Genomic DNA, 69432 nt, shown 5'->3' with positions numbered 1-69432 from the left:
CTAATTTTCGTAAACCAAAATATTTAACAGTAAAACCAAAATAAATAAATAAACGTTACAACCCACAATTTATATTCCTTTTTTTGTTGTCTAGCGAGCCCGAGAATTATAGTCTCTTTCTCTATCACACAAGTGAACACTCCAAATTATAGAATTTGTTAAAAAAATACAGTGAAGATCACAATAAATATTATTCTAATATAAAAAAAGTAATCATAAAATATTAAAATAATATATAATTAATAAAAAAAGTAATACTATTTCCGTTTCATAATATAAGTCGTTTCAGTTAAAGTATGTCGATTAAAGAGATCTACTTTTAAAAAGTCCAGTCAATCATAAAATAGACTGCATAATATAACTAATCATAAAATATTAAAATAATATATAATTTGCATAAAAACTTGAAAACGATTTATATTGCGAAATTTTTTTTTTTTATCCAAAATGCTTCAGAGCCGTTCCTAGTAGTAGCTCAATACCCTGAGACCTGAGTAGCTGCGAGAGTCTTCCTCCTCAGGTCGGAATATGAATAGCCAAGCGGTTTATATTACGAAACGGAGGGGTAGTAAATATAGTAAATACATACAGCAAGTCAGCAAGTGGTAGGTAGCTCAGGGTTTAGGCCCATTAAGAAATAAAATTGGGCCGTAAAATAAAGGCCCATTATAAGTAGTGAGGAAACAGAAGAAAAGAGACTCACCTGACGAATCTCACCGGAGAGTCTAGATCTCTTCTCTTCCACAACGAAGTTTTGGTTCGTCACCGGCAAAATCCTTTTCTCCGACGTTATAATGCCGGTAAATTCCTCACCCAATGTGTAACTCTAGATCTCAAAGATCTAATTTCCGCGCTCTTTCTCTGTTTTTCCTTTTCGTTTCCCCATGTTTGCCGTTGTCTTGCTCAACTTTTTTGGCTGATTCATAATTCTTTTCTCGCCTCCGACGGATTTACAGTTTAAGACGGTGATAGAAGTGGAGCCTCCGAGTCTGTTACGGTACTTGATCGGAGCAGCGGTGATGATGATCGGCGTTGTATTACCCGTTGGTTACATGATGTTCCGCAACAAACGCGTCCCCTTCTCGTCTTCGTATTCTAAACAGACGTAGGTGTGCTTTCTCTTTCACTCTTTTGTGTTTCTTTCTTCGGATCTGCTAAAACACTCACAGCTTTAGGTATCTTCACGTTTGTTGTAGGCTTAGTCTAAAATCACAATTAGAATCAGTTGTTGATTGCTTTACATGGATGTATTAGAATGATCCAAAATTGGGCAGTATTGTAACAAGTTTGGTGTGTTGAGCAGTAACCATCATTTTATTTTGCCCTGAAATTAAAAACATAAGCTTGGTGTGTAGGATATCAAATAACCATGGGTTTTAAGCTTGAAGTCTACTAAAAATTGAATAAGTTAGAGAAGTGAATTATTAGCATTGTTCTCTAATCCTTACTATTTGGGAATGTTGAAGAGATGTAAAATGATATGTATGTTTCCAGTGAAAATAGACCGAAAGCTTTTATTGAAAATGTTAGTTTGCCCTGTCAATGCTTTGTAGATACTGAATGCTTTAGTGTACTTTGTCTGTTTGGATCGAGTTCAGGTGGGGAATCCATGGTTGATAGATGATCAAAAATTATAGTTGCTCCTCTTCGTTAAAGCTTGTTTAGGCTAATATTGGAAGGTGATCCTTTTGTGCTAGTCAAGTAACCAAGGAGTTTATCATCCTCACCGATTGATTGGTACTATAATCTGATATCTTTACTTTTTTCAGGAACAAAGTTTTGATATAGGAAGCCAGAGGCTGTGGTTGATTTCAACACTAAATTGAGAAGGATGATGACATATTGATGATTTGGACGACTGTAAAATTATGGTGGAATTCTTGTTTTTACATGGCTTGTAAGAGATCTTTCGATATCAAATTCATAAACCATAAAATGTGAGTTCTTTTTCTCTAATCTTCTTGTTTAGGTTTATTCAAAGGTCTATTATGTACACAACCTCTTCTCTTTGGTGGAAAGATATCATTCGATGGCTAGAGTTTTCATTAACTACAGATCTGTATAATACTGAGCTATGCTCTTTACATCTTCTTCTTGCTTTTTTATTTGCTTTTCTGTTTCTCTGCGGTAAATGAAATGCTAATGACGTGTTTACTATATTCAAACTTTCAAAACACTACAAAATAGAAGATATGGGTTTCAATAGGTAGGATTAGGACAATTACAAAATTTGTTTATAAGTATAGCCTCAAGTAGAGACATGCATAAACACTTTTGGTAATTGATTGAAGATTTGGTCAGATTGTGTTTGCGAAACCTAACAAAAATAAAACAACAGTGTGGTATGTTGTTAGTGCTTAACGCCATGTACTACTTATTCCTCATTCCACCTTCCCAATGCTTGTCCAACGCGGACTCTGTCTCCTTGTTTAACACAGAATCTGTAATCTGAAGAACTGCTTGAACCCTCGGGTGAGTTTGCGGTTGGTGCTTGGAAAACGAGTACTACAGTAGATCCCATGTTGAATACACCTACCTGCATCGACCCATACATGCAGCCATTTACCAATCATTCAGACAAAAGAACTTTGTTACATTTCTTAAATTGGAACTTTTATTCTCTCTTTTGGACCTACTCTTACCTCTTTCCCTTTCTCGAGCTTTAAGCCAAGACCTTCTGGATCATATACCCGCTCCTCTGGTGGCTCTGTAGGAAATAGCTTCTTCTTTGGCTTGTTTGTTCTTAGCTCAGGTTCAATGAAAAGCTATCAAAGCAAATTTTAGCAAGTTCCTTAATGTCTGGGGATTAAAGTTTCAATTTTCATCACACCTACCTCAATGGATCCAATGCTGGTAGCACCAACAGCAGCAAGTGCCATAAAACCTTCTTTCCATATCCCTTCAAGCACAACCTGTTAGATTAACAGCTGATGACCAATGTCTGGACACAAAAAAAGGCCAGATGATCAATGAAACACAAAAATTACCCTTTCATTCTCGACATAGAGATTCCTTATTGTTCTTGTAGCACGCTCGTTCACGGGAAACAACCGGCCTGAAATTGGTTTTATAGAGAGGATACCAATAGTCCAATCACACATCAGTTCCAAAAATTGTTGCAAAAGCCCAACCACACACAGGCTGTTAGAGGATAGAGAGTAACCAAACCTGCAAAGTGTCGACGGACCATTGCATTCCAGTCAACTGGAGAGTGTATTCGATGATAGTCCCCTGGTCTTAGGTATATCACACAATAATAGAGCCCCTTCATTGGACTGCAACAAAAACTCGACGAAATAAGTTGCGGTTATTTTAACACTAAAGTTGCTAATGTTTAAGGTTGATTTTTGACTGACCTAGCTGAGATGTTCTCTCGTAATTTTGGAGATGCCAAAGAGACTCTCAACCAAGATTTGTGGCTCTTATCTCCAACAGCTTCTTCCTCAGACTCATCTTTACCTTCAGGTTCCATTGGAAGCAGAGAGTTATTTCCTAGAAGAGCCGGTACTGAGTAAGAATGTCCTTTGACTTGCTCGATCATCCCTCTACTTCCTTTTAACTCCCCAAATCTTAGAATGGTGCCATCCACAGGACTAACCTGATATCATCGAAATCTTAGAGAGCAAAACTAAGAGAAAAAAAAAATCCGCATAAAAGAAAGTTACAACTTCATTGTTACCAGTTACCAGACAACAAGGATCGGGGTCGATAGGCCTGCAACCTTCTTTCAAGCTACGGACAAAGAAATCCTGTAACGAAGCATATTCTTTAAGAGGCAGAGCTGCTTCTTCAAGATCTGAAAACACAGCTAGATCAGTCTGGGAATTACTTTATTTATTTTTTTCTCTTAGAGTCAAACCAACAGCAGACGTATACAAGAAGAAAGTGATCATACTTGAATGGAAAGCTCGAGCCCATGCTTTATAAGCATACGGACGCATCCACACCGGAATTTCCTGAGAAGAAAACCTAACAATTGAAAACCATGTTCAACAGTTACCAAAAATGCTTCAACAAGAAGAACTCACCAGACTCATTATGGAGCCCCAGGCTCTTGAGATTGATCGCAGAGGCAGAATTCCAAGGAACGAGGCCTAGACAACCACAATCCCACGAATGAACACATTAAGATTCAAGAACTAATGGACATTGAAGTTGAAGATAACAAAAGCAAAAAGGAATTTACTTTAACATCTGGGTGGAACTCAAGTTCGATTCCCCTTTCCCGTTTCTCTTCGATCTGTGTAGAATGCAATGGTAAGAAGATGTACCAAAATCTATGTAAAGAACCTTGCCAATGTCTACCTACCAAGTGAGTTACTACATTACCTTCTTGTCTTCATAGAGTCGGCGGGCATGAAGAGCTCCAAGCATAAGGATAGTAGCCATTGTTGCTCCGGGTAAAAGAAAAGCATTGCCTACATTGAGTGCAAGAATGATTCAAGCTCAAAACCATAGAATTGATCTAACTGTAATCCAATTGGAACTTCACAAAGTGTTTCCTAAGAATCTTTTCAAATTGTAATCTAAGAAATTGAACTCGCGAGCGCAAAATCTAAGTTTCGTAGCTTATATATGAGTAGTTACCTTTGGAATCTCCAGTTCCACCACCTCCGCCTCCGGCTCCGCTGCTGCCGCCGAGAGACGAAGCGCTAGTGCCGTAATAATTCGAACGGATATTGTTGAGAAAAGAGCTGAAAGTTCGACGATGACTATGGTGGAAGCGACGGAGATGTGAATAGCGAGCTAAAAAGTAGGCATTATGAGAAAAGCGAGGTTTCATGGTGTTTTTTCCGGTCCGCTAATTTTGCTCTGGGGTTTTAGGGTTGTTGTTGACTGTTGAGTAAACAAACTATTTTTCAACGACAGCGTTTACTCCTCTTGACTTTGACTTCGTTCTTTGTGCGCTTGGTAATGACTAATGACACTTTATCCTAATTGGGCCAATTTTAGCTCTTTTATAGCCCACCATTCTTTTTTTTTTTGGGACAGCAGCCCACTAGTCATTTTTGCATATAGTACATCAATGTGAAATTTTGTTAAATGTATAAAGTTCAAAAATTTAGTAAATAAAATGACAATCATGACATGTAATTTTAATAATTTGTACTTTGTTGTTTAATAATCATATTGCAACGGTCAACTTTAAAAGACATCGAATTTCGATTTGGGAGCAGACATCCAAGCTACCCTAACGGCGATGCAAAATGTAATGTGTCGCGGAAATATAAGATCATCTTAGAAGGTGATTGTAACTTGTAAGGTTTTTCATGACTTAATCCATGGGAGAAACTTAAATTTCCTGGTCCATAATTGGATAAGGAATGTACTTATGTACAAGTTTGGAGGACAAAGCTTTAAGTCCATTGGATTCCACGAGACTTGAATCAATCAGCGATTATCTTGTCAAAGACACCAACTCCATTAGATAATCAGGATTTTTATGTGTCAAGATATATTGTCATTAAGCTCTAATTTTATGAAGAACAACACTTTATAGGTCAAAGCTAATAATAAATTGAAAAGAAAAAAAAAATAGTTAGTTTTGGGCCAAAGCCCATTACAAACCAGCACAAATAATCCGAAACAGTAGTTTGCCGTTAATAAAAACAGAGTGGAAGAGCAAAGGACAGAGGAGACAAATCACGCCATAGATCGGAGCAAGATTCTTGGATCTGCCTCTTAAGACCAATCGGTGCTTTCGCGTGTCCTCAGGTATGTGTCGATCGGACCTAGCTACAGTGATTAATAATCCTCAATTGCTTCCGTTTTAATCGTATCTGATTTGGAATTGGGAATCGATTTTTTTTTAAAATTCGCAGTGACTGTATAAACTTTAATCCCAGAGACAAAATCGAGTGGTGTAAAAATGGAGGATAGAGAGAATGCGAAGAGAGTAGTGTTTGTAACTGTAGGAACAACGAGTTTCGATGCGCTTGTGAAAGCAGTGGTTAGTGAAGATGTTAAAGACGAATTGCAGAAGAGAGGATTTACTCATCTTCTCATTCAAATGGGTCGAGGAATCTTTTTCCCAAATAAGGTTCTTAATCATCTTCTTAAACTCACTTCTTTATTTGATTGCTTTTGATTTGGATGTGATTATGAAAATTGGGTTTAACTCTATATTTGTTGTTGTTGTTGAATTGTACTCTTCTCTTGTTGAATTTTGTATTGAATCAGATTCCTTTGAATATCGTGCCTCTATGAAGCTTCTCATTTGTGTTTTTTTTCTTCTTCTTAATGATCCCAGTGTGATGGAGCAGATGGATCATTAGTTGTGGATTACTTCACATTTTCCTCGAGTATCGCTGATTATATTCGGTCTGCATCTCTTGTTATTAGTCACGCTGGTTAGTTATGGGACTATTTAAGCACTTTTACATTTAATAGAGTCAAAACCAGAGACCCAGTTTCGAAATGCTAGATTATAATGTCATTTAACTCTCAATGGTGCCAGGATCTGGAAGCATATTCGAGACACTAAAACTCGGGAAACCGTTGATTGTGGTAGTCAACGAAGATCTGATGGACAATCATCAATGTGAATTAGCTGAAGCACTTGAAGAGAGGAAGCACTTGTACTACACTCATCCTCACACCCTTCATCAAACCTTGACGAAAATGGAGTTGGAGTCTCTGGTTCAATATACTCCAGGGGACGGAACTCCTGTTGCCCGCATTATCGACAGGTTCCTCGGATTCCCTGATGATTAAGCAGAAATACGAAAACAAGTGTTTTGTTTCCAAATACAACAGAAACAAAGCTTTTGTCAGGGTACATTGTGTCACATAATCTATTCATAATAGCAAAGCTTTTTCCTGACGTTTGAGAGGATAATTAATTTTGTTTGAAATGATTCAGTCTGTAATAAATTAAGGTTACAAGATACTGGGGAAATTAATAAATTAAGGTTACATGATACTGGGGAAAAATTAACAATCAGGTAACCTTAATTTATTATTAACTGATTGAAGATAACATGTACTCTCATTTAGAAAATATTTGCAGAACATAGCTGGTGAAATTTTCTTAGAGATCAGAATTGAAAATATAGTTTTGTATTACAAGTTTAATTCAATTCACAAAAATAATATAGTTTTGCATTGCAAAACGGTCTCGATAATTCTATTCCAAAACCGGACTAAGATATAAACCAAAAGGCAAGCAAATATAAAACTTAGGTTCAAAGCATAATCCGAATGCAATTGTATAGTCTCCAAAATTTGCAAAAAACAAGTCATCCTGAGAGAGATAAAAGTGCAACAACATGGAACCTAGAAGATGATAACAGTGATAATAAAAGCAAAAGGCAATCAACGGTAACGGCGAAGGACGAGAGAGTTGTTCTTCTTCCATGTAGCCCTGCGAGATGGACGGTTCTTGTGGTTGTTGTGACCCTTTCCACGAAGACCTCTGTTCTTCTTTCCCTCTGAGGTAAGTCCTCTGAGCTCACGGTGCTTGTGAACTGGGTTGCAGATCCAGTTGATTCTCGGGTCATTACGCACAGCATTGTGTGCTGGGTCAACCAAGATGATCTCGTAATACTTGTACGTCGAATCCTATAGAATGCAGTTGATAAGTTAATATCTGTACATTTGGAATCGCGTAAATGAAGAGTACTGAAAAAAGGTAGTAACTATACCTCATTGAGCCAGTAAGAGTTGACAACTCTGAGACCACCCAATTTCCTGCCAGCACGCTCCTCAGCAACAGACCGCTTGCTACGCTGGAACTTGAGTTGTGTCACTCCCTGGTTTGTAGGCTTACCATACACAATACCCTTAGGCACTGGCCTCTTGCGTCCACCACGTCTCACACGGACACGGTACACAACAAATCCCTGACATACATGATCAACCCAACTATATTAGTAACATGTAACTCCAGCAGTGTAAATCCAATAGCTAGATCTTCAAACAAGTGTATATCTGACTAGCTATTTAAATGTAGCTGGTGATATGCATTTTTCAAGAAACCACATAACCAGCAAAAACATCAAAATCAAGCAACTTATGTTAAAGATCATACACATATATCACATCAATATCAACAAAAATCTCACTATCTACTACACTCAAAGATCTCATGTTACCAATAACAATCAACAACTACAAAACCCATTTGACATTTAAACAACAGTGATCACAAATAAGAAACAAAAACACTCAAATTAAGGGTATAATAAGTCACCTGCTTGGCCTTGTAACCCAAACGACGAGCCTTATCAGGACGAGTAGGCCTGACGAGACGAACAATCGAAGGTTGCTGTCTGTACTCCCAACACCTCACCCTCTGGAGAAATCTCATCACATCGGACTGTTTCTTCCTCCATAGCTCAGATACATACTTGTACGCACCTAAATCAATCGAATCATTAAGCTAATAAGTAGTTCGCAATAACAGATCCGTAACACAAACATCATTTCAACAACAAAAGAGAAGCTATATCGATCTACGAAACGAAGAGATTTGATCTAGACGGAAGATGGAGAAAAACTATTTACCCATTTTCGAAGATTCGCAGAGCCGCACAAGACTGGCGCAGTGAAGGGTTTGTTCCTGATTTAAAGTGAAAGACTAGGGTTTTATCTCCAAATGGACCTTTATATTATACGTAATTGGGCTACTGTTGTTTAATATTAAAAAAGCCCATAAGAGACTACTACTATTTGGGCTTTCAAGTTCTGACTAAGGCCCCTTAATTTCTTCTAAGACGCACTTTTATTGAGTACAATAAATTTTTCATCATTTGATAAATTCTAAAAACATTATTATGTATAAATAGTAAACTATTTTTGCACAAAAAGTAAACTATTTGTTAATATGATCGATTAGTATACCTATGGTAGTATCGATTAATAGTTAACTAATTTATCCATTTTTTTTTAAGTGATGCAAAAATCACCGTCCCAACGAGGCAACGACTATAGTTGGTCGTTGGCTTTAACATAAAATCGTATAAATGAATCCAACGATCACTAGCAAAAACACATGTTTATTGTGAAAAACGAGAGTTAGCAAAACTAAGACGTATCACAAGTATTATCAAAAATCAAAAAAAAAAGACGTATAACAAGTAACAACTCCACAAGTATGTTTTAGACTTTTCTAGTTGAATATGCAAAACTGAGTACGGTTTTTATTTTTGTCATTGGAGAATCAAATAAATACAAAACTATCTACAGTTGTAATCCCAAAAAGAAATTGTGTCCCATATTTCGTCGTATTTCCAAATCATTTATATGTCGTTTTTTTCGTTGGTATATTAATCATGAAGTAATTTTGTCCACTGAAGTCTTAATCTTCTTATAAGATCTGTTATCCTCCATAGTTATTTTAGTGGTCAATTGGATTCATATTTGGTACATAAGCTATTATCATTGGTTAATGGAGATACTTCGTTTTCTTAATTATATCGATTTATGACCTAATTTTCAATGTAATATCAAACAAAATAGGTACGTATGAGCCTACGCGAATTGTTTTAAACGTGTTTCAAATTATAATATGTATGTGCGTATCTTATTTAATATAAATTTTATTGCTAAATGTAATGATGAACATAATTTTTAAATTTGTTAAATATGATGAATACAAATGTTAACCTTATTGTGTATCTCATGTGAGGAAATCAACCTTTCTAAAAAACTTAATTAAAAAGTGAGAGATATACGAATCAGTTGTTTCGTAGTTTAAAGAAAATAGAACAAGTATATAGTTCAATTGATTTAAACGATACAACTTTGTGTCGGCCTCTACGTGTATAAATATGTACATCAAGTGTAGTGCTTGACAGAGAGACAAAAAATAAGCGACCAAAGTGTTTGTGTTTTATTTATCAACTCCCTTAACCTGTACAAATGACTGCTCACAATCTCTGCTTCAATTCAGCTTTTGTTTGCAACGTTCATCATCAAAACACTCAGCATTTCCCTTGTAACGCAGTCTCCAAAACGACCTCGGCTCATGCTGTCACCGTCCGCCGCCGTTCTGCCAGTTATCGTCCACCTCTATGGGATCATCAATATCTCCTCTCACTCGAGAATATATATGTGGTACATACAAAATTTGCATCCTATTCATGCACAATTTATCCAAACATATTATCAGGACAATAATCTAACGTTTCCAAAGACTCCATATGCATGACCTAAAATTATACCACTTCTGATTTTTATTTGTTTGTGTAATAAGAAATCCAATTTTTTCACCCATAAAATGGCGTTAAAAACTTTTTTTTGTTTTTAACATATGCTTTAAATCGGACCTGAATAGTATATTATATTAATTACTATACAATGCTCTCTCTCTCGGTATATAGAAAGAAGCTGAAACCGCGGAGAAAGCTAAATTGTTGAAAGAAGAGGTGAGGAAGACACTAGGTGAAATTGAAGGTACTATTGAGCAGCTGGAAATGATCGATTCTTTGCAAAGACTCGGAATCTCATATCACTATAAACACGAAATCCATGAAATTTTGAAAAACATTCATGACCAACGCGGCGAAATTGTGAGGGAAGCACAAGATCTTCATGCTACATCACTTGAATTTTTTCTCCTAAGGCAACATGGTTTTGATGTCTCGCAAGGTTTTTAACATATTACCTCATTTATTTTATTATAATAACTTGTAGTTTAACAACCATGTGACTAATCTTTCTTTTTTTGGGATTAGTCACATGGTTGTGACTAATCAAGTAATCGTTTCTATATATACCAAGTAGTAACTTAAAGAGTTGAGTAGTTCAAATTCTTTCGTAAAGGAGTTGAGTAGTTCAAATTCTTTCGTATAAATAATAAAAGTATTTGTATTTCCTATTGCAGATGCTTTTGACGTTTTCATAAGTGAGACCGGAGTATTCAGAAAAACTCTATGCAGCGATATCAAAGGGTTACTCTCTCTATACGAAGCTTCTTATTTTTCAAAGGGTTCGGAGTTTAAACTCAAGGACACTAGAATTTATGCAAAAAAGCGATTAAGTGAGTTTGTCGCGGAAAGTAGCAAAACTATTTGCAGAGAAGATGAAACTTATATATTTGAGATGGTGAAACGAGCACTAGAGACGCCGTACCATTGGAGCATACGAAGGTTAGAAGCAAGATGGTACATAAATGTGTACGAACACAAGCATGAAATGAACCCTCTCTTGTTTGAGTTTGCAGCAACTGATTTCAACATGTTACAAGCTAATCATCAAGAAGAACTTAAACTAGTTTCTAGGTAATTCTGAACTAAATTCTATACATATTATATAATTTTATATATATATCTCAAAGTGGATTATATATGTTTATATGAGTTAATTAATTATTTGATTGTCAATTTAGTTGGTGGAACAGCACAGGACTTATGAAACAACTTGATTTCGTGAGAGACCGAATCACAGAGAGTTATTTTTGGACCATTGGAATATTTTACGAGCCAGAGTTTAAATACTGCCGAATGATACTCACCAAAATATTCATGTTAATTGCGATTATGGATGATATCTACGATATCTATGGTACATTAGAGGAGCTCGAGATTTTCACAAATGTTGTCGAAAAGTAAGTATATCGTATTACAAGTATAAGAAACTTTTAAATAACCAAATATTTGAAAACTTGTTAAGATGATTTATGGTATAAAAAAGTCATATTCTAAATTGTGTCTCCGATAAAAAAAAATTTCTGTTAACAGCCATAATATCAGTTATAATCCATATAATATACTCTTTTCCAGATGGGATGTGAACCATGTTGAAAGACTTCCCAACTACATGAGAATTTGTTTTCTTTTTCTATACAATGAGATCAACCAAATAGGATACGATGTTCTGAGAGACAAAGGACTTAACGTTATCCCTTACCTCAAACAAGTTGTAAGTTTTTCTACAAATTAAATCATTTGGTATATAGAAAATGATGTTATTTAGAAATTTTATTTTTATTTACGTAGTGGACGGATCTATTTAAAACGTTCCTGATGGAAGCAAAGTGGTACAAAACTGAACACAGACCAAGTTTCGAAGAATATATGCAAAACGGTGTGATCTCGAGTTCTGTCCCAACGATACTGCTCCACCTTTTCTCCGTCCTACCCGACCACATCTCCGACCAAACCCTAACCGATGTTTCAAAAAACCACTCTGTCGTCCGGAGCTGTGCCACCATTCTCCGTCTCGCTAATGATCTCGCCACCTCAACGGTACATAATTTACTCGTTAATTAGTTTCTCATAATTTTTTGGTATATCTCATTTATTATAGAAAATATTTATTCTTCTGGCCCAAAACATTTTTAGCATATCTAAATATTATTAGTGATGAATGATATACCATTTATTTATGTTTCACGTTTTGAAAAATGTGATTCTGCTATACTCCATTATATACCATTAAGAACATACACTTTCACGTTTTAAAATATGATTTCGCTATATATAATACACATTTTAAAAATAGAAATTCATTAATATACAATAATCAGCTTTCTAGCGTTATATGATTGTTCAAAATAATTTTTTTTTTAGCTCAAATATTTATGCTATTTATTTTTCCGTCTCTATATATGGTTCAGCTGACATTGTTTTTCAAGAGGTGGTTAACCATATGTCAACATCACCAACCTTGTTTTTAGATTTCAAATTTAGTATGTTTTTTCTATTTTTCCAATTAATGATGGGGATTGTTTTTTTTGTAGCATCTACTGATTAATAAGAAATTGAGTTTGAATAGTCATAATGTAAATCTTGAGATTCTTATCAATTAATTTTGTATAATCTAGAAAGTTTCCACTGATGTTTTAAACATTAATTGGATAACTCCTAAAACAATGTAATTTGAATTTCTAAATAAAGTTAAAATGAGAGAAAAACAGAAAAAACAATCAGTACGTAACTTTAAAACTTACCATTAAATATGATTAGTTTTTAACACCAATTTGTTGACAAAAAATTAAACAACACTGAGATAGTTTCATGTATAAATAATTTAATTTTGCCCCAAAAAAAAGAATAAATCATAAAAGCGCTAAATTTGAATGATTCACAGGATGAGATGGCAAGAGGAGATTCCCCAAAGTCAGTCCAGTGTTACATGTATGAGACAAGAGCCAGTGAGGAAGAGGCACGTGGACACATGCAAAGTATGATCAGCGACTCTTGGGACGTCATAAACTCCGATTTTAAAACGGCACACACTTCTTCTCTTCCTCGTGGTTTCGTGGCAGCCGCCGCAAATCTTAACCGCGTGGTACAGTGTATCTACCAGCACGGTGATGGCCACGGCAGCCCCGAAAAGACCAAGACCGTTGATTATATCCAATCCCTACTCTTCAATCCCGTTCCGTTATAGGATTGTAATTTTGCATTTGCCGCATTATAGATATGTCTACATAGGAAAATAGTATTTGGTATGCTTCACATTAATTATAAATGTTCTCAAATTAATTAGCTTCACATTAATTATAAATGTTCTCAAATTAATTCTCAAAGTCAAAGTCAAAAATCATTCGAGGTTATTTCATGTTCTTTTTTTCCAGGTTATTTCTGGTTAATAGAAAATAAAAAATGAGTTGTTTGGCTGAAATTTATTTATTATTATTTACTGCATGGCAATGCTTCATTTTTTTTTTACTTTCAATTGTATTTTAATCTTAATTAATTCAAATCATAACATATGTGCATAATTTAACAACGTGTTTTATAAGTTTCTCTAAAAGCAGTTTAGCATATATTCTTTTTGTAATTTATACATAGATACATACCCTGTTATAAAAATCCCTGCCTAGACCCGATTACTCCCCGCTTAATCGCTAGGCCCACCCTATCCGCCTCGATTAATGACTAATCCCTTAAAGAAATCAGTCACCCGATTACTCTCCGCCTAATCCGATTACTTCCCGCCTAATCCGATTATTCTCCGCCTAATCCGATTATTCCCCGCCTAATCTTACATACCCCGATTATTTTTAGATTGCTAGTATAAAAAAACTTTTTATTTTTGTTATTCAATCATTTGAATTAGGAGTTTGTAATGTTTTACAATAATTTATGTTCAAATTTTAATAAAAATCATAAATTTGTAATAAAAATCATAAAAATTTGTCTCAAAAATACATTTTTATGTGTTTACTGCAATTTTGAAAATAATATTGGATTAATATGTTTTAAAAATATTAAAATAACCCTAAAACTAATCCCCGATTAATCCCCGATTTTAATCCGATTTTCCGATTAATCGCTAGGCCCATGCCGAGCGCCCGACTAGCGCCTAGCGATTTTTCAAACAAGGGATACATATATAGATGTTGTAGTTTATGGGGGTACATGCATCCGTTGATATATAAGTAGTCTTCAAAAAATATTTTTTAGATGAGATGGCTAAAGTCTTATTGTGCCTCTCTATTATCCCAAGATTGAATCCCCATTTCATTCAGAAACAGTAATACAAACTACTGAGCTATAAACTCGGGTAAAGCTACATGTGTATTTTTAATCCACTCAAAGCTCCTGAAATTATGAAATGTGAACGATATAGAAGTGACAGGAGCTTGAGTGCCCCATGAGATAAGAACGTATAGATGTATGTATATTAATAAAAATTGTACTGTCTAAACCTAGACAACGCCGTGACGTCTTTGCCCACATGTGATTATTCGTTACCACCTCTCTTAGTGTGGTCCAACAAAATTGGCCTCTCAGTTTGCATTGAAGACAGGGATATATATGTACAGGTAGTCACATGGAGACCGAATCGATATTTATTCTTTGGAATTTCATTAAGATTTTTCGAACCACGAGACAAGCAATGCATGAATCTATTTGCCATGCCATTAACGTGAACTAACGGTGGATACTGACATATCTCGTACTTGTTATTAATAAAAAAAAACTCAAGATATTTATTATATATACCTTGTCCACACGTTTTTTTTTAAATATATACTTTTTTCCATGTCCACAAGTTTGACTAATATTTAAGATATTTGTCAAACTTGACCTAAAAAAAACGCAAATGGAACCAACCCATACGAGAGTATTACTCTAAAAAATCCAAATAAGAAAATAATTCGAGTTAATAGCACGATTAAAATGGGAAGATTTGAGATTATTGTGATGATATATGACTAATTTGAAAAGATTCAAAGTGTTGCTTAAAATATTCTTGTCATTGATGTTTTGCCGGGTATGTGTGTGATGTATTTGGTGATTTAGAACTGCTGAGTTTAATTTATCAACTTCAGTGATGAAAAATGGGAAGATTGAAAGTACATATGCTTGTCGAACAGATTCAAAGCTCTTGGAGCAAATTTTGCCGGAACATTATTTGAAATCAACGTGGCTAAGGTTAATTCTCATTAAATCTTAGAAAATGTATATCAATTTCAAAGTGATCTAGGAAGATATATATTTTTAAGGCGAAAAATATGAAGAAAAAGAGAGCCATGATGATATTTGAAGATATGAGAATTCTGAAAATACTAGATTGTTTAGGAAGAAATAATCTCCTAAGATAATTATGAAATTTGTTACTTTTGCAAAAGGAAAAAAGAGCACAAATCTGTATGACTGTATGAGTCACATATACAAGAGATAGAACGAATCTATGCTACGATTAGCTGAAATATTGATAAAGAAACGAGAATCAAGTTTCGGTTCTATTAAACGAGTACGAGTTTGCTTGGTGGGAACTTAAGTCTTCGTGGTGGAAAATATTTTATTTTCTATGTTGTTTTCACTTTTCATTGATCCAAAATAAATTTAAGAAGATTTTTTTTTTATTATAAGTTAAAGAGGTGTATGTCATGTTGAGTACTAAAAATTGGTTGGTGTTGAGAGAAAAGATGTCTTGGTCTCGAGTAATGTCAATTAGATAAGATTTGGTCACTAAACATTGTGAGAACAAATATAATAGATGATAAGATATGACTGATTACATATTACTTTGTTTGCTAAATATGTAAATATTTCATTAAAAATGAAAATGTTTTAGATTTATAAACCTATGCAAATTGTCCCATGGCAAAAAGATAATAACATAAAAGCATAAATCATAAAACAATTTCAGTCCATCCACTCAACAGAAGTATAACAGCTAATGGAATTAGACGAAGTAATGATAACATTGTTTGGGATCGTTTTGGGTCTAATGCTATAATCCGTTAATTATAAACCCAAAAGAAGTTCAGCTAAACACCCCCCCCCCCCCCCAAACCCCCCAATTCGATATTACTGGTTCAACCTGTCGTATTTGAAAATATTGATTAATTTTTAATTTTATATAATATATTAGGTAAAATATGTTATTGTAATTATTTGGATTTTGATGAAGATTTTACTATACCGCTCGAAGAAAAGAAACGAAGTGGTGATGCAAATAACTAAAAACAACCAAGAATGGTTGATGTGATGCACTAGTTTATTTCATCATTGGCGATTTACATCACGGTGTTTTTGTTTGTTTAAGTTTTCTTTTTATGAAACATAATATAAAATGGTATTTAGAAATTTTATTATTCTATTGACATGCGGTCGACCTAGTGACCCGTTGAATTAGAAGATAATTCGGTTTATAATCCAGGTCGAATTAAAAAAAAACATTACTCGAAACCAGCTTACATATATATGCTCACCGTTATTGTAAGCAATCGAGATTTTTCTCTGAAAAATAGATTCAACCGTTCGAAAAAATATGAAATTTGACATGAATGTATTGAAAACTTTGAGCCAAAAACACATATACTATTCCTAGATTTCAGCCGGTTTTTATGGATCTAATATATGTGGAAAATGAGACACTGTCCAAAAAATATGGCAATTGTACGAAGTACTAGATTCAAATTACATCACGTAATTAAAAAGGTCCCTTACGTGACTAAAAAGGTCCCTTATGTTTTGTATTGATAGTTTTGTACTTTGTCATAGTGCTTAATTCTCGGCTTCATAGTTTGCCCAACGTTGTACATCCAAAATATTTTTATCCACACAAATGTTGTATGCCTGTGGCCTTGTACGCATATAGAGAACAATTTTCGTATGTTGGATATATATACATTGGGCCCGGGGGTTTGTCACTCTCGAACACCTGCACGGATTTTATTATTAATATATTAATTGTTTGTTTCAATAATATAGAAATGTATATATACCAATAAATAGTCTAACAAAATTTCAATGAAATTTCTAAAAACAAATCTCATGATTACAAAAATTTTAATTTTATATCTAAAAAATCAACACTATATACCATTGGTAGAGTAGTTGGCCAAGATTAAATGTTTTAATATTAGATATTGTTGGAAGACAAACCAACGTCGCATATCGGAAAGATTAAAACATAATATTCTAATATATAAGTGAAGTCTAACTCTAATTATTATGAGAGTATTTTGGGAAGGAACTCAAAACCGAATTCGTGGGGACTTGGCCATTGAGTCTAAAGCGGACAATATCGTACTAATGGAGAGTTGGATTGGGTTTGGAATTAATATATGAAATTTGATTACTATCGTATGTAATTATTGTAGATTAATGTAGGCAAATTTATCAAAAAAAAACTTTTATTATTTTAGTATCGGGTAGGTATAATCGTTCTTGGTGGTCTCGCCGTCTCGTATACAAAAAATAAAACTGTTCATCGTGAATGTAATGGATGTAAAATTGTTTATTGCAAATCTTTGTGATACGTAGATTTGTCATTTATCAAATCTTCAGTGAAACCGTTTACATTTGCTCGTTGTGAAGGTTAAAAGTCATCTCTTATAATATTAACTAGATATCTTGACCCGCACATACGTGCGGGGTTTCATATTTTAAAAAAAATTCTAACAAATTTTCATTCAATATAGATTATTTCGTTGTTTCTATGATATATATTTTAGTGTATTAGATTTGGATTCACACCTACGTGCAGAAATATTTTTATATAAATTGTTATATAGATTTTAAAAATATAAAATATTTTGTTGTGTTAGTGAATTTTATAATAGTATAAATATTATATAATTAGAGTAATGAACGAAATTTAATTGAGTTAGTGCATAGTTATATTTTAAGATCCTGACCTACACGTACGTGCGAAATTATATTTAAGATAAAACTAAGATATAATTTAGTTGCAAAAGTTAAATGATGTTACTTTTTTTATTTTCTAAACTAATCAAAACATTTCTAATAGTTTGATTATATGTGTTAAATAGGATATAGATTCGGTTTGAGTTTGGTTATATTTCATGTATATTAGCTAGGCGTAGGTATTTTGGAACGGGAAACCTATCCCGTCATGTATATGTCATAAATTCTTAGTCCCATAACCCGTATCGTATACGTAAAATAAAAATATGACGGTCCAGTATCCGGCATAAATAGAATATGTGTAACTGAAAACTTACGTACAGTATGTAAACAAATTTATTTTATATAGTGCTCATAACCTGAACTCATACCAGTTGTGTATTTAGTTTGATTTTTTAATTTATGTTCTCCTGCTATCCCGTCTCGTAATTTCTATTCTCATTTTATTCCATTAAAATCATGTTCCAAATTCTTGTTTGCTTACTTTTTTTTTTTTTTTGATGAAATGTTAAATTAATATAGAGTATCAGAGTGGTATGACATAGTGGTGCTTCACCAAAACAGAGTTAAAAACGATTTCAAAAACAGAGCAAAACCAAGTTTGAAAAACAGAGCAACAGCCCCTATTGAGTCGTACGTGAGCTGAACCATCTTTGCATCAGCCCTCGTAAATTCTTCCTTTCAAAGTACCTCAGCGACATGATCCGAGTTTTTATTACCCTCTCAATCGTGCGAGCGAGTTGGAAATGTGTTCGGTGATGCGTATTGTGTCTCCTCTCATTTCGCTCTTTCCATACGTAATACACAGTAGCTTGGAAGCACAACCGAATGAGAATGGAATCATACCTCTCAAACGAATGTTTTACTAGCCGCTGAATTGTCTCCGTCCAGTCAGGATCTGGTGCAGTCCTTAAAAGGTCTCCTGCAACATGAATCCACACCATAAATGAATAGGGACACGCAAAAAACAGATGGTCGCGTGTTTCCTCAGGTTCGGCACAGAAAAGGCAGGCTTGGCTATCACCCCATGCTCTCATTCGTGACCCTGTGGTGAGTCTATCTCTGATTGCTAACCAGGTGATAAAAGCAAATCGAGGAACATTTTGCGGGAACCATACAACCTTACACCAATCCGTTGTTGTTCCACGGGTTCGCAGTTGCTCCCATGTAGCAGCAGCCGTGTAAATTGGCCGGAAATCATCAGGTGAGTGTCTCCAGAGAACCACATCCCTGCCCGCTTCACTTGTTGGCGCCTTGAGACCCCGTATATGTTGGATTATATCCTGTGCAGCTCTGTTCCGACACCTGCGAAATCGCCACCCCGACGCATCCACCACCTCATAAACTTTAGCGTATTTAGGGATTCCCAACTGAGCTGTTGTCCCCAAGATATCCAGCAGCCGTCCCATGGGGAGCCATTTATCAAGCCAGAAGAAAGTGGTGCTGCCATCACCGATTTCACGATGTATAAACTCAGAGGCTAATGGTCTCAACTTGAGAAGTTTCCGCCATTGCCATGAACCCAGTGAGTTTACTTTTAAATATGATACAATACATACTGTGAGTTTTGCAGATTAATATATATGTTGCTAAAGTTACGAATATATTTTATCAAATTTATTAATCTTTCTTTTCTTAGCTAAATATTGCATATTCTTCTTTTTATTGTTTAATCATAATTAATTTGATTTTTGGACTAAAAATAAAAATTTGAAATACATCTCTAAAAGGGATATGCTATTGCTGCATAATTTGTTTTGAATTCAAAATATATAATTAGTTTACATTATTTGAAAACTGTGTGCAATATATTAGGGATTTATTTAAGGAAGATCCGGTTGAAAAACAAAAAATAAATCGCAAAATAATTTAGAAATTAATATATACAATCTATTTTTTTTTGGTAATTTTTTTGTTTTGGTAATTAATATATATATACAATCTATTGTTTAGATATTTATCAAACTTGCTCTAAACGAACACTACAAAAAAACACGGCATGTGGCGTCAATTATGTATATGGTTTACGTCAGTTTTTAGTGACTTAAAAAAGCTTGCGTTAGTTATAAAACTAACGTCTCATGGGCTGACGTGAAGTTAATTAACTCTAAGTAACTGTTATTAATATCCATCCATTTTTCAATTTTACGTCATTTACATAAGTGATGTTGAATAAGTGACGTGTTCAAGCGTTTTTTTTTTAGTGGAAGGCTATAATGATAATTACTTTAAATTTATTATTATTTGAGTTTATTTCATAGTAAATATAAATAGTTGTTAATATCTAATATCTAATTTTAGAAATTGTGAAAAAAATTGTGTTTTATATTTTAAAATTTGTGAAAATATTATAACAAAATTGAATCTTAAAATATTTGTATTTAATTTTCTTATGAAATTTTAAATTCAATCTTAAAGTCCTCCATTGATAAATCTTTTAAACGATAGTGTTTTTAATTTTGAATTAAAATGATATTATTTTTCTTTTTATTTTTGATATAGAATAGTCTATTACGATTGGTTTAGATAAAATCTTAGTGAGATATCAAATCTTAGTTTTTCAATTTTCATTGGTTAAGAATTTTTTTAAAATTAATTTCAAATTTTCGTTTATAATTAATAGGAGAGAAAAAGTTAGTTTAATTTTTTGGAAATTAATAATTATTTAAAAGAATTAAACAATTTTTAATTTAAATATATTAATTTTGTGATTACTATTGTACCCTTAATGAAGTTATTTAAAAACACTAAAAACTAATGGCAATCTTTGTAATATCTTACACTTTATAAGGTTATTTAAATTAGAATGATTCTCAATTAATAGTATAGATTAGTAAAGATTATTTACAATTTAAATAAAATTAAAAAAAAAAACTAGCAAGATTCAATCTACAATCAAACTTCTAACTCTACGTTTATACTTCAAAATATGAAGTCAGCATCCGAACGAATATATATTGCTTAAATTTCATATATTTTTTGGGACGTTGAGAGCAAGAAACGGAAATGTTTGGATATCTGCACCGAAATGTTTTAGCCATTAATCTCCAAGATTTTTTTTTTTTTTGGGAATAATACTTCTCCAAGATATTTATGAAAACGCAAATGGTCATTGAATTATTTATAGCGAGTAAAACGTTATATAAAAAAACTGATTAAAACAAATATCAATATTATTAATTGGGAATCACTAGATATTAAATAACCTTATGAAAGATACAATATTACATAAGATGCCATTGGTTTTTAGTCTTTTTAAATAAATTCATTAAGGGTACAATAGATAATCACAAATAATATATTTAAATAAAATATAGTAAAATTATTTTAAGTAATTATTAGTTTCCAAAAAATTAAACTCACTTTCTCTCTCTTATTAATTATGGACGAAAATATTAAATTAATTTCAAAAAAATTATTAACCAATGAAAATTGAAAAACTAAGATTTGATATCCAACTTACATTTTATCTAAACCAATCCTAATAGATTATTGTATATCAAAAATACAAATAAAAATATCATTTTAATTCAAAATTAAAACACTATAGTTTAAAAAGTTTTATCAATGGAGGATTTTAAGATTACATGACGAGATGGGAGAGGAATATAAATTAAAAATCAAACTAAATACTCAACTGGTATGAGTTCGAGTTATGAGCACTACATAAAATAAATTTGTTTACACACATAACCCTACACGTACATTTTCAATTACACATATTCTATTTATGATGGACACAGGACCATAATATTTTTATTTCAAGTATACGAGACGGGTTAAGGGACGAAGAATTTATAACAGATACATGACGGGATAGGTTTCCCGTTCCAAAATAGTTACGCCTAGCTAATATACATGAAATAACTCAAACTAAAACCGAATCCATATCTTAATCAGTATCTACTATACATTTTTGCAGCAGTTTTTGGGGTACCCAAATCGGGTCAAAATTATGACCCGGAATTAATTGATTTCGACCCGATTAGGAGAATCTCGGATCTTGCCTAATTTGATTTTTTGCTCCGATTTTGAGTCATCAAATCTTTCCTTAGTTGCTTTGACCTACATTCATGGCAAAATGATTAAGTTTCTCAATTCAATCTCAGTTAAAGATACACGAAATATTTGCAGTTACACCAATAAAGAAGCAAACATTCATAGCATATCTATTCTTCCCTATTAAAACGCAATAGTAACTACTCCATTTATCATTTCTTTCTATCAACTGAAGCATGTATCTCCGAATGATCTTATTGAGTTGGAAAATAGTTAATAGAGAAAAGATTTCATCTATATTCTCGCGGCAATAAACCTAGCATATTCTCTTTTATTCCAATAATTAAGATCACACAATATATTTAATCCTTGATCATCAAGGATTTTTTAAGATTCGCCTAAACCTAATGGAACCTACTAATTCAAACTATATAAATAGCCGCTCATTCCCATCGTCTCTATTCACACAATCTCTCATTTCCAAATAGCAATATATCAGATAATAAAATTTTCTTTATTTACCTTCACCAATGGCTTCCCAATTTGCAATGTTAAGAGATATCAGACCATACAAGACATCTTGGCGTGTCCAGGTTAAGGTGCTCCATTCTTGGCGCCAGTATACCAACAACACAGGTGAAACCCTTGAGTTGGTCCTCGCTGATTCACAGGTAAAACAACAATATATCAGAGAGTAGCATTTTATATTTCTATACATGAGCAACATCTATAAACCTAACTCTAATTCTACTTCATTATTAAAACAGGGTGTCAAGATTCATGCTTCTGTGAAGAAGGATTTGGTTGCTAAATATGTTAACAGCCTACAAGTGAATGAGTGGAAGTTCATTGAACATTTTACACTTACTCATGCAGCAGGGCAATTCAGACCAACCGGTCATCTATACAAGATGTCCTTTGTGAATGGCACTACTGTGACACGGTCTGACATTGTCTCTGATTCAAGCTACTTAACTCTGGCAAGGTTTAGCAGAATACAGAATGGCGATTTAAATCCTTACATGTTGATTGGTATGTAATGCTCTAAAATATACATTCTCATGTCTTAAATCAATTCTGTTAATTTATGTATATACTAAATGTACTGTTGTGAACCAAATATAGATGTCATGGGTCAAGTGGTGAATATTGGTGAGCTAGAGGTCCTTGAAGCTAATAACAAGCCAACCACTAAGCTTGACTTTGAGTTGCGTGATGAACAGTGAGTGATCTGATATGGTTGTTTTATTATTAAGTAACCTGAGAATTTATAGAACGAGATTTGATATGATCTAATATTTGATTACATGTTTTCTACTGCAGTGATGATAGGATGTCATGCACACTCTGGGGGGCTTTTGCTGAAAAAATGTTTCAAGCATGCCAAGCAGCTGATGGAATCATGGTGATCTGTGTTATCAGATTTGCAAAGATTAAGGCATACAAAGGTATATTACTATTTCAACCTAAGGTTTTGTAATGAATAAAGTTTTATTTGACAATTGTTCCTGTTTTCTTTCTAGGTGTTAGGAGTCTCTCTAATTCCTTTGATGCCTCACAAGTTCACATCAATCCACCTTTCCCTGAGATTGAAGCTTTCACCAGAGCGTATAAGTTTATTTTTTAAACTACTCTAAACTTATAGTTTTATTATAACTGACTGAAAATTACATTCTTTGTTTTTTCTATTAACAGTCTCCCCTCTGATGGTCTAGCCTTAACTTTCCGTAAAAGTGTTCCTAAGTTCCAGATGGTTACAGTGAATAAGGATGATGATTGTCTTCAGTTTGAAAGGAAGACAATATCAGATCTTTTTAACTCAACAGAGGTTTGTATTTGTTTGAGTTATTCATATAGCATTGTTATCTACTTTAGTGTGTGAAATCTCATTAATTACCTATACCCTGTAGATTGGAAAGGCTAGAGTTATCTGCACAATCTATGGAATTGATACAGATTGGGCTTGGTATTACTTTAGTTGCCGTAACTGTAATAAAAAGGTCACTCACATTCATTCTGGAGTGAATACTGCTTCCATGAAGAAACAAAAGCCAAAGTTTTGGTGTGACGTCTGCAGGAATGCTGTCACTAATGTTGTAGCAAAGTGAGACTTCTTTTCTTAATCTGATAATAATGCATATTTATAAGTTTGTGTTTTTTCTTTGAAATAATTACTAATATGACTTCTCTTATTGAAGGTACATGCTATATGTTAAGGTAATGGATAACACTGGTGAAACAAAATGTCTTTTGTTTGACAGTATATGCTCAGAAATTGTTGGTGAAACTGCCGCATCATTGCTAGGTGGATCATTCAATGAGGTAACATTCTATTATGTGAATTATATATGTAATTGATATATATGAAACATTCAACTGATAAGTACTAATTTCCTTATGTAGATTGAGGACCCTAATGATTTGCCTGACGTAATAAGGAATTTGGTTGGCAAGACCTTTCTCTTTCTACTATGTGTTGAGAAAGAAAACATTTGGGATGGTAAGGATTCTTTCAAGGTTTCAAGAATCCTAAACAAAGATGGACTCTTGCAAGAAGATGTCCTTGAGGAATCTGAACAATTGGTTAATCCTGCCTCAATTGTTTCTGGAGATCAGGTAACATTTTTTAACTATCTAATCTCCTTAAAATTATATCAACTATCTCTCCTACTGATAATCTCTATATTCAGTGTCTCATGTTAACAATGAGTCAAGACACGTCTGACTCATCTACTCCATCTTCCAAGCGTGTTTATGCTCCTAATCTGTCTGAGTCAGAGCAATCCTCCAGTTCTAAGAAGGTGTGCATCGAGCCTAAAGACTTACAGAAGTCAGAACTAGAATTTGAGGAGAATGGTCTGTCTCAAAATGGAGTTCCTGACAAGATCTCTGAAGTTGTGAAGGTAGAGAATGTCAAGATTGAAAGCAACAAAGGAAATGGTGTTCAAGACAGTGGTGATCTTCCTGTGACTGATAAGAAGGAGACTAGGCATGTGGCTAAAGCAGTTGGAATGAAGATCAAAAAAGAGAAATAGTGATCTAGCACCTGTTTGCTAAGCAATAAGGAATTATCATAATTCCAAGTTTTTAAAAATTTCATTGTTAGACATTTGTTGGTTTTTTACTTTGGTTTTTAATTGATGTTTCAGTTTGATTTTTTGGTTAATCTCCTCTAATAAACCTGATTCAATTTCTGTCTACTGTACCGTTGTCTTACTCAGTTATTGAAATATAATCATTAGACCTCAAAACCTAAAGCAGAACCGCTATAACATCCTTATGTTTGCTACACGAAATCTCTATTATAAACAATGATGGAAATTCTTGGAAATCGTAATATGGAAAGCACAGTTTTATATAATCATTACTATAATATTGAATAAAGATCTTTTACAGGCTAACGATTCAGTTTCCTTGATATATTATATCTAACTTTACTTATCTCAAACGGTTTCAATGATTTACAATATATAATATCTATTTTATATAGGAAATTGAATCTATTCATTGACATCTCTACACGATTCTATAAATACTCAGACTTAACCTTTAGTTTTATTCAGAAACCTAACCTTCTCTATAAAAAAAAACAGAGAAAAACTTACACTTTCTGTGATTCTAATGGGTACTATTGACTACATTTCCGATCTCAACCTGCAAAGACCTAGATGGACTTTGTACGTGAAGATTTTATCTATCTGGAATCAAGGTATAGACGCTATTGATGAACCTACGATTATGATTCTGACTGATGAAAAGGTTAGAAAATTTCTTCTATTGAACCTCTGTTTCTTAAGTCACAGATTTACTAATTTGTTTGAATCTTCACAGAGAAAACTTACTATTTAGTTCTTCTTATATGCCTAGGCCAATCAGATTGATGCATTTATCCCTCCTGGAAACTACTTATACAATTTCCGGCCAGGTCTCAAGGAGGGTCACTGGTACTACATGGCTGACTTCCATGTGGTACCATCTACTAAACCTGTTAAGTACTCCTGGAATCGTTTTGCACTAGAGTGTATATGGCCTACCACTATGTGGCCTGTGTCTCCTAGATGTAATGGAAATTTCTGGAACTTCATTCATTCTGATGAAGTTGAGTATGCTGGATTAGAGGATAAGCAACATGTGTCAGGTTCAAGTATATTTATTTCTTGATTGAAAATTAGTAAAACTTTGCTTTATTCTGACTTTAGTTAAGTATATTTGAAATTTGTTTTCAGATGCTATTGGTGTGGTCTCGAGTGTCTCTGCTATTCAAAGATTTCCATTTGTTTGTCGTCAAGGAGAGACAGACTATGAAGCCAGATTTGTTGTTGTCGAAATCAAGGATGACATGTAAGTTTTATTTTAATAGATATCTCAAATTAGTATCTGTATTGGCGATGTGGTATTGAATGCATTGAATCTGTGATCATGTAGGGGTAGGAAAACAATCTGTGTTGCAAAGGGTAGGTCCTGTCAGGCGTTTGTGACTAAATGGTTTAGGAAAATAACTTCTGTGACATACAATTATGACCCAGTTGTCATTGTCCTGCGTTTTTGGAGGGTTGCTGAGTTTGAAGGTTAGTTATTTCCTCTAAACTATATATAACTGTCAAATACATTAGACAATAACTCTAACTGGTAACTATTAACATGTTTTAATAGGTCAAAACTGTTTGATGAGTGAGTATGGTTGTTCAAGGCTTTTTCTTGATCCAACCTTTCCTGATTTGGACATTCCGAGATACATGTAAGTTGTTACCTATCAGAAGTTAAATAAGTAATCAAATGCTATGATTACTGATTGGATTAAGTAATGTTTCTCTTTTTTGAAACAGCCGTGGCTTTGCAGAACAACAAGATGATGTTCAGGATGTTGGAATGAAGTTGGAAGTGTGATGATGGGAAGCTAAGTTTGGTTCTACCAGTGGCTGCGGTTGTTTTATTATTACAAAAATACTTTCTCGGTTCTCTATTGTTTTATGTTTATGAAGACAAGTTTGTTTTAAGTTTCTTTTGACTATCAACTGCTTTATCCTTTATTTGAATTTAATGTTTATCTAATTAATCTACTCTAATGGTTATTTGTTTTATAGTAAGTTTTAGTATATGATCAATAAAATATATAATTACTGTATCAAAGTAATAATTTCATTAGATAAATTAACAAGTTTTGAGATATTTGCTAAACTATCAGTTTTGTTCAGTTTACCTTATTTGAATAGTCCATCTTCCTTATGTGCTATTGTTTGTGAATAGCAAGAATATTTCATTGCTATCTTTCCTGATACAAAAAATATAGTTAGTAATCTTATAATTACAACAATAATCACTATAATCACGGAATCAATCTTATAGTTTGGTATATTCCGCATATTATCTAAAGGTTCTCATTCATTACTTATAGAAAATAACATATCTTAGTTCCTATATCTTTGGCAACAGACAATCATTTAACAATAATAGTCAATCTACAGATATCAAAATGCTTTCTATTTAGACCTTAATCTCCTTTATATAGTTACCAAGTAGTCTAATCATCTATAGACATTCTTAGACTAAAATATGAAAAAAAAACCTCTATCTCCAACAGAAAATAATGTTCCTGAGTCTAATCCACCAAAACGTAATCGAGGAAATGAGCCTTACACTAGACTAAGGAACATTTCTCAGTTTAATCGAGAAATTATCAGGAATGGTTCTGTCCCTCTTAGTACAGCGTTTGGTAGTGCTTTTAGAGATATTACTAACCTTCCAGACCCACAAGTTAGCCCCATTGAGAACTCTGCAGATGCTAATACATCTTCATCTGCAAAACAGAACAGTAAGAATCAAGGTTAGTTTCTATAGACAAGTTTTCATTTACAATTATTTTGTTTTCATTCTCATCAAAGATAAATAAAAAATACCTTTATCTCTAAATCTTGATGAGTTTTAAAACAGGTTCACTTCGTGGAAAAATGTCCAAACCTTGCTCTCCTTACACCAGACCTAACCCATTGTTAACTCCATCTGGATTAAGCGCCATGACTAATACAAGCCAGAGTCTTTTTAGCAGAACACCTACAACTCCAATAATGCCTCCACCTTCTGTAACACCAAAGAGAATAGGTGGTTAGATTAATTAAATTCCACATATGAATAATTTTTACAACAATTATGGTATGATAATGTTTTAAATAGAGAAGTATATTGTATAAGTAATAAGTTTAATATCTGTTGTAGGTGTTCAATACACTGGAAATCCATCATGTATAACCAACCTCCAGACATCAAGCTTTGTTTCTCATAGAATAAATTTGCCAAGGAAAAACTTAGATATTGATTTTACAAATGCAGATACCTCTTCTTCATCTAAAGGTAACAGTCTTTACTGTATTGTTTTTCGCTTGGAAACAAAATGTAATTAAGAGGCATGTCTTAACCTATTTTCCTGTTTTGTATTCTCAAGGTCAGAATACAACTCAAGTAATAGATAATGAAGATAGTGATTATAGCCAAGATGATGAAATGTATGATGATCCTGAGTTTGGTAATGTCAGTGAAGATGAGACACTAGCTCAAAGCTATGATCTTAGTTGCAGTGAAGGTGAAGATGAAGTAGTCGATAACAATGAAATGTCAGTTTCTGACGAGGAACAGATTGAAATGATGTCACACATAACTGAAGTCTCATCTCATACCAATGATTTGGCAAGATCATCTATTGAGTTTGTTCAGCAAGAAACACATGAAGGAAATGTGCCTCCGAAAAGAAAAAAGAAAAGAAAATCAAAAAAGAAAAACAAACCAATAAGTAAATTTTCTATCCCTTCCCAGTACTTTTTTTAATTTTTGGTAATTCTGAATATGAAACTTATGAGAAACATATTTATGTTTTTCAGCTTATCTTGATCATGGTGACCCTACTTACTCGTGTAAGTATTGTGGTGCATTGATGTGGAATGCTGAAAGAATAAACAAAAAAGTTAAAACGACAGAGCCTACATTTACACTATGTTGTGGTCAAGGTTCTGTTAAGCTGCCTTTTCTTAAAGAGTCACCAGAATTGATCAAGAAACTTCTGACTGGGAAAGATCCTCAAAGTAGGAATTACAGAAAGCACTTGAGAATATGGAATATGGTTTTCGCAATGACCTCACTAGGTGGGAAAGTAGATAAGTCTATACCTAAGGGTAAAGGTCCAAGCATGTTTCGTTTACAAGGAGGTAACTATCATTTGATAGGCAGTTTGAAACCTGCAGAAGGTGATTATGCGAAGTATTCACAACTCTATATAGTAGATACTGAGAATGAAGTAGATAACAGAGCAACTGTTATTGGGTTAGTATTATTTCTACTTAACAGGCTTATTCAATTCTTATGTATTTCTATGTTGTGGTATACTCAATCATGGGCATCTTTTTTTTTTTTAATGTAGCAAGGGGAAAGAATCATCTAGAAGAGGAAGCAAGGATATACTGAACAAAGAGACAATTGAAGCCATTATGAAAATGCTCAATGAAGTTAATCCTTATGTCAAGAATTTTAGAATTGCCAAGGAAAGATTTGGGGTAGTTAATCCCCAACCATTTCATATGAGGATATGCTCTGGTCGTAAAGGTGCTGATGGAAGGACTTACAGCATGCCTACGACTTCGGAGGTTGCAGCGTTAATCCCAGGAGACTTTACAGAAGGTATGCCAAACCGTGATATAGTTCTTCAAGAAAGGACTACAGGCCACCTAACCAGGATTAGCCAGATTCATATTTCTTATCTGGCTCTTCAGTATCCTCTGATTTTCTGCTATGGTGAAGATGGTTACACCCCAGGTATAGAGAAATGTTATAAGGGTAATAACCAGAAGAAGAATAAGTGTATTAGTATGCGTCAGTGGTTTGCATTCCGTATTCAGGAGAGGCCAGGTGAGTGCCATACTCTTCTACTGTCGAAGAGGTTGTTTCAGCAGTTTCTTTGTGACGCTTACACCACTATTGAATCAAATCGTCTATCCTACATAAGGTTCAATCAGTCTAAGCTTAGATGTGAGAATGCAAACTCACTAAAAGAAGCTGCTGACTCTGGTGTAACAAATATGGAAGAAGAAGGAAATCAGATTTTGATTCCAGCATCTTTTACTGGTGGTCCAAGGTATATGGTTCAGAGTTATTATGATGCTATGGCCATATGTAAACATTATGGTTTCCCGGATTTATTCATCACGTTTACATGTAACCCTAAGTGGCCTGAGATAACAAGATATGTCACAGCTAGAGGGTTAACTGCTGAGGATAGGCCAGACATTGTTGCTAGGATATTCAAAATCAAGTTGGATTCTCTGATGAACGATCTAACAGAAAAGAAGATGCTTGGAAAGACTGTCGCATGTAAGTTGTCTGACTACTTCCAATTCTGTGACAATAAACTGAGACTATTTCAATATTTTCACACTATATTCTATGTTATGCAGCTATGTATACTGTAGAATTCCAGAAAAGAGGCCTTCCACATGCTCACATTCTTTTATTCATGGATGCTAAAAGCAAACTTCCAACAGCAAGCGATATTGACAGGATGATATCTGCTGAGATTCCAGATAAAGAAACAGAACCAGAGCTTTATGAGGTTGTTAGTAATTCAATGATTCATGGCCCATGTGGTGCAGCAAATATGAGTTCTCCATGTATGGTGGATGGCCAGTGTTCTAAATCGTATCCTAAAAAATTTGAGGATATCACCAGGGTAGGCGCTGATGGTTTTCCTATCTATAGAAGAAGGCGCTCTGACCACTATGTTGAGAAATGTGGAATTAAATGTGATAATAGGTATGTCGTTCCATACAATAAAAAACTATCAGTTAGGTATGGTGCTCACATTAACGTTGAATGGTGTAATCAAACTGGGTCTATTAAATACTTATTCAAGTATATAAATAAAGGCCCAGATAAGTTAGCATTTGTTGTGGAGCCTGTCAAGCCACCACCAACAGATAATGGCTCACACGTAAATCAAACAGCTAATGGATCAGAACCATTACCAGAGGAGAAAAAGAAGAATGAAATAAAAGATTATTTTGATTGCAGGTATTGTATCCTAATTTTGCTCTTTCTCAGTTTATTTCTGTGATTGGTCAGTCTGGATCCTGAAATGGATTTGTTTATTATTCAAAATTGTAGATATGTGTCAGCATCTGAAGCAATTTGGAGAATTTTTAAGTTTCCGATACAGCATAAATCAACACCTGTTCTGAAGCTATCTTTTCATGTAGAAGGAAAGCAACCAGCTTATTTTAAAGGAAAAGAGGTGATATCAGATGTTTTGGACAGAATTCTCAATCGAGATTCTCAATTCATGGCATGGCTAACATTGAATAGGAATGATGGAATTGGAAAAAATGGAAAGCGTGCTCGAGAACTCCTATATGCAGAGATACCTGCATATTTTACATGGGATGGAACTAATAAGCTGTGGAATAAGAGGTCTAGAGGATGGTCCTTAGGTCGGATTAATTATGTTCCCAGGAAGCTAGAAGATGAATATTTTCTACGAGTCCTTCTTAACATCGTCAGAGGTCCTACATGTTTTGATGACATTAAAACATATAATGGTGTTGTCTATCCAACTTACAAAGAAGCATGTTTTGCACGAGGAATTCTAGATGATGACCAGGTGTTCATTGACAGTCTGGTTGATGCGAGTCAATTCTGTTTTGGTGGTTTTTTGAGGAATTTCTTCGCTATGTTGCTACTATCTGATTCCCTATCTAGGCCAGAATATGTTTGGGAACAGACGTGGCATTTGCTAGCAGAAGATATTCAACAGAAGAAGAGAAATGAGTTTGACAATCAAGGTGAGATAAATAATGAAATTGCTTAAGTTATATCATATCCATTTTCTCAGTTAAATAAGCAATGATTCTATTTTTTTCTTGACATTGCCATTTATTTTATATGCAGATTTGAATCTGACAGAGGCAGAAATTAGGAACTACACACTTCAAGAACTAGAAAAAATGATGTTGTCTAATGGAGGTACTCTTGAAGATATACAAAACTTTCCTAAGCCAACTAGAGAAGGTATAGATAATTCTAACCGTTTGATTGTTGATGAAATGAGGTATGACCGTACATCATTGGCTGAAAAGCATGCTGAGTGGATAGATATTATGACACCGGAGCAGAGAGGTGTTTATGATGAGATTACCACTGCAGTATTCAATGATCTAGGTGGAGTGTTTTTTGTGTATGGATTTGGAGGTACAGGAAAAACTTTTATTTGGAAAACACTTTCAGCTGCTATTAGATCTAAAGGAGATATAGTTCTAAACGTGGCTTCAAGTGGTATCGCTTCTTTGTTGTTGGAAGGTGGAAGGACTGCTCATTCAAGGTTTGCCATACCTCTTACACCTGATAGCAGTTCAGTGTGCAGGATAAAGCCGAAGTCTGATCTTGCTGATCTGATAAAGAAAGCTTCTCTTATTATATGGGATGAGGCACCTATGATGAGCAAGTGGTGTTTTGAATCTCTAGATAAGAGTTTTTGTGATATCATTGGTAATAAAGATAGCAAAGTATTTGGTGGAAAGGTTGTTGTCTTTGGAGGTGATTTTAGACAAGTTCTACCTGTTATCGCTGGTGCAGGCAGGGCTGAGATTGTGATGGCAGCTCTTAATGCGTCTTATCTTTGGGATCACTGTAAGGTTCTAAAGCTTACTAAGAACATGAGGCTACTTAAGAAGGATTTGAGTGTAGAAGAAGCAAAAGACATCAAAGAATTCAGTGATTGGCTTCTAGCTGTTGGTGATGGTAGAATTGCGGAACCTAATGATGGTGAGGCTCTAATTGATATACCTGAAGAACTTCTGATTACCGAAGCAAAAGATCCAATTGAATCCATTACTCGTGAGATATATGGAGATCCAGCTATGTTAAAAGGTACTGAAGATCCAGTATTTTTTCAAAAGAGAGCAATTCTGGCGCCAACCAATGATGATGTACACACAATCAACCAATATATGTTAGACAAGTTGGAGGGTTAGTCATAGCTTACTAGCTATGTGAAATTATTTCCTTCAAGTCTTTCTTACAGCTAAAAGGTTTTTTTTATTTTTTCAACAGGTGATGAGCAAGTTTTTTACAGTGCTGATAGTATTGATCCTGAAGATTCCGATTCACTTAAAAATCCTGTTATCACACCAGATTTCTTAAACAGTATCAGGCTACCAGGTTTGCCACACCATGCTTTGCGTCTGAAGATTGGTGCTCCAATAATGTTACTCAGGAATATTGATCCTAAAGGTGGTCTATGCAACGGTACTCGGCTTCAGGTAACTCAGATGACCCCACGTGTTCTTCAAGCAAGAGTTATAACCGGAGACAGAATTCGTGATATTGTTTTGATTTCATTAATCAATATTACACCATCCGATACAAAGCTACCTTTTCGGATGCGTAGAAGACAGTTCCCAGTATCACTAGCATTTGCCATGACTATCAACAAGAGTCAGGGACAATCACTAGAGAGGGTTGGACTCTATCTGCCTAAGCCAGTGTTTTCTCATGGGCAACTATATGTTGCTTTATCTAGGGTTACCTCAAAGACAGGTTTGAAAATTCTGATTCTAGACAAAGAAGGGAAGATTCAAAAGCAAACAACTAATGTTGTTTTCAAAGAAGTTTTTCAGAATATTGACTCATAATGCTTCTTGCATTATTTGTCAAACAATCTTATCAAAGAAGGTATGTTTAGTTTACCATTTTATTTTATAATATAATTGCTTTATGGTAAGCAAAACCCCCAGTCAATCAATCATATATTTGACTAACAATCTACTTACCTTTTCACAGATTCAATGTCTCATGGTTCAAAAGAAAGTAACAACCAATCAATCGACTTTCAATTCCAGTTATTGTGCTAACTATATTTGACTTCTTTAAACACTCTTACTTTCGTCATATTTGGTTATGTCTTTCTTTTTATGTATTGAATAAAGTACAATCAATCAAGCAGATGCACAATCATTTAGTTTTCTCATTTTTACTCAATTAATCTTAGCTTAACATCAATGAAAATGTTGTAGATGTTTATAAACTACATTTCAGTGAGAAGAAAGTGTAAACTAACCTTGCATAGATGCGGATGTAGATTTTATTCTCCTTGGTTTCAGGTTTTTGTCCTGATGTCTTCTGATGGTAGAAGCTTCCTATTCAATATACAGCAAGGGTTAGATACTTCAAAATAATCATCATAAAGTCCTTTATGCCGCCCAAAATCACTAACTGTACTCTTACCTTCTCTTCATTTTTTGATCTGCTTATGCTAAGTTGAGGAGTTTCTAACTTTCAATTAGTCGGATTCTATGTTAATTCCTAGACAAACACACATTAATCGATTAGCTAATCAGTACAGTTGCTATGTCATTAAAAGTTTAGCTGTGCTCAGAACACTGAAAATCATTTGAGTTACAAACTATTGAATATACTTTTGTCAGAATAAAAATTGAACTTACAGTTTCAACTCGCTTGAATAAGAGGTCCCAGAAGCAAGTTCCGATAACCCTCGATTCCAATTGCTGCGGAATCTTATCCAAGCTGTTATCAGTAGCATCAACAATCCTCTACGCATTTTCCGAAATTGACAAAATGGGTCAGTTTAAGACTGTCAGTTAGAAAAGGAGCCAAAATAAAGATACTAAATTGTAGCAGACAGATATCGAGTGAGAAAGATACCGGAGAAGCGCCGTTCGAAGCCATGTTAATTGGGATCGACGATTAAGGAAAGATCTATGGTCGATTAAAGGTGAATAATCGCTGATTGACCAAACGAGAGAAGAAGTGGTTTTAAGGTTTTGTTTGGTTTAGGTTTTGAGCTGAAGAAGACGAGATTAAAGAAGAAGATGAAGAAAATGGAGAAGAAGATGAAGAAAATGGAGAAGAAGAAGTTAGGTTGATTGTCTTTCGCGGAATTGAAAATGACCCGTCTTCACTCGATTACGTTTTCTCTGAGGATTAAAGGAAAAATCTATGGTCGATTAAAGGTCAATAATCGCTGATTGATTGATCGAGAGAAGAAGTGGTGTTAAGGTTTTGTTTGGTTTAGGTTTTGAGCTGAAGAAGACGAGATTAAAGAAGAAGATGAAGAAAATGGAGAAGAAGATGAAGAAAATGGAGAAGAAGAAGTTAGGTTGATTGTGTTTCGCGGAATTGAAAATGACCCGTCTTCACTGTACCAACGAGATCAAATCTGTGTTAACCGGTCGGTACGTTACCGGTTCAGATCAACTAATCCGACCGGTTCTTTTGCATTTTTTTTTTTTGCCCAGTAACATTAAAGGACTTTGTTGTCTACAGCCCAGCATGTATGAGAGGTTACCTTATTTTGTATTAACATGTTAATTATGTTATTAAGTTCAATATATATCATGCAAACTAATTAATTAAAACATATTATTATCTCAAACAATAAGTTTTTGCATATGAAAAAAACTATTCACAGCCATATTTACATGATCAAAAATTAATTTTTCCTTAATAAAATCAAACTATCGTGCAATTTATATTGATTAAAATTATTTAAATCCTTCACATCTAAATAAATCATATAATACAAGATATCTAAAATCTGAGAATTATATTACGAATGCAAACAGATTGACGATTAATATAAAAGGAAATAATTTTTCTGTAATCATTTATATGTTAAATGTCAATCTGTTTGCATTCATAATATAATTCTCAGATTTTAGATATAAATGATTAGACGATTAATATAAAAGGAAATAATTTCTCTGTAACACATATGACTCGATTAAAACATGTTATACACAAATAATATCGATAACTTATAACACAATCCCAACTATAATACATAAATATATATATCACCACCAAAAAAAATCAAAATAAAACAAAACCAATTATTATTGTATTATTAAATAACAAATAATAAAAATATTCAACCTGCGGTGTACCGCGGGTAACAATCTAGTAAAATATTATAGCGGAGTCTAAAGAAGAGTTCATCCAATTATTTAACTCTTTAGTGTTATCATTAGCAAAGCAAAGAAATGCCTAAACGACATGTTCAACCGCGTTTCACTCGCAAGGCTGAGTCAAAGACACCATCCCAGCCTCTTGTAGCCCGTCGCTCTGCAAACTATCAACCGTCTCTTTGGGAGCACGAGTATCTCCTCTCGCTCGGTAATACATATGTGGTACGTATAAAAATCTACATGACGTCGTGTTATTACTATTCAGGAAGTTAGATAGTGATAATTATATTATGTTTATATCATGCAGAAAGAGGCCGACAACATCGAGAGAGTTATGTTATTGAAGCAGGAAGTGAGTAAAATGCTCAATGAAACTGAGGGTTTACTCGAACAGCTAGAGCTCGTTGACACTTTACAGAGGCTTGGAGTTTCTTACCATTTTGAACGTGAAATCAAGAAGACTCTAACGAATGTGCATGTAAAACATGTGAGAGCACACCAAAAACGGATAGATCGCTGGGAAGACTTATACGCGACCGCCCTTGAGTTCCGACTCCTACGGCAACATGGTTTTAGTATCGCAGAAGGTTGAAAGCAAACAAAAAAACGATTATTCACATAGAATCCAAATTTTCAATTTTCAATTTTCAATTTTTAGTTCGAAGTTTCGAAAATGAATTATATAATGTTGGTTTTCAACCGGGCCTTGTGGCCTAGTGGTAAAGGGGTCACAACTGTGACTTCCGCCACCAGGGTTCGAGGCATGGCCACTGGCAGGTTTACATAGGGGAATTGCCAGCCTCGTGGGATTAGTCCTTGGGCCTAAAAAGCTTTTGGGAGACCCGCGGTTATTCAAAAAAAAAAAAAAAAAAATGTTGGTTTTCAGTTCTGACTCTATATTCTAGTTTTGAACTTTAAGAAAAGAAAAAAAAAATTATAATAAACTAATTACAGCTGTTAATATTGCAATCTTGCAGATGTTTTAGACAGAAATATTGGAGATGATTTGGATGATACAGACATCAAGGGTATTCTTTCACTGTACGAAGCTTCATATCTCTCGACCAGAATCGATACTAAATTGAAAGAGACCATATGCTATACAACAAAACGACTTAGAAAATTTGTGGAGGTTAATAAGTCTGAGAACAAATATTACACTCTTCGAAGGATGGTGATCCATGCCTTAGAGATGCCGTACCACCGGAGAGTGGGAAGATTAGAAGCAAGGTGGTACATAGACGTGTACGGAGAGAGACACGACTTGAACCCTATCTTGCTTGAATTCGCGAAACTTGATTTCAATTTCGTACAAGCTATCCATCAAGACGAGCTCAAATCTCTCTCTAGGTAAGTTAGGAATTAAGTAACTCAAGATTCGTGGACTTTGAGTTATCATACATGAAATCTGAAAATCATTAATATATAAAGAACATGTTCGTCATATGTTCTAAGAGTACTTTAGTAAACATATACATGTATAACCGATTCAGAATTTGAATTCCAACTAAAAATGAATGAGCAAAAAAAACCATCATCTCAAGATAGACGTGTTAAAAATCTCACAATAGAAATGAAAAGAGACGTGTTAAACTCTAATAATCTCTACTAATTGTTTTTAGTTGGAATTTCATGATTTTTCATAATTTATATGTTAAAACTGTGACTTGACTTTCAAGAATATTCGTTATATCTTAGAATTTTCAAAGATAATAATAAAGTGTAATTCTATATAGCTCATCTTTTCTATGTGTGAAGCAGTTGGTGGAGCAAGACGGGATTAACAAAACACCTCGATTTCGTTAGAGATCGAATAACGGAGAGTTATTTCTCGAGTGTTGGAGTAATCTATGAGCCGGAGTTTGCATATCACCGACAAATGCTTACAAAAGTTTTCATGCTTATAACAACTATCGACGATATATACGATATTTATGGGACATTGGAGGAGCTTCAACTATTCACAACCATAGTTGAAAAGTAACTAACAATACCATGGAAAATAATATCAAACTATTTCGTTCTATATATATTTGCTTTTAATCATCAGTGAATCGATATATCATGCAGATGGGATGTGAATCGTCTTGAAGAACTTCCCAAGTACATGAAGTTATGTTTTCTCTGCCTCGTCAACGAAATCAATCAGATTGGATATTTTGTTCTCAGAGATAAAGGGTTTAATGTGATTCCTTACCTCAAAAAAATCCGTACGTATTCTCAGCATTTTATCTATGTAATGTAATTAGCGTGTATTGGTGTTGGTCCGTTCACAATTTTGTGGTTTATATAAGAGTATAAAAATAAATAATAGACACTATAATTTGTGTGATATGTTGAAGTTAGCTATAAGTTCTCGTAGGATGCAGCAATGAATTATCTACCGAATAGTCTTTTGTTAAGTTTCAAAGTTTTCTAACAATTTTATAGAAAATAAATGAATTTCGTTTTCCTTTCTCATATTTTTGTCACCAAGTATTTTTTTTTATCAATATATGAATATTTATATGATTTTTTCTCTACATCTCTTTATAAATGATTTTTGTCTTTTTAGTGGGCAGATATGTGTACAACGTTTTTGAAAGAGGCAATGTGGTACAAAAGTGGTTACAAACCTAACTTCGAAGAATACATGCAAAATGGTTGGATCTCAAGTTCAGTCCCTACAATACTTCTACACTTGTTCTGTCTCTTCTCCGACCAAGCCTTAGACATTCTTGTCTCCTACAATCACTCTGTAGTTCGAAGCTCCGCCACCATCCTCCGTCTCGCTAACGATCTCGCCACTTCTTCGGTCAGTCATGGTTTCACAACGTACAATATATAATTTTTTGACAGATCATAAGCGATTAGATTGTAAACAAACTTTTTTGGGGACTCAGACAAATTATATGTTTGAAATTTGTGTTCAAAGCGTCCTAAATAGAGTTGTTTTAACAGGAGGAATTAGCGAGAGGCGACACTATGAAATCCGTACAATGTCACATGCAGGAAACGGGAGCTTCGGAGGCAGAGTCACGCGCGTATAGACATTCAAGGAACGATTGGTGTGGCTTGGGATGACTTAAACTTGGAGAAAAGGAGTTGTAACTTGCATCAAGGTTTCGTAGGAGCTGCGGTTAATCTTGGACGTGTGGCTCAGTGTGTTTATCAGTACGGTGATGGCCATGGCTGTCCTGACAAGGCTAAGACCGTCAATCATGTCCGGTCCTTGCTCGTCCACCCTGTTCCACTCAATTAATTAATGTCATTTCTAATAATAAGTCTTAAATCACACAAGTATTGGATTAGTTCAAAGAGTTGAGAGATGCATATGTATTATCTCCTCAGATTATAAAAGAGAAAATTTGTAAGGTAGACACTTTTTCCAATAATAATTTGTAAATTAGGTACTTTTTTAAAAAATTAGAAAAGTAGATATTTTTCTCTTTCCTCTCTAATACACCTTTCTCTCTAATAGAGATATTAGTAAATGACATATTTATCCTTTTTTGTTTTTATGTACTCACATAATGACATAATTGACTTAGTCAAAAACTTTTATTTTTCTCTTTCTTCTATTTCACTTAAATAATTTCACTTTGTTGATAAAAATTCTTCATAAAAAAAAATTACCACAATAACATATTAATCTTTAATTTTTTTTATGAATCTAAAAAGTCCAATTTTGCTATATTTTTTGGATACATAACAATTTTTATATTTAATCTCAACCCGACGGTGTACATGATAATGTAAAGATAGTGTACAAACGGTAGTGTACTATGATAATGTAAAAATTAATTTATGATACTCACATGATGTAAGAATTGATATACTGGATATGACATTGTACAAACTACAATCTATAATAGTGTACAACTATAAAATACGATGTATGGTGTACATGATATTAATGGTGTACATGATATTAATGGTGTACATGAAACAATGAGATAATAGATCTTTGAACTAATCCAATACTTTCACATATTTGTAGACAATACTTTTGTGGATGTCGGATTCACACACTCAAGTATTTTGTTAAGTAGGAAAGATTATTCTTGAGGGACAAAAATGAATATGTAAAAACTTATGAATTGATACGAAAATTGCTATAGTATTTCTCTCTTGAGAGGAAGCCCTCCTTTACATGGCCATTGGCCTCTATATTTATACCTAGATAAACGACATTAAAATGAGCAATTAAGTACAATTATTTCTTCTTAAATGTGTCCGTTTTGATTCTTTGGCTTTAATATTCAACGTTTGAATTTGAGTTGACTCTGATCTTCATGGGCCTCGCCTCTTTTGGCCCAAGTGTCCTTGAACCGACTTACCCGTGTCTTCCACACCGAACTCGTGTCACAGTGCAGTCACTTCGGATTCTCGAAATGGTGACAACCACTTCGACCGTCCCTCCAGCTCACGGGTCCAATGGGCTTCATCCTTTATGGGCCATTATCTTGATTACGTGGCAATCTTTGGTTGGTCTCGTACTTCTGGTGCGGGATCCGACACCAACAATTAGCCCCCCAAGTTCTTCGAAGTGCTATTCCAATTCGGAGGACTTTAAATGCTCAAGTGGCCAAAGATTGCGCTCGAGAATCTTTCTGATTTCCCGCCGAAAATCTCATCACTCCTTTAATTTCGGCACTAGCCATTTTTAACCGAGTGACATCTGTCATCATTATGACCGTATATTGATTAATTACTATTAAAACGGGAAAAACCTTCCCACTTCCCACACGACTTCCGAGGCGGTTTCATCATTAGCTTGAGGTAACTTCTTTTCACCATTACTCTCTTCTTTTACTTTTGTACTTTAATCAAAACCTCTCTCTTCGTTCCTTCACCAAAAACCTTTCTTCGCCGGATCTTGAATTTTTTCATTTTTATTCGATGACTTCTGATTCTGAAAGACCTGAATCTCCGTCTTACGACGAGAGGCGTTCTAGTAATGACGAATGCACTCGTCCTAACGACATCGCCGGTCCTCATTACAAATCCACCTGTACTCTTCAATCCCTTGAGCGATTGAAGGGGCTTTGTCAAATTCCCCATGGAATTATAGCGGAGGCGCAAATAGCCGATCCTACGGAATCCCCGGAGAACCACCGTGTTGGCTACTTTTGCGTTTATGAAATTTACTTTAAGGGCTGCGAATTGACCTTCCCCCTTCCCGAAGCCCTAGTTCGATTCTTGGCGGCTCTCGAGATCGCTTTACCTCAATTAACCCCCAATCTCCTCCGAACCATCCTCGGGATTATAACCGTTGCGGCGGAGGCCGACTACGTCATTGGAGTCCCCGAGCTGAATGAACTCCTAAGCGTAAGGAGTTCATCAAAGAAAACTGGGTACTTCTCAGCGTATCCAAATGCCAATAGAAACGTCATCTCGCACCTCCCGAACAAGGATAAGAACTGGCACCATCCTTGGTTTCTGATTAAGAAAACTCCCGCTTCGATTGGGAATCTTTCCGATGTACTCCCATCGAAGTGGTCTGCGAAACCTGGTAGAGACTAGGTCGTATATTCCTTTATTTGTTTATTATTATTTTTTACTGACCGAATTCGTTGTTTCATTTCGCAGCTTTCATCGCTTCAACTCTCCCGACCGAAGAATTTGTCAAGTTCTTCAAAACAATCCTTGAAGGGGAAACCCTTTGGAATTCTTTCACCCTCGACCGGATCGTCGAGACCAACCGGAAACTCAGGATGAGTCCTCCCAATCTACTTCATCGTCTTCCGCCTCCTCCCTCAACTCAGGGAATGTCAGCTCGGGCCCTCGCTGCCCAGCGTAAGAAGCTCTCCAAGCCGATAGCAGAGGCTTGTGATGAAAACAAGGCGTTCCTTGCGACCGCCATTGACAAAAAAGATTACAGCAGGACCCTGCTGGTCGATGACAACAGCTCCGAGGGAGCCAGATCCGTTGCTGCTTATAGGTTAACACCTCGCCGCGAGCGCCGCGACGAGCGTTCTCCTCGGAGAGAGCGGTCTCCTCGTCGTGATTCTCCTCGTCCTCCCCGAGACGATTTCAGCAACGAACCACTTAAAAATTTGGTTCGTAAGAAGAGGGACAAGTCGTCCCGTGATGACTCGTCTCCGCGAAGGGAGAAATCAAGGGCCCGGACTGACCGTTCACCTCGATCCTCCCCTCCTACTGAACCAATGGGTCCTCCCCGACCTGTTGACATGTCTTCTTCTTCCCAGCCCATCAGCGAAAAGACTGCTCGGAGTGCATCCCCTAAAAGTGGAGATTCTGAATCTCGAGATGCTTCCTCGAGACTGAAGCCTGCTCTTGTCCCTCAAGTCAAATCGCTTTCAGGTTTGGTGATTTGCACATGCTTAAACTTTTTGTCTTTATTAAAATTCCAATTTTTACAATTCTTCCTTCTTCGCAGCTATGGAGACAGAAGGAAGCGTCTTCCGATGCTTCAAGACCCGTTCGGGTTCGGTCTTGCCAGATTTCAACAAATGGCGCCCTGCAATTCGTGAACGCTATTTGCTTCACGCTTATCATTCATCTCGGGTTAGTTCCGTTTTCTTCCTTTCTTTTTTTTTTGTTTTTAATGTATTGCCATTCTGCGAACTGACTCGCCATCCCGGGTTCATGTATGATACCAGGCTCATAGCGAACTTAACGACATGATCGAACATTACGAAGGGTTGGTCATTGGACGGGAGAAGGAGATTGATATGTGGAAGAAGAAATTCTCAGCTCTTGAGGCTGAACTCAATTCTTCTGCTGGCTCCAAGCACGATCTGGAGGATAAGGTCGACAGGTTAACATCCGAGCTGGCGCAGGTAAAAGGGGAGCTGCAAGACTACTACGACCGGAATTACAAACTCCAGGACGAACTTTCTGGTGTTCAGGGTAGACTTCATGAATCCGAATCAACCGCCGACACTCTGAACAACCAACTTATCGAGCTTTACGCGAAATACAAGGCGCTAGCCAAGTTGCGTGATTCTGAGTTGGCAAGGTCGGCATCGAAGGCCAGAAAGGAGGTTAAGGGACGCGGGATGGAGTTGATCCAAGGGGCCATTCGCTTCATGCAAACTGAGAAGGCTAGGTCGGACTTAGAGTCAGACATCAAAGAGCATGAAAGCAACCTGATTCTGCTGGATCAAATCCATGAAGCAGATTTCTCTGAGGAGCAAGAGAGGACTGAGCTGTCAACTAATCTTTCTGAAAAACGGAGTCGCTTGGCAGCTCTTCCCACTTCGACCTTCAACCCGCTTGACTTCGAGGAATTCTTTACTGAATCACCTCCTATAAGTGAATCGGGTTTAGACTGGGCAGGTAACGCTTGTCTCCTGAGGCTTACCTTTTCTTACCTTGTACCTTTGATTGACTGGAATTATTTTTTCCAGGTTCCAGCGAGACGGAAGGCATTGTCCCGCCCGCAGCTCCTGTGGTACCGGAGGTCACTCCGGAGGTTGGTTGTACCGCGGAGGGTGGTCAGGGAGCTTCATCTGATCAAGCACCAGTCAAGGAGGTGAATGAAACTCTGGTTGCTGAGCCGGAGTCCGAGGTGGAGATCACTCCGTAGTGGCTGTGTCCACTTTAAATTGGGGATTGTCCCTTTAATTTTAAGACTTAATTCCAAACTTATTTTTGGCCTAAGGAGGCTTTATTGTTTTTGGCCTAAGGAGGCTTTATTATTTTTTCAAGATATTTGCCTGATGAGGCTTTTAAACCTTTCTAGGTTGTGACCCAAGGGGGTTTGGTTAAAATTATATGCGGGTTTGCAAAGTCCGCTTTTTAACCTTTTGTGGCCTTGTGGCAATGCTTTCGAGATTTTTAGGCTGATCAGACCTTTCTCTTTAGTATGCGAGAACTGAGCTCGGCTTAAAGCGAGTTCCCCACTTCGGGTTTAGTCAACTCGATAAACTTACTGGGCTTGGGCCTTAGAAACTTTTGTAGTAAATGCGACGGTTGCCCTTTCCCTTCTTATAAGTAAGGAAAACGGCTCGTCTTTAATGCAAAAAGTGCTTTTTTTTCTCGATTTCCAAAAATGGTTTAAACCACTCGGACACACTACCATTATTAGGTTTATGGTTCCAAGACAAACCCTAAATCTTTATAAATAAAGGCTTACATACTTCTAAGCTTTATTTAAGCATGGCTTTAGAATCTTACTTGAGAAATACTTTAAGAATGGAAAACGAAGGAGTAGCCCCCATCAATCCCGGCAGCCCACTTTTCTTGTCCGGCGACGGATTTGAACCGGCCGGCGTTCTCTTTCCTCACGCCGTCTTTCACTTCCCTTCAAAGGAGAAGAAAGAGGCTTGCGACTTCATCGACAAGGTAAATATTTAAAGTTTTTGACTCAAAAACTTTTTGCTTCATTTTATTCACTCATCTTTATGCTAGGTCGCCGACAAGCACCGTCGCTTATGTGAAGAGAGGCAGCGGCTGGGCCTCAAAAGGCAAACACTCGAGGCTCGCATTGCTCGGGTGGAGAGGAAGATACGGGCTTTGGAGAGTGATCCCTTTCAATGGGAGTGGCGGAACTTCGATTCCGTTGCTGAGATCCCGAAGATGCTTCGGATGTATCTCCGTGCTAGAGGAGTCCCGGGTCCCGTGAACGCCCCAGTCTTCGCCGTTCCATCCGATAGTGAAGAGGAAGAGGACTTGGAGGAGGAGGCCAGCAACTGCCGGAAACGCATTCGGGATCGTTCCGAAGTGGATGCCAAAAACAAGGCGTCCACTTTGAAGACTAAACCGGCGATGAAGGAGCCTGTTCCTGAGCCTCTCCCATAAATGTTCTTTACTTTCTTCACTTCTTCTCTTTTTTTTTTTTTTTTAAAACTCGTAATGGGCTTCGGCCCCTTTTAATTTTATGGAAATATTTGCTACTTTCCTTTCTTTCCAAATATTCTTGGAGATGCGTCTTTTAATGCAGGATCCATTCGAGGGCATAAATCTCTCCGCGAATCATTCCATTCTTTGGATAGAATCCGCAGCTTGTTAGGGATATGACTTTTTCTATAAATTGTTGTCTCAATTTCCCTTTACTCCTCACCATTCTTTTCATTTTAGTAGGTATGGAGTTCAATCTTCGCTGTTCAGAATCTATGCCCGACTTCACCAGAATCGGAATGATAAACGAAGATGTTCCAAATGAGCCAAGCAGGCAGCCTCCTCCACTTCGCGGCTTCTCGAGATCTCAGATCCGAGCCCCATGTGCTTTGATCAGGGATCTCTCAATCAGAGACCAGGGAACAGCGACGGCGTTCATAGAGGCACTTGAGCTTCAACACCGGAAGCTTATGTCGGAAAAGAGGAGACTTCGGAAGAGGATCAACCGGATGCAACGTAGGCTTACTACGGTGTCAAGAGATCTTCACATCCTTGAATCTCACCCCGGAGAGTGGATTGAACTTGGAATTTCAGACTTTGCTCGAATTCCGGACTGCATGATGCCAATCCTCGATCTTGCTGGTCAAGGAGTTGAAGTGTTCTGCTCGTCAACAAGGTTTTCATAATCCAAAGTGTACGATGAGGGACATTCCGTCTTCTAAAATAACGCTTTATTTCCAATTCCTTGTATGTTCGCTTAGCCGAACCTTTCTCCTTTAATAAAGAAACAAATTTTTATTAATAGCTGAACTCGTTTTCGAGCTGCCTACGTACCCATCTCGGGATCAAGCCACACCGTAGTTCATGTACATAAACAATGCCTGTAGCTTTTAAACATAAAACTTCTTTAAGTTGATCACATTCCAAGGTCGCTTGACTGGATTGTCTTCTAGGTCTTTTAACCTATAAACGCCGTTTCGAACCACCTCGGTAATAATGTAAGGTCCCTCCCAATTAATACCGAGTTTTCCAGCACCTTCTTCTTTTTTGTTGTCAAAGGCGCGTCTTAATACGTAATCTCCCACGAAGAATGGCCTACTTTTAACCTTTGAATTGTAATACCGTTCTGCTGCCTGTTGGTAATTCTGGATCCGAATTAGAGCTTGATCACGCCTTTCATTTATGGTGTCTAGAGAATCTTTAAGCATTGCTGAATTTTCTTCCTCATTTAACGGTGCTTCTGTTCGACGAAGTCTGGGCACATTGAGTTCAGCTGGTACTACCGCTTCCATGCCATAAACCAAAGAGAATGGAGTCTCTCCTGTAGGTCGCCTAGGGGTTGTACGATAAGCCCACAGGACGGGTTGGAGTTCTTCATACCATCCTCCCTTTAGATGACTTAAGCGTTTCTTGAGATTGCTTAATATCGTCTTGTTCGCGGCTTCGGCTTGACCGTTTCCTTGCGGATATCGTGGAGTAGAATAACTAACTTTGATTCCCCAGTCCGCACAAAAGGCATCAAACTCGTGTGAAATGAATTGCGGTCCATTATCAGTGACTATTTCGTATGGAACTCCATGTCGACATATAATGTTTTTCCAAATAAAGGTCTGCACCGCCGAATCCTTGATACCGACATACGCCTCAGCTTCAATCCATTTTGAAAAGTAATCCGTAAGGACTAAAAGGTACTATACACCTCGAGTTGATTTGTGCAATGGCCCAATGATGTCCATTGACCACCTCATAAACGGGTATGGGGCGGAAATGGAGGAGAATAATTCCGACGGTTGATGGATCAATGGTGCATGGAGTTGGCAACGCTTGCATCTTTGGGCGAACTTAACACAATCTGTGATCATAGTGGGCCAAAAATACCCCATTCTTTTAACTTTAAAAGCCATAGCTCTTCCTGATGAATGACTCCCACATAATCCTTCATGCACTTCGCTCATTACGATTTCGACTTCGGGCCCAAAAATGCATAATAGGTAAGGGTCACTGACACCTCGTCTATATAACGCATCCTTCGACAGACAAAATTTCGCGCTAACGACTTTCATTTTCCTGGCCTGCCATTTATTCTTTGGGAGCTCACCTGTCATGATGTAGTGCTTTATTGGCTCTCTCCAGTCAGCCCCCCAGTCTTTAGCCGGAATTTGGTCAATTTTGTGAAATATTCGTGGCTCTGTTCGGGATGCTCGTTTGGTTCAAGAATATCCTCCTCGATTAATGGCTCGGTTTCTGACATTGTTTCTGGAACTACTTCTTCAGCTAAGACGACGGGTTCCTTGTTAGATGTATTTGGTCCCTTTGATTTCCTGCGTTTGCTGGGTGGCGGTTCGATCTCTGGTTCGCCACGGTCGCGTGCCGCTGCTCGAGACCTTGTAACGACGAGGGTTTCCTTGCTGTCTTGAATGCTTCGCTCCGAGATGCATTCTACTGGAATAACTCTCTTTAACTCAGGATCTGATGTTGACGCCAATGCGGCAAGTGCATCTGCAGTTGTATTCTCTCCCCGAGGTATACGGATTAATTCAAATTTCGAGAAATTTTTAGATAGATCCTTCACCACTTCGAGGTATGCTTCCATTCTTGAATCTTTGGCCTCATAGTCTCCATTAAATTGGTTAACTACTAATTGCGAATCGCAATAAGCCAATATTTCCTTAGCTCCAACTCCTTGTGCTAGTCGAAGTCCGGCAATAAGGGCTTCGTATTCTGCCTCGTTGTTGGAGGCATTGAATAACAATCGGAATGATTGTTCTAGAATTTCTGATGTTGGAGATTCCAACTTGATTCCCACTCCGGATCCTTGTTTTGTTGAAGACCCGTCTACGTGTAATTTCCAAGTTTGGTTCTCCGGTTGCTCTATCGTTCCAGGTATTGGTAGTTCGGTCAGGAAGTCTGCTAAGACCTGAGCCTTCATACTGATCCGGCTTTTGAATTCTATGTCGTACTCGCTTAATTCCACCGCCCATTTCGCCAAACGTCCGGACTGACTTGGACTATGAAGTATTGTTCGGAGTGGTTGGTTAGTTAATACTTCAACCGGATGGGATTGAAAATATGGACGCAGCTTCCGAGCCGAAGTTACCACCGCGAGTGCGAGTTTTTCCATCATTGTGTATCTGGTTTCCGGATCCGTCATCGACTTGCTCACGTAGTAAATTGGTTTTTGCTCCCCACGGTCTTCCCGAACCAAGACTCCACTAACCGCGTGGTTTGAAACTGATACGTACAAGTAAAGTTTTTCATCCATTTCCGGTTTGGACAGTATAGGCGGAGTGGTTAAGTATGTCTTAAGCTGCCCAAAAGCTTCTTCACACTTCTCATCCCAAAGGAATCCTTTGTTCCCTTTTAAAATTTGGTAGAAAGGCAACGACTTATCTGTTGATCTCGAGATAAAACGATTCAAAGCCGCAATCCGCCCAGTCAACCGTTGTACTTCTTTGAAGTTTCTTGGAGATGGCATGTTTAGAAAGGCGTTAATTTGATTTGGATTGGCTTCAATCCCTCTTTCTGTCACGATATAACCAAGAAATTCTCCGGATGGGACTCCAAATGTGCACTTCGCCGGGTTCAGCTTCATTTGATATTTATTGAGAATATCAAAACATTCCTCCAAATGTTTAACATGATCTTCTTTCTTCAATGATTTAACCAACATATCATCTATGTAGACTTCCATAGTCTTCCCGAGGTGATTGTGAAACATTTTGTTCACCAATCGTTGGTAAGTTGCTCCTGCATTTTTCAAACCAAAAGGCATTACCTTGTAACAGTAGATACCTCTATCTGTGATAAATGACGTCTTTTCTTGATCATCGGGGTTCATCATTATCTGATTATAACCCGAGAAGGCGTCCATGAACGTTAACAGCTCATTTCCAGCGGTGGACTCTACAAGTCGATCTATATGCGGGAGCGGGAAACTATCTTTAGGACATGCTTTATTCAGGTCTATAAAATCGATGCAAACCCTATCTTTCCCGTTCTTTTTCTTGACAACGACAGTGTTTGCTATCCACTCCGGATATTGCACTTCTCTTATGGACCCTATCTTCAAAAGTTTATCCACTTCGTCGTTTACTATTTTTGCCCGCTCCCCTCCAAGCTTTCTTCTTTTTTGTTTTACCGGTTTGAAGCTTGGATCCACGTTTAGTTCATGACAAATTATACTCGGATTTATGCCAGGCATGTCCGCTGCTGACCATGCAAATGATGCTTTGTTTTTCCTTAAGAGTTCGATCAAAGCTTCTTTTATTTGGCCAGTCAACGTTGCTCCAATTCGAATTTTCCGATCTGGTTTGTCTTCTTCCAATACCACTTCTACTACCACATCCTCTTTTTCCTGCCCACTAGGAAATTTTTGCCTTAGTCCTTCTTTTGCGGGCTTTGTTAATTGCTATTGGATCTTCAAACGGTGGCTAGCTAAGTAACACGTCCGAGAAGCTTCTTGATCTCCCTGAATTGTTTCCACCCCATTTGATGTTGGAAATTTGATACATTGATGGTATGTAGAGGGAACTGCTTTCATTCGATAAATCCAGGGAGTTCCAAGGATGATGTTGTAAGCTGCGGGCTTATCGAAGACAACGAAGTCCACGATCTTCGATACTTTCTTGGCAAGGACCGGTAGCTTGATTGTTCCGAGAGACATGGCTGACTCGCTTGTGAACGCAACTAACGGAGATGGGGGTCCTACTATGTCTCCTCGGCTGATTCCCATTTTTTCTAGAGTACTTAAAAAGATCAAGTCGACCGAACTGCCTGTATCTATAAGGATCCTTGATACTTCGAAGTTTGCGACATCAAGAGTAATGACTAGAGCATCGTCATGCGGCCTTTCGAGATGCCGCGTTTCTTCTTCGTTAAATGATATTGAAGCACCTTGAAAATCAATTTCTTCGCTCAAGCTTGCTTTGAGTAAGACATTTCGTCTATGTTTTTTAATGGAGCTTATTGAATCTCCGCAAAATCTGGAACCTCCTAGAATCACATTGATCTTACCCTTCGAACTCCTTGGTTCTTCCTCCTTGGATAACCTCGGTCTTTTGGAATCTTGATCTTTAGAGTTTTCCTTTGCTTCGTGGTATTCCTTCACAAAATCTTTTATATCGAATTTAGAAAGATCGCCACTAGCCCAAAGCTCTGCGAGGTGCTTTTTAAGAACGCTGCAATCCTTGGTTAAATGTCCGGTTACTTTATGAATGTCGCAATATAGACTTTCATCACGGACCCAAGTGTTTGATCTTCCTTTCCCTTGGAATTGCTTCCCGACGGTATTGTTGAAGGGTTGCGACCCAAACCTCTTTGGTCCTTTGCTCTCCCTAGGCTCGAACTTTCTGGCAGGGACGGTGATTGCTGGCTTTTCTTGCTTATTTCTTTTGGCAAAACTTTCTTTTTCGTCCTCTACCTCCATCCAATTGTTCGCGCGAAAGAGTGCATCCTGAATTGTGTCTGGTTTATGAAGTATTATGTCTTCTTTAAACCTTGAATCATGTCGCAATCCTTTTCGTAGGGCAGATAAAGCTGATTGCTGTGAGATTCTTGGGAGCTTTGACAGCACTCCTTTGAATTTGGTGATGAAAACTCGAAGTGACTCATTAGATCCTTGCGTTAAGTTCCAAAGATCGGCATCCGAAACGCTTTTATCCATAAGGATAGAGTATTGCTTTAAGAACACGGCTGATAGTTCGTCGAAATTGCTGATCGAACCCGGCTCTAATTGGGTGAACCACATTAGAGCTTGGCCACACAGATTCTCCGAAAAAAGCTTGCAGTAACCTGCATCCTCATCAGCTTCATCCAATTCGACTCTTCCAGCAGCGATCAGAAAAGCTGCGAGATAGCTTTTTGGATCCTCCAATCCGCTGTAAGGGTCCAACTTGAGCTTCCGGGAATCTTTGATCCTCAAACTTGCAATTCGCGGGATAAAAAGGGTTCGCCTAGCTTCTTCAATGACTCGATTGATGTCTGGCTCCGACCTTGTAGCCTGATGAAATTTTGATTTCATTTCTTTTAATTCCTGGCTAACCTTCCTCATGGTCTCGAACTGGTCGAGGTTCTCCTGCTCGTACTGAGCTGCAAGTTGTTCTTCATCCCCGAGCTGCGTCTCTTCTTCCGACGTCTGAGCTACATTATTAGTAGCACCGGGAGTTGTTTATCCGCTGGTTTCATTTCGTGCAGCGGAACTTGGCGAGTTGAATATCCCTCTTCGGATTCCCACCGGGTTTCCTGCACTTAAAGAGCGAACACGAGTTTGTATATTATTGACGTTTTGACTAAGAGATATCTGGGATGTTTGCAACGTATCGACGGCCTTTTCCACATCCGAGAACTTTTGTGATATGTCCGACATGGTTTGCTGCATAGCTTTGAGGGTTTCGGCCAATGATGTCTCAGCAGCGTCTCCTCCGGACATTGTTGCTTATCTCGGAAGTGTGATAAAGAAAAAATCTGACCACTCAAGAACTTAATTTCCCCACAGACGGCGCCAAAATGTGGATGTCGGATTCACACACTCAAGTATTTTGTTAAGTAGGAAAGATTATTCCTTAGGGACAAAAATGAATATGTAAAAACTTATGAATTGATACGAAAATTGCTATAGTATTTCTCTCTTGAGAGGAAGCCCTCCTTTACATGGCCATTGGCCTCTATATTTATACCTAGATAAACGACATTAAAATGAGCAATTAAGTACAATTATTTCTTCTTAAATGTGTCCGTTTTGATTCTTTGGCTTTAATATTCAACGTTTGAATTTGAGTTGACTCTGATCTTCATGGGCCTCGCCTCTTTTGGCCCAAGTGTCCTTGAACCGACTTACCCGTGTCTTCCACACCGAACTCGTGTCACAGTGCAGTCACTTCGGATTCTCGAAATGGTGACAACCACTTCGACCGTCCCTCCAGCTCACGGGTCCAATGGGCTTCATCCTTTATGGGCCATTATCTTGATTACGTGGCAATCTTTGGTTGGTCTCGTACTTCTGGTGCGGGATCCGACACCAACAACTTTCACAAACTACAATCACATAAACGATGAGATTGTCTACAACATCGTACACTTTCACATATTTTGTACACCACGTCTAGAATGAGAGAATCATTTTTGTCAAGTGTTAATGTAAAGAATGATAGTGTACGAGATTAGTGTACAAACAGGTGTACAAACATTAGTGTACAAACAGGTGTACAAACATTAGTGTAAATTACGTATGAATGTACAAACATTACTTCAATTGAATAGTGTACAAACGGGTGTACGAACATTAGTGTACATTATGTATGAATGTACAAACATTACTCCAATTGAATAGTGTACAAACGGGTGTACAAACATTAGTGTAAATTACGGGTGTACAAACATTAGTGTACAAACGGGTGTACAAACAATAGCGTACAAACGGGTGTACAAACAGTAGTATACAAAATGTTATTTATAATGTTGGTGATAGAAAAATATACAAATTAAAGAAAATAAAAAAAATAAATTTATCCATTATTCCTAAAAAATAGTATTTGATCTATTATTCCTAAAAATTTGGACCCACATCAAAAGTTATTTCTCACAACACAAAGGGTAGAATTGTATTTGACACTTGTTTTGTCATTTACTCTATTACACATATCTTCTATCTCACAAAAGCAAAAAAAAGTGTCTATTCCTCCTATTTCTAAAAAAACTACCTATTTCCCAAATAACTTTTAGAAAAGTGTCTACTTTACTAAAAACCCCATTATAAAATGCATGTGAACATTTGTTAGCTTTTCTCACGACCAAGAGCTTGTAAAATTAAGTTAGATGAATATTTTGTAAAATAATTTATAAGTAAATAAATATTCACTTGATCAAGGGATGCCTTCGGTGGACAACCATGTTTGCACAGTATATACCCATGTTCAAAAAATCGTTAGGCGCTAGTCGGGCGGTGAGGGTGGGCCTAGCGCTTAACAAGAAAATCTGAGATTAAACGGGGATTAATCGGGGACTAGTTTTAAGGCTATTTAATATTTTAAAAACATATTAATCCATTATAAATAAGAAATTTATATAATATTGTTTTAAAAATTGTATTAAACACATGAAAACAAGAATTTAAGGTTAAAGTTATGATTTTTATACAAATTATGAATATAAGTGAGACGTTTTGTATTTTAGATCCAAAAAAAAAAAATTAGGCTAGGCGCCGTCTAGGCGGTCTAGGCGGACAAAAATCGGATTACCGATTTTTTTTACCGATTTGGACAAAATCGTCGCGGTCTCCACCTGATTAGCGCCTAGGCGGTCGACTTTTAGAACATGGTTATATACTAGTGGTTATATAAGAAAAGAAAATTCCAATAGTTTTAACATTTAAGCTATGTGAGATAAATAAAGATAATTTGAAAAAGATGATTTGAAAAGACGAAAACTTATTTTGGAGGAGTAGACACAATTTGATCTGAAAATGGAGATGCAGTGTACTACATATTGTCCACAACAAAACTAATAACAGCTCAGCGTGTAAGGCCGACAAACAACGTCAAGAGCCCTTCAATCCCATGTGATAGCTAGATGCGGGTCGTGTCTTAGAAGGCACCACCAACCAAAGCCATTTTGTCGTCTCCGATCCGTAGCTTTCTAGGAAATGTCAATTCGGCATATGACAGAAGAATCTTCGTTTCACAATCTCAACAATACGTTACCTAATCTCGTATCAAATTATTATCTTTGTTATCACTATCGCACTAAACCAACAATTCTTTTTTTTTTTTTTTTTTCTTTTCCCGCTTTTCAATTCTGTTTCTTAACCAAGTGATGGATATATAATTCACAAAAAAAGAAAAGTCTTTTTTTTTTTTTTGGGTCAATTACAAAAAGAAAACTTAGTCATGGAAATATACAAATAAACAAATGGTTGCCATTGAATTACGCGAGAAGGGTTTTAGACTTTAGACTGATGTAGTAGTGCACACGTCAGCTTACACTAAAAACACGATTAGATCCGATTCTAATTATTCCTAAAATTAGAATATAGTAAAGGTTAATTATAGGCAACTTAAGCTAATAATACGGAGGGAAAATACATAGCATTAATTACCGTTACCATCTACTTAACCATAACCTCCATCCACATTTCTCCTCTCTGGATCGAGAAATCTCCGATCCATTCTTCTCCGTCAGCCAAAATCCCAACTTCACGAATCGCAAAGATCAAGGTACGTGTCCGTTTGTAGAATTAGGGTTTATTTTTTTCTTGCAGTTACTAGAATCTCAAATGGATTTTTCGTTTTTTTTGGATGATCAGGTATTGATCTATTGCGAAATTAGGGTTTGTGAATTTGAGTCGGAGATTAATAGCATAATTTGTGATGGAGTGCTCATCACGCATAGAAGAATTTTGATTTCGATCTCGATGAAATTAGGAATTGAGGGGTTTTATTTATAAGATGGTGAATATCAAAAGCCCTTTGCGGCTATTCATAGAGGATTCGATTAAGGAATTAATTAGGGGTTTCAGGAGACAAAGGATCAAATGGAGAAATGCGTTTCTTCTTGGTTCTATAATGACCACCATTGTTGTTCTGCTTCATACACCGACGTTTTCAGTCTTCTCTGATGAAGAAGAAACCGAGTCTTCTTCGCCTATTTATTTGAATGGTTCTCTGCATTTGAATATCCAAATTGTTAGTAGTGATGCAAAAGTTGAAAATCTCCATGCTCTTAGAACAAGAACACCTATAGTACAATTGAATGCTTCTGAGGCAAGTGGAACCGTTATTTTGAGGAAAAGGCGAAAAAGGAAGAAAAGAAAGAAGACGAAAGACGAACTGATTCTCCCTGATCCTCCACCAGCACAACCACGTGTTCTATCTTCCTCAGAGGTCAGGTTATATCAGACTTAAGAGGTTTTAAGTTTCTTTGTGTTTTCTCTAAACTCACTCAAATGGAATTGAGCAGAGACGTGCTCTTTCCTTGCCACCGAAGAAAGCTCTTACTTATGCAAAACTCGAGATTCAGCGTGCCCCGGAGATCATCAATGACACGGATCTGTTTGCTCCATTGTTTCGAAATCTCTCTGTTTTCAAAAGGTAAACAACTTCACAAGGACCAGAGTGCGTTTAAACCTAAGTAATTAACACATGTTTTTACGTTATTTCAGGAGCTATGAGCTTATGGAACTAATCCTGAAGGTTTACATATATCCTGACGGAGAGAAACCCATCTTCCACCAACCGCATTTGAACGGTATATATGCTTCAGAAGGTTGGTTTATGAAGCTAATGGAGTCAAACACACAGTTTGTCACAAAGAACCCTGAGAGGGCTCACTTGTTCTACATGCCATATAGTGTGAAGCAGCTTCAGACAAGTATCTTTGTCCCTGGATCACATAACATTAAACCTTTGTCGATTTTTCTTAGAGACTACGTCAACATGCTCTCCACCAAATACCCTTTCTGGAACCGCACTCACGGATCAGATCATTTCCTTGTCGCTTGCCATGATTGGGTATCGAAAATGTTTCTATGTTAATAAACAATTACTTCACTCTTTTTTATGTCATGATCTCTATTTCCAAAATCCTCCTTGTGCAGGGTCCTTACACAGTGAACGAGCACCCAGAGCTAAGAAGAAACACTATTAAAGCTCTCTGCAATGCAGACTTAGCAGACGGAATCTTCATCCCGGGGAAAGACGTTTCTCTCCCGGAAACATCCATAAGAAACGCCGGGAAACCACTCCGCAACATCGGAAACGGAAACAGAGTTTCTCAACGTCCCATCCTCGCTTTCTTCGCTGGAAACCTCCACGGTCGTGTCCGACCAAAGCTTCTAAAACACTGGAGAAACAAAGACGATGACATGAAAATATACGGTCCGCTTCCACACAACGTAGCTAGGAAAATGACTTACGTACAACACATGAAATCAAGCAAATACTGTCTTTGTCCAATGGGTTACGAAGTGAACAGTCCACGAATCGTTGAGGCTATATACTACGAGTGTGTCCCCGTAGTGATCGCTGATAACTTCATGTTACCGTTCAGCGATGTGCTGGATTGGTCAGCGTTCTCAGTGGTTGTGCCGGAGAAGGAGATTCCACGGCTGAAGGAGATACTGTTGGAGATTCCTATGAGGAGATATCTGAAGATGCAGAGTAACGTGAAGATGGTTCAGAGACATTTCTTGTGGAGCCCTAAACCTAGAAAGTACGATGTGTTTCATATGATACTTCACTCCATTTGGTTTAACCTTCTAAATCAGAACCAAACTTCTTTTGATGATCATAATCCCGATTCCTGACATCATCCTTAATTATGTCTGTAAATTATATGTAACCACTGAAAATATATATTAAAGAAAATATTTCCATTAACAAACGGGCTTATCGATTAACAGGCTCCTTTTTCATTAGACCCATATTGATATCAATGGGCTTTAATAGAATGGCCAAGATGATCATGAGCTGCTGAATGTACACAGAATACTCTTTCGTGTTTGTGTCATAAGCTCCGCTGATTCCATTGTGGGTTTACATGAATAGTAATTAAAAGAAGGTAACGGTAAGAGGTTACTTAAATTTTGTCGCTTTTATAGTTAGTAGTCATATACACATATTAGCGGTATATATATATATACCTTTTACCATAATGATAAAAAGTTAGCAGTCATCACATCATATATTTCTATTCTTTTTAACTTTCAAACTAATTCTTTAACAATGGTCTTTATAAGATACAAAGATATAAGGGATGTTATTCTTATAGAGAGATTTAAAGATTCGTAAAACCAAAAAAAAAAAAAAAAACTACAAACCTAAATATAAAAATTTATTGGTTATCCTATATAAGAGTATTCATGGAATTACATAATAATTTACATGAATAGTCTAATATTCTAAGAACAAAGACTAATGAAAGTACATCATGATTCATGCAAAACTATTTCGGCGACTGGACTGAAGTATTGTATATATTATAATGGCCCCATCAAATTTAAACAATAGGACAAATTCTAACGACCATAACATAGACTGACATACATACATTTACATATATATCTAACGTAACCTTTTGACATTTGACATCTACTTATTGGCTGAATTGTGTAGGTATCATGCAACTGAACCACGCAATACATTGTCGTTTTCTACTCATAACTTTATAATGTTTATTTATCCCCATATTTTGAAATCCTTCTACCCGACCCTATAAATATCTATAATAATATTTTTAAGTATATTTGTTAGCGAATAGATTAAATTGTTATCCGACAAATTTGGTATTCGTTCCGATAAGAAATTTTCTTCATAAATCTTACATCGGATAGTTCATATCTTTTTTGGATCGGGTCAAAACATATCCGAAATTATGAACTTGATATTCCATATTTAAAAATATAGATATTTCGAAAGATTTGATTTACAATTCTCCTATCATCTTTGTTTGAACATTTTTTAACTCCTTTGAATCATCATATAATACATAAAGTTAAAAAAATCTCAAACTTTTTCTCCATATATTAGGATTCGAAATTTTTAAAACGGATATATATTACCCAACTGATAAAAAAAAAAGTGTGTGTTCAACGTCCTGTATCGGCTAAAATGTTTAGATATTGATTCAGAATCATATTATAAATAAGATCTAAATGAATCAAAACCCGAATGAACAAGTAGCTCAACTTAATAAGCATCCAAATTTAAAAATATATACCCTTTCATTCGGTTTTTTAGTTTAACTACTTAATTTTATCGGAAATATTAAATTTTAAACTTTTAAAAATTGTTAAATAATATAATTCATATATTTAAAAACAATAAAAAAATTATAATATTATGAACATCTGAACATGTATAAAAAGTTACAATATATAACACGAGATGAGTTATATTGCTAGACGGAGTTATATAACGGGATGAGTTTCTAAGAAGTTTTAAATATTATAATTTAAATATTTAAAATCAATAAAAAGCTTATAATATTAAGAACATTTGAACATATATAAAAAGTTAAAATAATGAGACGGTTATATTGTAAAACATGGTTATATTGCGCAGGACATGGTTAATTGATGGGACGAGTTTGAATCAAAAAGAATTAAAACATCATTAACCCGTTGCTTCAATACGGGTTAAATCTTTATTTTATTACTTTTTTAACATTACTAATATTATACATATTGAATGATCTTGACCAAAGTAAAATTGTATAAAACAAAAATTGTCTTATGGTATATTATTACTTAGTAACAATTGTAAACTATAAAATGATACAATTTACAAAAAATTTATATATATTATATAATCACTATATTCTAAAAATCATTAATTTTGAAAATAAATCGTTCCGCGGTATACCACGGGTTAAAACCTAATTCATATTAGTAAAAGTAATAGACAGCGTCTAGATTTATAGATATATACAACATATAATATATAGTCCATACACAAATTATTCGAATGGGATGCTAGAATCCATAAAAGATGGAAACCAGATATAAAAGATGGAAACCATCCATAAAATAAGTATGTTGCCTATTAGAAATTATAAATCGTGTCAAGACGATACACATAGATATTCAAATCTTTTGTCCACAGATCTTTTGTTTATAGTCTCAAGTATAGTAAAGATAATTATAATTTGCTGTAAAAAAAACAATTGATATGATTACAATATATATAAAAGAAAAAAATCTTTACGAAAAATAAACTCCCTCAGTCCCTAACATTTTACAAATTTTTACTGAGAATATGAAAATTGTTTATTGACTACCAATTTTTTGTGATTGGCCGAATTTTGATTAAAATATTGATGAAAGAAAAAAACAAAAATAGATCATCGTGTATTTATGGTTGTGACTGGTTAAAATTTAGAAGAAAAGAGAAAAAAAAAAGCATAATATAGAAAAATTATTTAGCTTTTTAATATTATTTTTGGGATGAATTTGGAAGAAATTTTTTTTTTCCTTTGTTAATTTTTAGAAGAAATAAAAAAAAATAGTTCTTTTTTTTATTTTTCTTATGTAAGATGCTAACTGTCGTACCTTTGGAAATTTAGATAACCAGTTTTGGGAGACACGATATTACAAATAGTTTCACTTTTGTCCGTACAATGTTAGGCCGTATAGATCCATTGCCACTTGTCTACCGTATATATATGACACGTGACAGTGTAGATTCTCACTTGTCTAATCTTTAAGTTTTTTTTTCTTTTTTATCGGACCCCACCCTTTCTCCTCTCTTGTAAAAAGAACTACAGTAACTTGGAATTGTTTGACAAAAAATATGAAAACCTATATAAACCTTCTTTTTTTGTAAAAACTAGATGTCACAAATTAGTAAAAACAAAAATTAAGAACTTTGGTTAGGCTACAACAACTTAATCGACGAGTCAAATTTCATATATCTAATTAGGTAAAAGCATGTTAGCATAAAAATAAATAAAGAGTAAAGCTCCTTCGAACTAACAATGTAGTAAAAAGTCCAAAAACTTATACCTAATTGTCAAATTAAATCTAGGAGACCATTTAAAAAAAAAGATTTATTTCGTACTGAATTCAGTTTACAAAAGAAATCTACGAAATTCAATCAAACCACATCAAAATTTTTGTTGAGTTTAGTAGACATTTATTGAATTTGACCATTAGATTGTGATTGGATCTTTTAACTCAAAATTGACATTTTAACAACAACGGATTTTGTTTCGGTCATACCAAATGTTAAATTTAACGCCAAAAATTATTAATAAAACGTGTTGAATAGTTTAATTTGAATCTATAGCAAAAAAAAAGTATTAAATTAATTAAGTGAGCTCGGACTTCAATGCAAGTTCTAATACTAAAAGTTATGTATAATTTAAGTTGAACCTATTAAAAAATAATCAATTAAATTGTATTAGTTGAGTTGAAAGATAAGGATAACAATTGCTAAATGTGAATCAGTTGGTATTAGTTATGGTCACTAAAGTTGGATAACTTAAAAAATGTCAAATAAAGTTGAAAATGTGCTTAGAAACTAGGTGACAAAATAAAAAAACCCTTTAGCAAAAGATAGAAAATAATCTATATACATTCTTGAAGTAAATATTAGAGACCCTTTTGTTTTCTAAACTATTAACAAGGAATCTCATTGCTTATATTCATGTATCCAAACAACATTACACTTTATTCTCTACTATCCATATAACCAAACTTAATTAAAAGATTTTGACATATAAAATTAGAAATATCCATATAGTAATTCACAATTAATAATATAGATATTTAGAAGATTTTGTTAAGATTTAAAATTATGATTCTCTTATTATCTTTGTTTGAATTTATTTTTTTAATTATTTTTAATCATCATATAATACATAAAGTTAATAAAATCTAATTTTTTCTTGTATATATTATGTTTTGAAGTTTAAAAAACAGACACATATTACTCAATTAATGAAAAATGTGTTTTTAACGTACCACATAAGCTAAAATCTTTAGATAATTATTCAGAATCACGGTATAAATAAGATGAAAATGTAATCCAAATCCGAATGAGCATCAAACTTAACTTAACAAGCATCCAAATTTAAAAGTTTGTATACAGTTTAATTCGGTTTTTAGTCGAACTATTTACCAAATATAGTAAATTTTAAACTTTTAAAAGGTTTTAAATAATATAACTGATATATTTAAACTTGATAAAATTTAATATATTATGAATTAATATTTAAACATATAAAATTTTTAAAATAACACGAGACGAATTATACTGTGGACATGTTACAAGGTGGGACGAGTTTGAATCGACATTAATATAAATATAAATATCATTAATTCAAAATTTTAATACAGATTAAATCCTTATTTTATTATTTTGTTAGCACCATCCATATAAGATATGTCGAATCAGATTAATTTAGTTAAAATTATGTCAAACAAAAATTTTATCGCGGTATATCGTAGATTAAATCTTAGTTTACGTGAATATACCATTTGGAACACCTTATACTTTAAAAAGATTCATTTTAAAAGATCAACAAAAATATAAAAGTTTTTGTCGTGGAACAAATTTTATTTAATAAAGGTTTGTTGGTGTTTGTTTAATTAATGGGTATATGTATGTATTTGGGGAAACAGCCTTTTTCGACCTCAACTATTTGCTGGCAGATTTTTCCAACCCAAACTATGACCCTCGGTCGATCTCAACCCAAACCCAAAAATAATTCAAAATCGAAACCTGAACTAATACAAATGAGCCGATTTCAACACGACGCGAAACAATGTTAGTTCGGAAATTAACGGTTCTCAAGGCTATTTTATTTTATTTTCAGGATTTGTTGAATGCGGTAAAGAGAGAATTACCCAAGGTTGAGAAACCGTTAATTTCCGAACTAACATTGTTTCGCGTCGTGTTGAAATCGGCTCATTTGCATTAGTTCAGGTTTCGATTTTGAATTATTTTTGGGTTTGGGTTGAGATCGACTGAAGGTCATAGTTTAGATTGGAAAAACCCGTCAACAAATAGTTGAAGTTGAAAAATGTCGTTTTCCGGTATGTATTTGTGTACTAAACTGTGTGGAAGACAATGATGAGAGTAAAAGAGTCGCAATCAAACATGGACTCGCTCAACTTGAAATTTCAACATCACTATGTTGTTTTCCCCAATAGGAATCGTGTAAGTGGATGAACCACAATTTTTTGTACCCGTTTTATTAATATTTAATTTTTAAATAGTCCAGATCCTTGTTTTAAAAATCGGCCGCCTAGGCGCTGATCGGAGGAGCACCGCGGCGATTTTGTCCAAATTGGTGAGAAAAATCGGATCTCCGATTTTTTGTCCGCCTGGACCGCCTAGACGGCCGCCTAGCCCGCCTAGACGACACCTAGCCCAATTTTTTATTTATTTATTTTGTTTTTACTTTTTTTTTCATCTGAAATTCAAAACGTCCTACTTATGTTCGTAATTTGTATAAAAATCATAAATTTGAAATTAAAATCTTGTTTTCATGTGTTTAATACAATTTTAAAAACAATATTATATAAATTTCTTAATTATAATGGATTAATATGTTTTTAAAATATTAAATAGCCCTAAAACTAATCCCCGATTAATCCCCGTGTAATCCCCGATTTTTTTGCTAGGCGCTAGGCGCACCCTCGCCGCCCGACTAGCGCCTAACGATTTTTTGAACACGGGTCCAGACACAACATGTATTAATTCCCCAATTAATACATACACATAGGCAATTAACCTTACCTAGGGGCAATATATTTTAACAGCGACATGTTTTAAATAATATTCTCTCTTATTTTTTTTTTCTTTTCTTTTTTCTATTCTATTACTAAATAATCTTTTTTCTTTGTTAACATTACAACAATTCACCGTTTACATATCAACTTCTCCAACTTATCTTGTACTAAGCCACTTTAAAAAACAATCAAAGAACTCATACAAAAGAATACACTTATACTCAGTCATACAAGATTCAATCTTTTCTAACCACTAGAGAAAGCAATCTTTCATTAACTAAAATACTTTAACCGAGAAGGATGACCTAAAACAGCATACGATTGTAATCTTAGATCATTGGTAGCACTTTGAACAATGAGAATAGCACCTCTATTGAAATAAATATTTTCCAAAAAAATCTTCCAATCTTTAACACTTACAATAACGATTAAAGCCTCCGAAGATTGGTATCTAAAGGAGGGCCAAGCTTTTGGATTGGTATCGCTCCGACTAACACTTTGACATGCAAAGAAAACACCACTTTGTTGATCTTATGAACACACGTCTGGCTAACTAAATATAAATATTCAAGAATAGCGAACAACTCTTCTTACAATATTATTCTGCCGAGAATCAAAAGATCCATTAAATCATATATTGTATTGATCAGAAAATTAGAACATGAAAAAACTCAATTTGTTATTTTTTTCTTATCAATTAACTTACCCTTAGTTTTTCTACATGCGATTACCATTAATAAAAAAATGAGATAAAAAACTTTTCGGTTTGTTCACTAGTCAAAAAGAATATGTAGAATTTTCGGATAGATTTAGATATATTTCAGTAAAAGTAACTAATGTTTTAGTATCTTTTCTGGGTTTTTTCGGGTAATTTAGATAGATTTAGATACATTTGAATAAAAATCAACCAACCCGAACCATATCCGATAAGTAGTCGATTTCTTACTGGTTCTCCATTCAAATACTCGAACCAACCCGAACCCCAAAAATACCGAAACCAAACCAAATCTCTGAAATACACGAACGGATTTTTGACCCCTATACCCAAAACCGAATTGATACAACCTAACCCGAATGCCTAAACCTAAAAAAAAAAAAAAAGAAATGGATAAAAATATATATATATATATATATATATATATATTATATATATATATATATATTATATATATGTATATATTATTGGAAGAATTATTTCTTAAGCAAATATGGCAAACAGTAAAGTAAAAAAGTAGAATTCTTCCCTCTACAAACCTCCGGAGAAATAAATTCTTAAATATTTTCTTCTTTCTTTTTTTTTTTTTTTTTTCTCATGTCCTCCATTCTTTTTTTCTCTATTTGATTAACTAGGCAGCGCCATTATAATACAAAGATAATATTTCCTTGATGCATATCAATTGATTATGAAATTTATATATATATGCTAATGATTTCTAAATGTAAGGTAGAAATGTGGTACACATTGATCTCAAAAAAATGTTGACTATCTTAAAAGTTTGAATATAAAAGAACATTTTACCAGATACATCAACAATTTATGAAGACAGAAAATGGATCCTCTAAGTCCAAACGTAATCATTGTAAGTTTTGGATTAGTCTAGTACTTTTTCTCGTCACTAGATGATTTGTACAAAAAAATAGATGACTAGATTATATTCTTTGGTTAATATTGATTTTGGCACAATTGACTGCAGACTGATTAGGTGAATGATTCACAATATTTAAATAGGGAGTGAAAAGCTCTTTTAAATAATATTTTATTGAGAAAAACACGAAGAATTAAGGAGAATAAAAGTGGTCTTCCAAGCTTGAGGCCTAGGATTCTCTATCTCGATATAGGCTATGATTGGTAACTAATTTTAAAGTTGTACAGCTTTGTACAGCTTTGACAGTTACCAATCATAAAAACTTTATGAAAAGCGGTACACTATAAAAAAAAAACTGTTTTTTTGGACAAAAACAAAAATAAATTAAAACGGTTACGGTTAAATACGGTTATGATTAAATACGGTTATAACGGTTACGTTTAAATACGGTTACGATTAAATACGGTTATAACGGTTACGGTTATAACGGTTACGGTTAAATACGGTTACGGTTACGGTTACAACGGTTACGGATAATTATGGTTATAGTTATTTGATGACTACAATACGGTTGATATCGGAGGCGAAATCTTACGAGTTACCTAACTTATTATAATACTTTTCATAAAATCAAAAAATATGTTACAAACCAAATTTTCTTCATTTCGAGCAAAATAACAGTATAACATATTTGTTTAAGAAAAAAACTATTTTTTATAACGTAGATTTTTTCATATGCGGTATCATTTACTTTTTTGAAAATCTTAATCTGAATATTCGATAATTTTTTTTGCATTATATGGAGTTACAATTATATTTTTAAAGTTTTAACTATGCGGTTAACCATATGGTTAAATAACGGTTTTCATATGTTTACCGTTAATTAACGGTTACGGTTAATATATTTTTTAACTGTAACTAATTATTTTTTACGGTTATGGTTTTTAACCGTTTTATACGGTTACGGTTGAGAAACGGTCCGGTTACGGTACAACATATGGTTACGGTTAGCTTTTGGTCATGCCTAGTAAGCATGACCAAAAGCTAACCATAACCGTATTTTAGATCGTAACTGGACCGTTTTTCAACCGTAATTGTATAAAACGGTTAAAAACCATAACCATTCACCGTAAAACTAAATTAGTTACGGTTAAAAAAATATACTAACCGTAACCGTTAATATACCGGAAACGTATCAAAACCGTTATTTAACAGTACGATTAGCCGCACGGTTAACCGTATTATTAACCGCATAATTAAACTTTATAAAATATAATTGTGACTATGTATAATGCAAAAAAAAAAGTCTCGAATGTTCAGATAAAGATTTCCAAAAAAGTAAATAATACAGCCTATGAAAAAATCTCATTAGAAATAATGGTTTTTTTCTCAAACAATTATTTTGGAATGTTATATTGCTCAAAATAAAGAAAATTTTATTTATTATAGGACTAGTAAATTCATATTATTATTCTAACAATAAAATATTGTTCATTCTATATAATCTTAATTTTCATATGTAATTATATACTAAAGTATATTTCTATATAATTTTTTCTTTCTTTCTAAATTCTTAATATTATTTATTATGTGTACCGCTATGATGTTTCTAATCAGAATAAATTTTTAAAATTTGTTATGCGTTATTTTTTTGTACAGCTTTCGTGTTTTATTCTTTTGTACAGCTTTGCACTATTCCCTAACAGCTAACAGCTCTAGCTAACAGCTTGTTACCAATCAGACCCATAGTCTCGTGATCACTGTCAATATCATCACATCATGATCATGTTTCAGTTAAATAAGTAAAACGACTAATAATTTTTTGGTTAATAAAAAAAATGTGTTAATATTTGTTTAGATTGAGTAGTAGATATTCAGGGTTCTCCCAACACGTTTGACTAATCTCGAAATTGGGCAGACGATTTAGTAAAAACGTTTTAGTATATCACAATGAAATCAATCATGGAAATAGTAAAATAGTGAGTTTATACTCTTAGACAATTTTGTCTCTAATAAAAAGAGCAATTCGGATTTTATAATGGACGTATAACACTTATATCTTTTCCGTGACTAAACAAGGATATGCTACTACACATGTGGTGAAACATAATTCATTCGATGTTAAGTCTTTTTTTTTCGGACAAATCGATGTTAAGTCTAATCCCAGGCACGACCCCCGATGTCCTCTAAAAACAGAATGGAGCTTTTAAAAAACCGGATCTCACCTACATTCTCTTCCTAAAAGAAGAAATATCCAACGGTCCTTACCCATTTTTGGAAAGTTCCGACGGTTTTAATGGCTGTTTCCGACGTATCTTCTCCGCTGGAACCTGCTCCTCTCCTCTGAAACAGTCTCCTGGCATTACAAAGCGCTATTTCTCAACCTCTACGGTATACTTCTTTAACCCTCTTGAACTATCTTGTGGAACCTTTTTAACCCTCTCTGAAAGTATCATCCCAGTTGTGAATCTTTAACCTGTAAACCCTTAATCTCTCCCCTCTACCCCAAGTTTTTCCTTAAACCATGGAAAAAAGGATCCCTCACCATCTCAAAGGCAAAGGCCTTGCTCGTGGCTACTCTCCTCCTCCCCAAAAGAGAATCCGTGCCCTGGATATTGACACCACTGAGCAGATTGCAGCTAATTCCTTAACCCTTATGGGAAGGCTCACCAACCCTCTGGAACAGCGTTTATGGTCTTTATTCCCTTTCCTCTCTAACAGATGGAACTTAAGAGGTAAAGCAGCAGGTTCAGATCTAGGAAGAGGTTGTTTCCAATTTATCTTTGAGTTTGAGGAGGATATGCAAAAAGTTCTTGACAATCGACCTTACCATTTTGACCATTGGATGGTTATTCTCCAAAAATGGGAACCAGTCATATCTGACTCCTTTCCCTCTATGATTCCTTTTTGGGTTGAGCTCCAAGGTCTCCCAAAGCATTTCTGGCAACCTGCAATGCTGGAGACAATTGGTGAAGAGCTAGGAGAAATCCTGGATCATGAGATTACTCCCACTTCAGCCAAAATCAGACTCCTCATAGATGGCCTGCTACCCATAACAAAAGAAACAGTGGTTGACTTCCCTGATGGCAGTGAAGCTGTTGTGACTCTGGACTACAAAAACCTAAAAAACCACTGCCTCCATTGCTGCAGACTCACCCACGATAAGAAAAGTTGTCCGGGTCTTCTCCTGGAAACAGAAAAATCTAAACCAATAGTTTCTTCAGGCTTTCCTCAGGGATCCAGAGAAGGATCTAGGAACTACTACACCCCAATGGATAACTTTATAGCTCCAAAGCACCATCCGTATACACCAAGAAGCCCTGTATACTCTCAGGAAGTGACTTATGTCCCTAAAAGGAAGTATGACCAAGAGAGAGTTAGGTCTTTTCCACAACAGACTGCAAAAGCCCCTAATCGCTCTTACCATAATCCAAGGAACTCTCCAACCAAGTCTACTGACCACCATAGCAGGACAAGCTCCCGTGATCAGATTTCTTCCAGAATCCACAGGGACAGACATAGATACCCTCCCCAGCCGTTGCAATGGAAGGAGAAAGCCCCACCTCTGGCTCAACTTTGCCAGGAAAATTCTGTTTCTTCAAGGTCAAGACGCCCTCCCTTGGAAAGGAATCAATCTTCCCCTGATCCCCAAACTCCTCCACCACCTTTGGACCTGACCAGTAGATGGCTACTGAATCCCACTGGAGCCGCCTCTCCAACCCGGACTATTCCCACAAAGGAACATGTTATGGGGGAATTGCGTGAAGTCACTGTTCAATATGTATCATGTGCTGATCCTGCAGAGAGTGCAGCAAGAAAACAGAGGGTAGTTCAAGGAGAGGCTAATAATTTGATGAGTACTACTGCTGATCAGATTATTGAAGCTGCTGTAGCTTCAGCTCCAGAATCCTCTCACCATTTATTGTCTAATCCAGAGCTTAATGTTTTTTCTAGACTCTCCCACAGTGAAGACTCTCTTCCACCTGCTCTAAAGAAAGGGAAAGGAGTGAAGAGAGGTCGAGGTAGACCTCCTTTAGCAAAATCAACTTGTAAGCCGCCCATCAAACTCACTGGAGTCAAGAGTCAGAAAAGAAATTTAATTCAGGGCTCATCAAAGAAAAATACTGGTCAAAAGCAGCCTCCAAGACAGGGTTCTTCTCAGGTGGGTTCCAGTAAAGCTAAAACCCCTCTGGCTTTTTCCAAATCCCAGGAGCCTAATAATACTTCAAAATCTGGGTCCTCAAAAACTGCAAAACCTACTGCCCCCAAGATCTCTCTGGTTCCTGCAGTTAAGAAACATGTAGCGGATTTTCAGAATCCGCAAACCCCTCTTCCTTAAGGATAGTGAGCTGGAACTGCTGTGGGTTGGGGAATCCCATGACAGTCCAGAGATTGAGGGAAATCCGAAAGAAGATTTTCCCTGACTTACTTTTCCTCATGGAGACCAAAATTTCCTCTGAAAATGTTCTCAAAACCCTAAACTGGCTTGATTACCCTTCTCACCATTTAGTGGCTCCTTTATCCCCTGGCTCGTCTTGCCCTTTTCTGGAAGCAAAGTATTGAAGTAGAGATTATTGATTCTTGTCCAAACTATATTGATACAATCATTAAGGCAAAAGGAAAGTCGTTCTTCTCTACCTTCCTTTATGGGGAGCCTGATCGCTCTAAAAGAGTCCAAGTCTGGGATAAATTGCTTATTATAGCTGCATCAAGAACTGGTCCCTGGATGTTAACTGGTGATTTCAATGATATCATTTGCAGTTCTGAAAAGGTTGGTGGCCCTCCAAGACCTGAAGGATCCTTCTCTGATTTAAGATCTCTTATGTCTACTTGTGACCTATACGATTTAAAACACTCTGGAAATTTTCTTTCTTGGAGAGGAAAGAGACATACTCACATGGTGCGGTGTAGACTGGATAGGTCTATGGCTAATAGTGACTGGATAATTGATTACCCATCTGGCCGCAGTGAGTACCTCAGGATTGAAGGCTCCGATCATCGCCCTCTAGTCACATCTTTTGATCCTATTAAAAAGAAAAACTGTGGCCTATTTAGATATGATAGACGCCTAAAAGAGAATGTGGAAGTCAAGAATTTGGTTATGGCGGCTTGGAACTCTGACCCCTCTGCTATGGTTGACCAGAGAATCCATCTTTGCAGAACTGCCATCATCACCTGGTCAAAAGAACAACATTCAAACAGTCAACAAGAGATTTGCTCTCTCAGAACTCAGCTTGAGGAACTGATGTGTATCAATGAAACAGAACAAGCGTCTATTGATCTAGTAAACCAGAAGCTGTTGGTGGCTTACAAAAACGAAGAAGAATTTTGGAAGCAACGTAGTAGACAACTATGGGGCTTTAGGAGACAAGAATTCTGGGTATTTTCACGCGGCAACAAAAGGAAGAAGAGCCATTAATACCATCTCTGTCTTAGAGTCTGCAAGTGGTGTACCTGTCTATGAAGAAAGTGACATAGTGAAGGTCATCTCGGATTATTTTACTCAAATTTTTACCCCTGAGGAAGGAGACAGAACCACTGTGGTCAATGAAGCCCTCTCCCTATGTGTCACTAAAGAGATGAATGATAAGCTTATCTTAATGCCAACACCCACATAAATCAAGCTAGCTTGTTTCTCTATCCATGCAGATAAAGCTCCAGGACCCGATGGTTTTTCTGCTAGCTTTTTTCAATCTAACTGGGATACAATTGGAGATATGATCATCTCTGAGATCCAATCCTTCTTTATCTCGGGTATCCTGCCACAGAAAATCAACCATACCCATGTGAGATTAATCCCTAAGATCCAAAGTCCACAAAGA

General features: G+C 35.6%; 10 protein-coding genes and 1 long non-coding RNA gene across 15 annotated transcripts in view; 7 read left to right on the top strand and 4 right to left on the bottom strand.

The window, feature by feature from the left end:
- LOC9306210 (probable pheophorbidase) overlaps window positions 1-19 on the bottom strand; it is a 1388-nt gene extending 1369 nt beyond the window's left edge. The window contains exon 1 of the mRNA XM_021019329.1: window positions 1-19. This exon is cut by the window's left edge and continues 503 nt beyond it. The gene's annotated coding sequence lies outside the window, so the exon portion shown is untranslated.
- Window positions 20-684: 665 nt separating this feature from the next.
- LOC9304180 lies at window positions 685-2132 on the top strand. Of its 4 annotated transcripts, XR_002330735.1 has the most exons (4): window positions 685-800; window positions 957-1105; window positions 1599-1679; window positions 1770-2089. XR_002330735.1 is itself a non-coding variant. In XM_002870092.2 (3 exons), exons 1-3 carry the CDS (start codon window positions 795-797, stop codon window positions 1786-1788), a joined length of 174 nt encoding a protein of 57 aa, XP_002870138.1. In that variant the 5' UTR covers window positions 685-794; the 3' UTR covers window positions 1789-2132. The 4 variants fall into 4 exon arrangements, 3 of the variants coding, with proteins under 3 accessions (XP_002870138.1, XP_020875253.1, XP_020875254.1); XM_002870092.2 differs by lacking the exon at window positions 1599-1679 and having other exon boundaries at window positions 1770-2132; XM_021019594.1 differs by lacking the exon at window positions 1599-1679 and having other exon boundaries at window positions 957-1109; window positions 1770-2090.
- Window positions 2133-2182: 50 nt separating this feature from the next.
- LOC9306209 (phosphatidylserine decarboxylase proenzyme 1, mitochondrial) lies at window positions 2183-4954 on the bottom strand. The gene is made up of 12 exons (XM_002868061.2): window positions 4588-4954; window positions 4330-4418; window positions 4187-4240; window positions 4029-4094; window positions 3896-3956; window positions 3687-3796; window positions 3357-3598; window positions 3169-3275; window positions 2988-3055; window positions 2835-2912; window positions 2643-2765; window positions 2183-2536 (listed from the first exon to the last, which is right to left on the bottom strand). The coding sequence occupies exons 1-12, from the start codon at window positions 4781-4783 to the stop codon at window positions 2375-2377; spliced, it is 1356 nt and encodes a 451-aa protein (XP_002868107.1). The 5' UTR covers window positions 4784-4954; the 3' UTR covers window positions 2183-2374.
- Window positions 4955-5446: 492 nt separating this feature from the next.
- Window positions 5447-6887, top strand: LOC9304179 (UDP-N-acetylglucosamine transferase subunit ALG13 homolog). Of its 2 annotated transcripts, none has more exons than XM_002870091.2 (4): window positions 5447-5715; window positions 5847-6040; window positions 6251-6350; window positions 6458-6887. In XM_002870091.2, exons 2-4 carry the CDS (start codon window positions 5870-5872, stop codon window positions 6712-6714), a joined length of 528 nt encoding a protein of 175 aa, XP_002870137.1. In that variant the 5' UTR covers window positions 5447-5715; window positions 5847-5869; the 3' UTR covers window positions 6715-6887. The 2 variants fall into 2 exon arrangements, with proteins under 2 accessions (XP_002870137.1, XP_020875349.1); XM_021019690.1 differs by having other exon boundaries at window positions 5823-6040.
- A 263-nt stretch (window positions 6888-7150) lies between these two features.
- On the bottom strand, window positions 7151-8620 carry LOC9306208 (60S ribosomal protein L15-1). Its single transcript, XM_021018891.1, has 4 exons — window positions 8506-8620; window positions 8192-8358; window positions 7644-7841; window positions 7151-7560 (listed from the first exon to the last, which is right to left on the bottom strand). Exons 1-4 carry the CDS (start codon window positions 8507-8509, stop codon window positions 7315-7317), a joined length of 615 nt encoding a protein of 204 aa, XP_020874550.1. The 5' UTR covers window positions 8510-8620; the 3' UTR covers window positions 7151-7314.
- A 1093-nt stretch (window positions 8621-9713) lies between these two features.
- Window positions 9714-13439, top strand: LOC9306207 ((E)-beta-ocimene synthase, chloroplastic). Its single transcript, XM_021016495.1, has 7 exons — window positions 9714-10056; window positions 10323-10590; window positions 10826-11222; window positions 11330-11548; window positions 11724-11862; window positions 11940-12188; window positions 13033-13439. The coding sequence occupies exons 1-7, from the start codon at window positions 9862-9864 to the stop codon at window positions 13333-13335; spliced, it is 1770 nt and encodes a 589-aa protein (XP_020872154.1). The 5' UTR covers window positions 9714-9861; the 3' UTR covers window positions 13336-13439.
- A 9160-nt stretch (window positions 13440-22599) lies between these two features.
- LOC110226181 lies at window positions 22600-23775 on the top strand. Its single transcript, XM_021016904.1, has 5 exons — window positions 22600-22726; window positions 22823-23087; window positions 23181-23277; window positions 23379-23503; window positions 23579-23775. The coding sequence occupies exons 1-5, from the start codon at window positions 22604-22606 to the stop codon at window positions 23680-23682; spliced, it is 714 nt and encodes a 237-aa protein (XP_020872563.1). The 5' UTR covers window positions 22600-22603; the 3' UTR covers window positions 23683-23775.
- A 12234-nt stretch (window positions 23776-36009) lies between these two features.
- Window positions 36010-39352, top strand: LOC9306205 (tricyclene synthase, chloroplastic). The gene is given in 8 exon segments (XM_021016547.1): window positions 36010-36235; window positions 36321-36600; window positions 36991-37363; window positions 37775-37993; window positions 38084-38220; window positions 38566-38807; window positions 38954-39043; window positions 39045-39352. Coding segments are annotated over 8 exon segments (1698 nt in total). The 5' UTR covers window positions 36010-36088; the 3' UTR covers window positions 39255-39352.
- Window positions 39353-40894: 1542 nt separating this feature from the next.
- LOC110226040 (meiosis-specific protein ASY2-like) lies at window positions 40895-43547 on the top strand. Its single transcript, XM_021016546.1, has 5 exons — window positions 40895-41507; window positions 41585-42319; window positions 42396-42523; window positions 42619-43295; window positions 43352-43547. The coding sequence occupies exons 1-5, from the start codon at window positions 40895-40897 to the stop codon at window positions 43545-43547; spliced, it is 2349 nt and encodes a 782-aa protein (XP_020872205.1).
- A 10334-nt stretch (window positions 43548-53881) lies between these two features.
- LOC9306204 (probable glycosyltransferase At5g03795) lies at window positions 53882-56189 on the top strand. Its single transcript, XM_021020102.1, has 5 exons — window positions 53882-54009; window positions 54099-54675; window positions 54752-54882; window positions 54954-55302; window positions 55389-56189. The coding sequence occupies exons 2-5, from the start codon at window positions 54241-54243 to the stop codon at window positions 56094-56096; spliced, it is 1623 nt and encodes a 540-aa protein (XP_020875761.1). The 5' UTR covers window positions 53882-54009; window positions 54099-54240; the 3' UTR covers window positions 56097-56189.
- An 11959-nt stretch (window positions 56190-68148) lies between these two features.
- Window positions 68149-69364, bottom strand: LOC110226732. Its single transcript, XR_002330654.1, has 4 exons — window positions 68922-69364; window positions 68733-68785; window positions 68508-68634; window positions 68149-68400 (listed from the first exon to the last, which is right to left on the bottom strand). It is a non-coding gene; the product is annotated as an uncharacterized LOC110226732 (long non-coding RNA).
- Window positions 69365-69432: the final 68 nt, after the last annotated feature.

Source organism: Arabidopsis lyrata, assembly GCF_000004255.2.
Source record: "Arabidopsis lyrata subsp. lyrata unplaced genomic scaffold ARALYscaffold_7, whole genome shotgun sequence".
Lineage (NCBI taxonomy): Eukaryota > Viridiplantae > Streptophyta > Magnoliopsida > Brassicales > Brassicaceae > Arabidopsis > Arabidopsis lyrata.
Note: the sequence above shows the minus strand (reverse complement) of the source record. Positions and strands in the feature narration are given on the sequence as shown.

Coding starts and splice junctions, on each gene's coding strand:
- LOC9306209 (XM_002868061.2), bottom strand. CDS start 4,783: ATGAAACCTCGCTTTTCTCATAATGCCTACTTTTTAGCTCGCTATTCA. Junction 4,419..4,587: donor TGGAACTGGAGATTCCAAAG/GTAACTACTCAT, acceptor CACTCAATGTAG/GCAATGCTTTTCTTTTACCC. Junction 4,095..4,186: donor AGTTCCACCCAGATGTTAAA/GTAAATTCCTTT, acceptor GTGGTTGTCTAG/GCCTCGTTCCTTGGAATTCT.
- LOC9304179 (XM_002870091.2), top strand. CDS start 5,870: ATGGAGGATAGAGAGAATGCGAAGAGAGTAGTGTTTGTAACTGTAGGA. Junction 6,041..6,250: donor GAATCTTTTTCCCAAATAAG/GTTCTTAATCAT, acceptor TAATGATCCCAG/TGTGATGGAGCAGATGGATC. Junction 6,351..6,457: donor TCTTGTTATTAGTCACGCTG/GTTAGTTATGGG, acceptor CAATGGTGCCAG/GATCTGGAAGCATATTCGAG.
- LOC9306208 (XM_021018891.1), bottom strand. Junction 7,842..8,191: donor TGGGTTACAAGGCCAAGCAG/GTGACTTATTAT, acceptor CATGTATGTCAG/GGATTTGTTGTGTACCGTGT. Junction 7,561..7,643: donor ACTCTTACTGGCTCAATGAG/GTATAGTTACTA, acceptor TGCATTCTATAG/GATTCGACGTACAAGTATTA.
- LOC9306207 (XM_021016495.1), top strand. CDS start 9,862: ATGACTGCTCACAATCTCTGCTTCAATTCAGCTTTTGTTTGCAACGTT. Junction 10,057..10,322: donor CACTCGAGAATATATATGTG/GTACATACAAAA, acceptor CTCGGTATATAG/AAAGAAGCTGAAACCGCGGA. Junction 11,549..11,723: donor TTCACAAATGTTGTCGAAAA/GTAAGTATATCG, acceptor ACTCTTTTCCAG/ATGGGATGTGAACCATGTTG.
- LOC110226181 (XM_021016904.1), top strand. CDS start 22,604: ATGTTAAGAGATATCAGACCATACAAGACATCTTGGCGTGTCCAGGTT. Junction 22,727..22,822: donor TGGTCCTCGCTGATTCACAG/GTAAAACAACAA, acceptor TTATTAAAACAG/GGTGTCAAGATTCATGCTTC. Junction 23,278..23,378: donor TTTGAGTTGCGTGATGAACA/GTGAGTGATCTG, acceptor TTTCTACTGCAG/TGATGATAGGATGTCATGCA.
- LOC110226040 (XM_021016546.1), top strand. CDS start 40,895: ATGACTTCTGATTCTGAAAGACCTGAATCTCCGTCTTACGACGAGAGG. Junction 41,508..41,584: donor GAAGTGGTCTGCGAAACCTG/GTAGAGACTAGG, acceptor TTCATTTCGCAG/CTTTCATCGCTTCAACTCTC. Junction 42,524..42,618: donor ACGCTTATCATTCATCTCGG/GTTAGTTCCGTT, acceptor GTATGATACCAG/GCTCATAGCGAACTTAACGA.
- LOC9306204 (XM_021020102.1), top strand. CDS start 54,241: ATGGTGAATATCAAAAGCCCTTTGCGGCTATTCATAGAGGATTCGATT. Junction 54,883..54,953: donor AATCTCTCTGTTTTCAAAAG/GTAAACAACTTC, acceptor ACGTTATTTCAG/GAGCTATGAGCTTATGGAAC. Junction 55,303..55,388: donor TTGTCGCTTGCCATGATTGG/GTATCGAAAATG, acceptor CTCCTTGTGCAG/GGTCCTTACACAGTGAACGA.